The sequence below is a fragment of the Dendrobates tinctorius genome, unplaced genomic scaffold, assembly GCF_039654945.1.
Source record: "Dendrobates tinctorius isolate UK_male_01 unplaced genomic scaffold, ASM3965494v1 ptg000322l, whole genome shotgun sequence".
NCBI classification, from domain to species: Eukaryota; Metazoa; Chordata; class Amphibia; order Anura; family Dendrobatidae; genus Dendrobates; species Dendrobates tinctorius.
Window position 1 is genome coordinate 2823290 of NW_027361989.1, and position 72089 is coordinate 2895378.

Below are 72089 nucleotides of genomic sequence, written 5' to 3' on the forward strand. Positions count from 1 at the left end.
TTTACCAAGACAATGACAGTTCACAGTCTAATAGAAAACCTTGTTGGATGAACCAGTAGTGTGAGGTGTTCAACTGTTTGTTCATTCTGCCTCCCAAATATCGAATAAAAAGAAACTAATCAATGTTCTATAGGCAAAAAAAATACCAATTCCCATCTCACCAAAACAAGTCCCCACTCAGGTCCATCATCTGTCAATGGAAAAACAGAGGTTCCCACACTATTAGTGGCTCAAAGGCTGTTGAAAAGCAACAAGGTTTCTATAAACCAATCCAGCAAAATCCGCTCTCACTTCGGAGTCTTGCAGTGTGCGCAAACAACATTCAGGATCCCTGTATTTAGCAATATTATAGTGAGAAGAACCCACTTAATTTGCGGTGTGTGTCTCCTGGAGCACAATCTGGGCACTATGTGCTGGGTAATAAAATGGCAAATGTGTAATTTTCACTCTCCAACATCCACTGCATGTTAATTCCCAGAAAGTGGCTGTGGAGTCAAAATATTCACTCCTCCTAAGGATTATAACCCTCAGTGAATTAATAACATGGAATCACTTTATGGGGATTTCGACTATTCTGGTTTTCTGTCATTTAGTTATATTAGGGCTTCTGCATATGGTGTGTCCAATCTCATCTGGGATCTGTTCCTGCTGTCCAGCTGGAGTAATCTGCTCCCTACTTCAGCCAATTGGAAAGTACCACACCCTACTAAAGCGCAAAGCACATGGCCGGAATCTGCCAGATACAGCGTTGTTCTCCTCTGGTTCAGTCCTCTGTGCTCAGCTTGTGGCTTGTGTATTTGTTTCCTGCTGTGACCGTGGCCCGTTTACTGACTACTCTTGTGTCTTCTGATTCTGTTCTTCTGGTTCTGACCCAGCTACCTGACTATTCTTCTTGCCATCTAACACCACAGAGTAGCAGGTAACACCATGGTCCAAGCCTAGGGGTCCCTGTGTAAGTCCAGATTCCATGTGAGGTTGTTAAAGGGCGATGAGCAAGGCAATCCTTGGGATATGGAAAGCAGAGAAGATAGAGCCAAGCATGTTCATGGTGGACATCTTTTGAGCTGCCAGGTGACCATGAACAGTGCTCCCAATACATTGTGTCTGCAAACTATTCCAGCTAGATCTGCATTCATATAGCTAAATGGCGCTCCTTCCTTTCTGAACTCTGCCATGTGCCCAGACAGTAGAGTACAATCGTATGTAGGGTATAGTGCGAAGCTGGAAAATAATTTGTAAGATCCATTTGTTTTCTATTATCCTTTGTGCAGAATTCCAAAGTTACCATCAAATAAAGTGACACACGTCAGATATTAATAATGGGGCCTGATTAGGAACTACTGAAATGATCAAACTCCAGTCTCCATCAGTAATAAATGAGTAACTAGTGGTGAAACCTCTCTGGTGTAATTAGCATGTGGGTCTCGGAGACTTCACAATCTATACTATCCTAAGCTCCAATATTTTCTGTAAGATGAGTTTTAAGAAGAAATATTAGGCATTTAAAGAGAACTGTGTATAAGGCCGGTTTCACACGTCCTGATATTTCCGGTACCGGAGATGTCCATGTGTGTAATACTCGTGGCACACGTGACAACCGTGTGCCGCCTGTGTGCAGCATCAGTACCACATGGACGGCTGGCAGGGATGAAGCGCTACATTAATCGCTGTTCCCCGGTGGTAGGTGCTGAAGATGCTCTCATCATTCTCCCCTGCTCTGCCGGTGGGGAGAATAATGAGAGTTATATTAAAGTCAGAATGATGACAGCAGGTGGCGGCTTTTGGGACTATTACTCCCATCAACCTACACCTGCTGCTAAGAACAGTGACAGCAGGAGCGGATGATGGGAGTATTCCTCACCTGACACCTGTGCTATAACTAAGTAAATGAATGAAAAAACTGGCGAGGATTCCCCTGTATTTCCTATAACCAGTCTGGAAAACTCACAACTGGGGGCTGCAACCCTCATCTGTCAGCTTCAGCAAGGATGGTTATCAAGAATAGAGGGGTCCCAACACTGTTTTTTAAATTATTTAAATAAATAGTTTAAAAAACTGCATGGGGTCCCCCCCATTTTTGACAACAAACCTTGCTAAAGCTGACAACTGGGGGCTGGTATTCTCAGGCTTGTAAGGGGCCAGCCTAAAAATAACAGCCCGCAGCTGCCCAGAAAAGGCACATCTATTAGATGCGCCAATTCTGGTGCTTTGCCCGGCTCTTCCCACTTGCCCTATAGTGATGGCAAGTGGAGTTCATATTTGTGGGGTTGATGTCACCCTTGTATTGTCAGGTGACATCAAGCCCATGGCTTAGTAATGGAGAGGTGTCTATAGACATCTCTCCATTACTAATCCTATAGTTATATGGTAAATAAAGACACTGCCAGAATAAAGTCTTTTATTAGAAATAAAACAAAACACAGTTTTCATTTTTTATTTAACAATAACACAGAGAATTCTCACGGTGATCTGCTGTGACGGCTTGAACTGTGCTGACCTCATCACTGGCTAATTCCCACGGTCCTGAGGTCACTGCAGTTCAGCCTGGCTGGAAACCTCGATGATGTCACTGCTGGTCAATGATGCTGCGCTTGCAGCAGCTCATTCACCAGTGGTTCTCAGCCTGGACGGTCGCATCTTGGCACTGTCCAGGGTGAAAACTAATTATCCCCCAGACATGGATTACGGCGTGGGACAGAGCGACAGACAGGTATGGTATAGTGTTGTTTTTCTATTTTATTTTTATTACAGGAGAGCGAGGTCTTCGGTGGAAATAGGCGTTAGGTGAGTATAACTGTGTTTGTTATTTTTAAATAGAAAAGGAAAACTGTGTTTAGTTTTATTTCTAATAAAAGGCTTTATTCTGGCTGTGTCTTTATTTTCCATGTAGCCAGGGCCGGACTGGGAGTGAAATTCAGCCCTGGCATTTTTAAGACCACAGGCCCACGTCTTGTACCCTCTGTAATCTTGCTCTCTAGATAGTCTAATACAGGTCCGCGGCCTACAATCACAACGTTTAGTGTCGTGGACCTGCAGGGCTGACAGCCACTGAATTATGGCCACTTTAGATGGGCCAATAATCATGAAATGTGGGATTGTAAGAGCGCGGCTTCCTGATTATCGGCTCATTTCAATAGCTCAGTAATCACCTGATGGAAGGAAAAATGATTATTAGTCACGGCTTAAAACTCAAGGTTCTTGGTGGCACATTGCTCGGGGTAAACAGGACATGCGCTCCTGAGAACAGGACAGTCTACGTGCACAGAACATATTACCAGTCGCTGTGTGCACAGAGAAGTGCGTCCTCCTGTGTGAACAGGCCGTAGAGGACACTGACTGACGTGTATATGGCTGGTCGGTGGTCGTGGACATGCTAGAGCACAGGAATGACAGGAAAGTCTCAGTCAGACGGCCGTTTCTCACGTCCATGTTCTCTCTGTGGTTTTCATTAGTTCTCTTCCATTATAGTCTATGGTGCTGCTCACAGGCTCATGTGTTTGCAGACTGTGTCTCCCCAATAAAAATCAGAGACATTTTCGTTTTTTATCGTTGTCACAGACACATTCCCCTCCACAAGTCTCTGAACCTGCGCCGATCACAGGCCCCACATAGATCGCCCCAGTGCACACTCTGCGCGGATTAACACTGTAATGTATAGGAGAAGATTTTCATTCATTTAGTTTTTTTCAAACGTGAAAATCACTAAAGTTCCAGTCTGGGGGCAGCACCCATCACCGGCCCATGTGTAGTGACTCATTAACCAGTTTATCGCTGCCTTGCCTTCCTTATAGAAGCAGCAGAGACTGGACAGATGGTTTTCATGCTGGGATGCCTGTATTTTGTGGCTTCAGAACCAAGGTAAGGGGATGTGCACACATCTTTGTCAGGCGGATTGAAGAAGCGCCACAAACCTGCCGCTAAACATGAACTTAGTGCACGGCAATGGAAAACCACATTGCTGTACCCGCTCCGTCTGTTACGTCTTTTATCTGCTTCAGTGCTTGGAAACTGAGGCCATTAATACAAGTAGCACATTCTGTCACCTGCAACTATAATAGAAACTATCGAGAAAAGACGCCGGTGGGACAAAAGACATGGCGCCTTCAGGTAAAAGACCGGAGACACTTTCCTGAAGCAGCTCTGCCCCGGAAATAAAACTGTGTGCACATACCCTAGATACAAACACAAGGCTACAGCACCCTGCAAACGCTGAGTACAAGAATCATTCTAAGGCCGGGGTCACACTAGCGTGTATGATGCGAGAAACAACACCCGGCACTGCCACCGGCACTCGGACCGGAGCGTGCGGCTACATGGATTTCTAAGGGCCAATGCAGACGGCCATATATATTCTCTGATCTGAGAGAATCGGCCAATTATACTGTAAAGCTGACACTTGGATCAGGATCTGACCCGAGTGTCAGCACAGTGTGGTCCGATTGTCTAGGATGAAAGATTCAGAGAACACTGAGGAAAAGATGGAGAACAAACGCTTCTCCATTATGTCATTGGAGTGCAGTCCAATGTTTTCCATGTACTCATTGTATTGCATTACTGAGCGTGATCGGAATATCATACGTTAACAATATATAACAGATATAACATATAACGTATGTTCCAACTCTATGGATGGAGACAAACACCTTGGTCGCCTCAGAAAGACCTTTTTGAGTCAGGGCTACCATCCAAGAACAATAGAAAACCAAATTACAAGAGCCACCAGAATGTCAAGGAATCACCTGCCACATTACAAAGCTAAAGAAGAGAATAACCGGGAGCCTCTAGTGGTCACCTACAACCCAAATCTGGAGGTGCTAAGGGGAGCGGCACGGAAATTACAACCTTTACTACAAAAAGATGCCCGATTACAATCCATGTTTCCAGACCCCCCACTGCTGTGTTTTAGGCAGCCCCCAAATCTAAGAAGCATCATTGTCAGAAGCTCCCTGTCCTCTCCAACAGCTGCAGGAACCTTTCCTTGCAACCAGAAAAAATGTAAAACCTGTCCATTTATAATGACCACGGACAAGATAAATATCCCCACCTCACATCAGGACTACAAGATCCCAGGTACTCTCAGCTGCATCACATCTAATGGGGTGTACTTAATTATTTGTACTAAATGTCCATCTGGGGGTCTGTATGTGGGGAGACTGGGCAAACACTGAGAACAAGGATGAATTCTCATTGCCACACAATAAGAGAAAAAAGAAGGGATCTACCTGTGGCAAACATTTTTGTATCCCCGGTCATAGCATGATGGACAATAAATTACTTGTATTAAAAGGTAACTTCAACTCTCAGAGAGACAGGAGGGTCTGGGAGTATAAATTTATGACAACTTTTGACACACTCAGTGCAGAAATGAATGTGTCACATGGATTTATGTCTTTTTACATCAATTAAGGAATTTGCTCTTCAGACCTTCTGGGGTCTTCACACAACACAGAACCAGACCCCAATCAGAGGGCAATAAAACCTTCACACTCCTAATCTACAAACTGTTCCAATATTTATGACAATTCTGCTAAATGTTACTTGTCTTATCTGTTGCGTTATTTTTGTGCTGTTTTGTGTATAAATATGTGATTTTTCAGATGTTGCATTAGTCTAGCCTGATGAAGAGACCTGAGGAGTCTCGAAAGCTTGCAATGTGCTACCATCTTTTCAGTTAGCCATTAAAAGGTATCAACTACTGAGGACTCTCAATTCTAAATATTCTTTTATCTACTGGCTAACACGGTACAAAGATATATATCTTTCCTGTATCAAAGTCATTTGAACAGTTTTGGGTGGAGCAGAATGTTGTGGTCTAGAGGCAAAATGGTGATCATGGTAATACGGCCGGACTACACCACCGATAAAGCAGCCACAGCCGGTGACTGAGAGGAATCTGTGACTTCTCTGCATTCAGTGGTTACTACTCACCTGGGTAGTCACATGTGGGAATCTCCTCTTTACACCACTCATCACCCCTCACATATGTCTCTGTAGTATTAATATGGGTCAGATCTTCACCCTGAAACAAATATTGTAAAAGTCACCGACAGATGGAGAAGTCCCATCTATGATCAGCTCTAATCCTGCCATCTCCACCGCTCTCATTACACAAGTATAAAACATATAATACTGGTGGATAAAACAAGACTGAGCACAAGACCTTCACAGCCGTCTACACATCATAGGGGAGATCTCCTGACACCTTCTCTCCATCTACCTGATGATCCTGAGGAGCACTGGGATCTTCTTGGTTACAGTCCTGTGGAAGAAGAGGACGGGGACATCTCTCTGGTGTTGTCCTCTTACTGGATAGATCTGGAGGAAACACATACAGGGACTGAATTCATTCTCTACATGCAGATAATTATAGGCCGTGTGTATTTAGTCCTGTCTATTACCTGGAGATGTGATGGGGCTGGGGAACCTCCATTATGACGTTCTTGTACAGATCTCTGTGTCCTTCTAAATACTCCCACTCCTCCATGGAGAAATAGACGGCGACATCCTGACACCTTATAGGAACCTGACACATACAATGATACCGTCATCCCCCCGATCCCTTCATAGTGTTACTGTATAATGTCCCAGCAGTGTCACCTCTCCAGTCAGCAGCTCAGTCATCTTGTAGGTGAGTTCTACGATCTTCTGGTCATTGATGTCCTCATGGATCAGGGGGTGAGGTGGAGGCCCCGTGATTGGGCTCAGGGGTCTTCCCCATCCCTCAGACACAGGGTCCTGACAGCGATCACTAGAGGTCTTCTTCACCACTGTGTAATCCTGGTTATGGAGAGACACATTAATAAATCTCACTACAGACATTTCCAGAGTCCTCACCTCTCCAGTTCTGTCCATCTGTTATTCCCATAGATAAGAATGATGTAATGTGACGTCATCAGAATCTCTCACCTCTCCAGTGAGACGGAAGAGGATCTCTAGGGTGAGGTGTAACATCCTGTCCGCCATCTTGTCTCTGTCCATATCCATCCTTGATGGGTAAATCAGGAAAATTCTCTTCTGTAGAAGATCTTCACTGAGAGGATCCGATATTGTAGAGACCTGAACGAGAAGAAGATGATCCGATGTAACATCATAAGAATCCTGTGTAATAATACAATTACTGGGGATAATAAGGGAAACATATGAGGAGATTTATTATCTTACAGGGTTTAGTTTTCTCCCCTGACATCTACTAATAAAACCTATATATTTAGGCCACAGACAACAAGCAGTTTCCTCCTCGGAGTCGGCAGCTGAACACGTTCCTCATAGACTCATCAACGTCACCATCAATTCCCATCAGAGTGAAGGAACATCGCTCCTCTATTCAGCTCTATGGATCCAGGATGAAATCCACTGCGGCCCCTGCAAGAAAAGAGCGAAGTCTGGTGAGACCCCCGAGGCCGGAGATTTCTACAGCTGCTCTGTGTGCACAGGACCTGTGATGAGGTCACAGGAGGGGAGGAGTCAGGAGTCACATGATCAGGGGCCTCAGTGTGTGCAGGACTCTGCTGTGCTGGCTGTCATGGTGCTGGATGAGGGGAAGTTTCTGTGTGGGGTCAGGAGGGGTTTACAGGGTGGATGTAGCAGAGCCGTGTGTGTACGCGGTGTACTGAGCGGAGCCGTGTGTGTACAAGGTGTACGGAGCGGAGCCGTGTGTGTACGAGGTGTACGGAGCAGAGCCGTGTGTGTACGAGGTGTACGGAGCAGAGCCGTGTGTGTACGAGGTGTACGGAGCGGAACCGTGTGTACGAGGTGTACGGAGCGGAGCCGTGTGTGTACGAGGTGTACGGAGCGGAGCCATGTGTGTACGAGGTGTACGGAGCGGAGCCGTGTGTGTACGAGGTGTACGGAGCGGAGCCATGTGTGTACGAGGTGTACGGAGCGGAGCCGTGTGTGTACGAGGTGTACGGAGCGGAGCCGTGTGTGTACGAGGTGTACGGAGCGGAGCCGTGTGTGTACGAGGTGTACGGAGCGGAGCCGTGTGTGTACAAGGTGTACGGAGCGGAGCCCTGTGTGTACGAGGTGTACGGAGCGAAGCCGCGTGTGTACGAGGTGTACGGAGCGGAGCCGTGTGTGTACAAGGTGTACGGAGCGGAGCCCTGTGTGTACGAGGTGTACGGAGCGAAGCCGCGTGTGTACGAGGTGTACGGAGCGGAGCCGTGTGTGTACAAGGTGTACGGAGCGGAGCCGTGTGTGTACGAGGTGTACGGAGCGGAGCCGTGTATGTACGAGGTGTACGGAGCAGAGCCGCGTGTGTACGAGGTGTACGGAGCGGAGCCGTGTGTGTACAAGGTGTACGGAGCGGAGCCCTGTGTGTACGAGGTGTACGGAGCGAAGCCGCGTGTGTACGAGGTGTACGGAGCGGAGCCGTGTGTGTACAAGGTGTACGGAGCGGAGCCCTGTGTGTACGAGGTGTACGGAGCGAAGCCACGTGTGTACGAGGTGTACGGAGCAAAGCCGTGCTTGTGTGGACCCCTCTGTGTACTCTGTATACCCCCATCTTCAGTCACAGACCCCTCTGTGTATGTTGTATACACCCGAATACCCCCATCTTCGGTCGCAGACGCCTCTTTGTACGCTGTATACACCCGTATACCCCCAGGTTCGGTCGCAGACGCCTCTGTGTACACTGTATACACCCGTATAGCCCAAGCTTCAGTCACAGACCCTGCGTCTCACACTGTATACACCTGTATACCCCCAGCTTCAGTCTCAGAACCCTGTGTGTATGCTGTATACACCCGTATACCCCCAGCTTCGGTCACAGATCCCTCTCTTTACACTGTATACACCCGTATACCTCCAGCTTCGGTCGCAGACCCCTGTGTGTACGCTGTATACACTCGTATACCCCCAGCTTCGGTCACAGACCCCTGTGTGTACGCTGTATACACCCATATACCCCCAGCTTCAGTCGCAGACCCCTGTGTATACTGTATACCCCCAGCTTCAGTCTCAGAACACTGTGTATGCTGTATACACCCGTATACCCCCAGCTTCGGTCACAGACCCCTCTCTGTATGCTGTATACACCTGTATATCCCCAGCTTCGGTAACAGACCCCTCTGTGTACGCTGTATACACCGTATACCCCCAGATTCGGTCACAGCCCCCTGTGTTCACTGTATACACCCGTATATGCCCAGTTTTGGTCACAGACACCTGTGTATGCTGTATACACCCGTATACCCCCAGCTTCGGTCACAGACCCCTCTCTGTATGCTGTATACACCTGTATATCCCCAGCTTCGGTAACAGACCCCTCTGTGTACGCTGTATACACCGTATACCCCCAGATTCGGTCACAGCCCCCTGTGTTCACTGTATACACCCGTATATGCCCAGTTTTGGTCACAGACACCTGTGTATGCTGTATACACCCGTATACCCCCAGCTTTGGTCACAGACCCCTCTGTGTATGCTGTATACACCCGTATACCCCCAGCTTCAGTCATAGACCCCTCTGTGTATGCTGTATACACCCGTATACCCCCAGCTTCAGTCACAGACCCCTGTGTACTCTGTATACACCCATATACCCCCAGCTTCGGTCACAGACCCCTCTGTGTATGCTGTATACACCCGTATACCCCAAGCTTCGGTCACAGACCCTGCATATCTCACACTGTAGAACTGACGCCGGACGCACACGGTAAAACTGCGGTCGTCGGTCTCTCATCTCTCGCACTTATACTGATAACATAAGATGGAGTCAGACGAACCCTCCTACAGAACATGAGAACAAAGTCATTACTACAGGACTGTGTGAGAAAGGGATTTATTCTACAAGAAACGCTGGGGCCACAAATGAGAATAACATAATGTCGCTCATCTTCTCTTTCACCATAGATATTGACAGTGAGGGCGACTTCCACTTTGCCGCAATGTGGATTTTAGTGGCCATACATAAGTAGTTTACTAGCTTCTGAAATCTTTCTGGAAGCCGGGAAGGCCTGGTTCCCAGTAAAAGGGTAGAAGGTTCCAGATCAACCGGTCCACCATACATCTGTGCTATCAGACGCTTCACCTTCTCCCAAAGCCCAGAAACCACCATACAAGACCACCAAATATGTCTCATGTCACCAGATATTCCACAGCCCCTAAAACAGTCTCCCGAGATTTTAGGAAAAATGCTGTGAATATTTTCCGGTACATAATAGACTCCACAAGGGAAGTCTGGTGACTACCTCTTGATATGGTGTCACAGCTACGATACCATTCATCAAATGACTGTTCAAACCCCAGATCCTCCTCCCACTGTAACATACTGTATGCTTCAATTTTTTATCATTTTGTGGAGAATTTATAGCATAGTAGATCAATGAGCAGAGGCGTAGCTAGGGTTTTGGGTCGGGGGGAAAACTCAGTGGGCCCCCAACCAGGTAACCTTGATTACAACTCGGTGACCCACAGAAATAGTGGAGGAGAACCTCAGCAGAGGACCGCGCTGTTGCTGAATATAATTTTCTAAATAAAGACCAATATTGATATTACTGCCATATAGTGAGTGGTAGATACCTGTCCTACACAACATACCGTATAAGAGATCACAGCACAGTTACAGATGGTGACTTACAGCTGACGTTCTTTCTGATGGAATCGTTCACTTTTCCATCTGGCCCAGACCAACATGACAACTTCTTCCAGCCAGGACTCGTCTGCAGAGATTACAACAAAGATTCATTTCATGTCTCATATTTTCAGCACTGTCACCAATGGGACTACTCCCTACCTGCACAAACTCCTTACCCTGCTGACACCCCAATGCTGAGCTGCTGCTGCTGTATGTGTCCCTTTAACTGTACCTGCTGTGTGGTTCTCTGTGCCCTCTAAATTCTAAAGCAACTCTTGAAAACAGTGCCCATATTTTGTCCCCTAGAAAGTAATAGCGCCATTTGTGCCCCTTTGACAGTCAGGCTAAGTGCACACGTACCGGAACTCTTGCGGAAATTACAGCGAGAATTCCGGAATTCCATTCCGCTCCGCGGGAAAATCGCATTTTAAATTCCCGCGGAAAAACTAGCATTTTGCAAGCGTATTTAGCCGCAGCATTAGCACAGCATTGCGGAATCTCATAGGAATGCATGGGATGCTTAGTTTTCACGGCAAAATCGCGCGGTTAAAACCGCCGCGGAAACGTGAAAAAAACGCCACGTGTGAACTCAGCCTCAGAGTTACCTGAGCTCCCTATAACAATAAGTGCCCGCAGAGCAGGGAGATCGATTCTGTCTGATCTGCCGCAGAATGTAACACTATCGGCGTGCTGTGGGCGGGTCCCCTCAGAGCGCTGGTCCCGGGGTGACCTCCCTCCCCCCTGTAGCTCACCACATTGTAGGATTAACTTTAAGTCACCTGCATTACTGATACTAATATATCACACTAGTAACACGTCCATGCCGCTAACAATCGCTGTACAGAAACACTATTCCACAGCTATTTGTCACCAAGCACTAACTGCTGCTGTGGCACTACAAGTGCCATACTTCACTTCCCAGTAGGAGCAGCAAACACTAGTTAGGGTGTGTGCACACGTTGCGGATTCTGCTGCGGATCTGCAGTGGATTTGGTCCTGCGGATCAGCAGCAGTTTCTGCTGCATTGTACAGTACAGTCTATGAGAAATGAAGAACACAGTGCACACGCTGAGGATTTCCTGCGGATTTAAATCTGCAGCATGTCAATTCTTTGTGCGGAATCCGCAGCGTTTTGTCACCTGCTCCATTATAGGAATCCGCAGGTGTAAAAACGCAGGGGAAATCCGCACAAAATCTGCACTATATCCGCAGGTAAAACGCCGGTCATTTAACCTGCAGATTTACCTGTGGATTTGGCCAAATCCGTGCGGAAAAATCCGCAGAGTAATCCACAACGTGTGCACATCCCCTAATCCTCCAGGACTCGCTGTCAGCCTGGTAACGGGTAGGTTAATAATTACACGCCAGCACAAACAGCGAGATAAGGTGATACAATGGTTTAACCCTCCCTCTGCCTGTCAGGGAGGATGCGCCACTCTCTCTGCACAGCTCAATGACTGCAGCCAGCAGTGCGATCTCTAGTTTGCACTTTTCCTGGTTTTCTCTCAGTCCCAAAGTGCAGTAAATTCCCAGGCCAAGACAAAGCATCGCCATATAGCGCATCAGTGACCGCTGCAAAGTGCCTGAAAACTATGTAACACGTAAGGAGAGCATCATGTAATGAATATTACACCCCAATAGCAGTAAGTTGTATGTATATATCCAAAGCAACAGATTAGACACTTCAAATAGCAATTAACATAGATACTCATCAATCCCCATGCTGTGTGCAGTGTCCACTGGTCCTGGAGCAGCACGCTCCTCAGCTGTCAGGCTCCTCTCAGTCAGAAGCAATCAAGTGCAGAGCAGACAGTGAACTCGGCTCACAGGCAGAGGCAGAGCCCCCTGCGTCCAGGCTGCTGCTGGAGCTGATGACTTCTCTGCAGCAGGGAGCTTTCAAGGAGAGCGCGCTCAGCCAGGATTGGGTGAGTGACCTCCCCTCTCCTCTGCAGAAGAGCGGTCACATGACTCACTCCCTGCTGCAGCATGGAATTGTATCGGCGCGATCTGCACGCCGATATAGTTACATAGCATAGCTCGGGTGGGCCCCATCAGAGTGCGGGGCCCAGGGCCACCGCCCCCTCTGCCCCCCCGGTAGCTAAGCTACTGCAGTACACAGATCACTAAATGCTCTCCTTTTCTTTGTGACTTCTATGGAATAATCGTTGAATAATAAACCTTTGTAGCCTCTAATAGTGATCTGAGTCGACTTTTTCTGTAATGTTGTAGAAGGGGAGATTTATCCACAAAGTCCAGATATTTCACAATTACCGGTCTTGGTCTACTAGAAGGAGAGGGAGAATTGTGCTGCTGCGGCAGAGGTGGACCCACTCTGGGGGCTCTTTCTACTTTCATACTGTTTTCTATCCCCAACGATCTGGGAAGTTCCTCCATACAAATCTTCATTAAATGTGTAGGGGGGATAGATTCTGGGAGACGTATTATCCTTAGATTGTTTCTCCTCGATCTGTTTTCTAGATTCTGGGAGACGTATTATCCTTAGATTGTTTCTCCTCGATCTGTTTTCTAGATCATTTACTTTTTCAGACAATTGCAGGCTCAATTTTGTTGCTTTCCTCAGCTTTAGTTGTATATTCTGAAGTTCATCCTCTGCTGCACTCAATCTGTGCTCAGCTATATCAAGCCTTTCAGACCGCTGGGTAATGGAAGCCTGCAGCTGCTCAAGAGTTTTTTATGTCTGGTGCCAATATTTTAGCCACCTCTGCAGCCAGAGCTTTATATGGTATATTAAGTCCTGCTGGTAGTTCCCCGTCTTCCTCCCCCGTCTGTATCGTATGCGGTGCTGTGCCCAAGGACTTACTAGATTTCTTTGCTTTTGGAGTGTCGGGCGCCATCTTGTTGCACGCTTCTAGTGGTGTGTGGGGATTTAAACTTTTCCGGGACCCGCTTCTGTTAAGAAATCTCTCCATACGCCGATGGAGATGTCTGGAGAGTCTCACTGACAGGCAATTAGCCAGTCGCAAGGTTGAATAGGTCCCAGGAATCTCACTGAGAGAAGCTGGTTTACGGAGCTCTTGTCACACCAGAAGTTCCTGATATGTGTTTTAGCGCATTTATAAATATTTATATCCATGTTCATTTTAGTTAACATTTAATAAAATTCAGCAAAAATACCTATTTGAATAAAAAGCATAGTGAGCTCTTACTTCACTGCCTGCAGAGCAGGTAACGAGAACGGAGAAAAAGAAGGAGCCGATCGCCATATTAGATGGAAGCTCTGGGATGGAATTCCCCATAGTGCCGAGCTCAAAGAGTAAAATCAACTCAATTCAATAATGTGGGAATTCATTCTGCTCACAACAGCATGAACAGTAAACCAGAGAGGTAATATACCAGGGTCGTGGACAGGAAACCAGAGAGGTAACATACCAGTGTCATGGACAGGAATCCAGAGAGGTGGGATATCAGGATCATGGACAGGAAACAAGAAAGGTAATATACCAGGGTCACGGACAGGAAACCAGTGAGGTAAGATACCAGGGTCATGGACAGCAAACCAGAGAGGTAAGATACCATGTTCATGGACAGAAAACCAGAGGTAATATACCAGGGTCGTGGACAGTAAACCAGAGAGGTAATATACCAGGGTCATAGACAGGAAACCAGAGAGGTAATATACCAGGGTCATAGACAGGAAACCAGAAACGTAATATACCAGGGTCATGGACAAGAAACCAGAGAGGAAATATACCAGGGTCATGGACAGAAAACCAGAGAGGTAATATACCAGGGTAATAGACAGGAAATCAGAAATGTAATATACCAGGGTCATGGACAGAAAACCAGAGAGGTAAGATATCAGGGTCATGGACAGAAAACCAGAAAGGTAATATACCAGGGTCATGGACAGAAAACCAGAAATGTAATATACCAGGGTCATGGACAGAAAACCAGAGAGGTAATATACCAGGGTCATGGACAGAAAACCAGAAAGGTAATATACCAGGGTCATGGACAGGAAACCAGAAATGTAATATACCAGGGTCATGGACAGAAAACCAGAGAGGTAATATACCAGGGTCATGGACAGAAAACCAGAAAGGTAATATACCAGGGTCATGGACAGGAAACCAGAAATGTAATATACCAGGGTCATGGACAGAAAACCAGAGAGGTAATATACCAGGGTCATGGACAGGAAACCAGAAATGTAATATACCAGGGTCATGGACAGAAAACCAGAGAGGTAATATACTAGGGTCATGGACAGGAAACCAGAGAGGTAAGATACCAGGATCATGGACAGAAAACCAGAGAGGTAATATACCAGGGTCATGGACAGAAAACCAGAGAGGTAATATACCAGGGTCATGGAGGGTCATGGACAGGAGCCTAGAAACGTAATATATCAGGGTCATGAACAGAAAACCAGAGAGGTAATATACTAAGGTCATGGACAGGAAACCAGAGAGGTAAGATACCAGGGTCATGGACAGGAAACCAGATAGGTAAGATACCAGGATCATGGACAGGAAACCAGAAATGTAATATACCAGGGTCATGGACAGAAAACCAGAGAGGTAAGATACCAGGCTAAAAGTTATGAGGTCCAGAATAAATGCCTGAATCATTTCTTATGTACTGATGAGTATTTTTGTGGCTATTTAAATGTATAAATATTTTAACCATGTTAATTTTATGTAGATTTTATTTTAATTGTTTAAATGAAAATAATTATAAGCTCAAACTTCACAGCGTGAGGAGCAGGCACAGAGGGCAGTAAATCAGCAGAATGAGCCGAACGCTGCATCACTTCAGAAATTGAGGTGAACGAAGTCCAATATTTTGGGATTCCGTTCTGCTCACTAATAGCAGTATGGGCCGGAGACCAGAAGCACAGTGTACTAGGACACAGAGAGAAACATGGGTTCCAGGACATATGGGCCCCCGATGTCCTGTTAAAAAACTAGAAATCAGGAACATCAAGGAATTTATGGAAAAAAGAAGAAAAGAGAAAATTTTGATGGGTAAGTTTTTCGTATTAGGCTCAATATATACCTGGCTTGGTTTTAATAAGGTGGAAATATAATTTTCCCACCAGGTTCAGGAATTGTCAAGGAAGTTATCGATTGTAACAATAACCTTTGACATTTCGGGATATTACAGACCCGCTTTTTAGTTTGACATATGTTAAATCTACCGATCTGAAAGAACAGCTGCCCATAATAATATATGCTATTCACAATACTGGACGTGAGGCACCATGTATCTTATCAATGGTATCTAGTGGAGCAGAAGCTATCCTCCAGGAACAACAGACCGATATAGTATATCATTAATCTGCAGATAGCTTATCACTATAGTCGGATGGTAGATATATATCTAGATGGGAAAAGATGGCTGGGGGGGAAAGGGTGAGGATGGAAGTAAGATGGGGAATTGTGGCCAGGGAGAGAGCACAGTAGGAGCTCATCCGCGCTGATTCTACCGGCAAGAATCTTCTTATGGGAGACAAAGAGGGGGAAATACAATATATTTGATCATATATATTATATTTATACCTAATTTATAACCCACTTGCTGATTGTCTCTCTTAGGCCAGACACATCCACAATCACAGGGAGTGAGTGTGAAGACAAAATAGTATTGTGACCCGGTCACTGCTTCACATAGAGTCTTCATTGCTAGTGTACAAATCCAGAAGCAGGAGAACGTGGCGAACCCCACAATGTCCACATACCAAAGAGGCATACACAGACAAGACCGATCTATAGAGATGATTACATTACCCAGAGGCGCTCTTTTAAGCAGTTTCGCTTGTAATGCTTCCTCAGAAAGGGGTTTCTACAAGCGAAACGCGTGTAATGTGCAGTTTGCCCCGTTCTGCTGCTTCTGGATTTATGCACCAGCAATGAAGACTCTATGTGAAGCCGTGACCGTGTCATGCCCATAATGCCACACATGCCCTATGGAATCGGCTTTATAACAGTCATTGTTTGTACTATTTTATGAGTGTTTCCATGAGCACTGTCACTTTATGAGTCTACAATGTAATATTTATTCCTGTGTGGATTGTAAACCTGTTCTATATATTCTTTGTATCTGGGTTTATTGTGAATTGCTATTGACCATTCGGCGGAGACCTTACACCTGAGATATGTAATGATATAGGGTGATAAGCGATATAATTGTTATACTTCTTCCATACGGGCTTTCCACTTACAATTATATATATATGTAAAGGATTTTTCTAAACTATACTCTGGGACAGATTAGATACGTTTTATATACATACCTGATGATTTTTCTCTGCATAATCTCTTCTTTTTACATTTTTTATGTGTTTTGTTGAAATACAGATATATTCCATACTGAAATGTTGTTTATGGGAGTAACGTTTGTAGGCTATGTTGTTGATTTCTACTACTGAATATATGGAGGACCTCGTTTGGGCTTTTTATATATATATGGTTAGACAAACGAACTACATAGAGCGGCTAAAGGTGTATACATGATAACCTCATACTGCAGGGAAAGACATGTATTTTAGAATACTGAAGAAAGTGATAACACAAAATGACAATATTTAGGAGTATTTCACCAAACTCCATTACAATCCATAAATCCCCATGTCCCTTTTAACTAATGTCATTACTCACATAACTCTTCACATATTGACTACTGTATTGTCCTCATCACAGACACTACTTACTACCATATGACACCATTACTTACTCTCACAATGCCCTGCAGCTACTCCTATTAACCCTTGTGTATGCCAACCATACCTGCTAATGGCTCTGATGTCTATGTCTCCATTCTGGCTAGAGCTCCCATAAGGTCATCTCATTAGCTGCAAAGTTAGTTAGCGAAAGATTTTCCATGATGGCAGCTGAGTCTGACATGGCTGTTCAATATATTTAGTACTGATCATTCTCGTACAATGAGTGTTTTTATTGTAACACTAGCTGAAGAGCCCGGCGCTGCCCGGGCATAGTAACTAACTGTGTTTAGTTATAGCAAATTATAATTATCCTCCATCCCATAGTCCCGTGCCCATATACCCATCATACATATCCACGATCCCATAGGCCCGTGCCCATATATCCATCATACATATCCACGATCCCATAGGTCCGTGCCCATATATCCATCATACATATCCTCCATCCCATAGTCGAGTGCCCATATACCCATCATACATCCTCCATCCCATAGTCCCATGCCCATATACCCATCACACATCCTTCCTCTCATAGTCCCATGCCCATACATATCCTCCATCTCATAGTCCCGTGCCCATATACCCATCATACATATCCTCCATCCCATAGTCCCATGCCCATATACCCACCATACATATCCGCCATCCCATAGTCCCGTGCCCATATTCCCGTCATACATATCCTCCATCCAATAGTCCAGTGCCCATATACCCATCACACATCCTCCATCCCATAGTCAACCATTATGACATTATAATGAGCGTCGGGGCTTGCAACCTATAATGACATCAGCGTCGCCATGGCAACCATTGTGACATCATAATGAGGGGCGGGGCTTGATACGCACACACTTTTTCCCCATTATGTAGATAGGGGCAAAATTGGTGAATTGGAACGCGCAGGGTTAAAATTTCGCCTCACAACATAGCTTAGGACGCTCTCAGGGTCCAGACGTGTGACTGTGCCAAATTTTGTGGCTGTAGCTGCGACGGTGCGGATGCCTATCCTGGACATACATACATACACACATACATACATACACACATTTGAGCTTTTTATATTAGATGGCCAAACATGAGGAATGACAAGGGGTTGTCCTAGAAGTGGTCAACACTTTAAGAAGATACAATTTTGAGTTAAAATATTTCCAACATTTTGAACATAAAAAAAACTCCCCGTATGACTTCCCTGATGTTTATTAAGAGTTGATTTTGGTAGAAAACATTTCCCACATTAAGAACATGAAAAAGGTTTCTCCCCTGTGTGAGTTTTTTGGTGACTAAGAAGAGAAGATTTCTTCACAAAACATTTCCCACATTCTGAACAGTTAAAAGGCTTCTCCCCCATGTGAGTTCTTTGGTGCTTAAACAAATATGATTTACAGTTAAAACATTTCCCACATTCTGAGCAGGAAAAAGGCTTCTCCCCTGTGTGAGTTCTTTGATGATTAACCAAATCTGATTTCCAGTTAAAACATTTCCCACATTCTGAACAGCAAAAAGGCTTCTCCCCTGTGTGAATTCTTTGGTGACTAACCAAATGTGATTTCTTTGTAAAACATTTCCCACATTCTGAACAGGAAAAAGGTTTCTCCCCTGTGTGAGTTATACGGTGCATAATCAAATCTGATTTCCTTGTAAAACATTTCCCACATTCTGAACAGGAAAAAGGCTTCTCACCTGTGTGAGTTCTATGGTGATTAACCAAATGTGATTTCTGGATAAAACATTTCCCACATTCTGAACATGAAAAAGGCTTCTCCCCTGTGTGAGTTCTCTGGTGCTTGACACAAACTGATTTCTTTGTAAAACATTTCCCACATTCTAAACAGCAAAAAGGCTTCTCCCCCGTGTGAGTTCTTTGGTGCTTAACCAAATCTGATTTCTTTGTAAAACATTTCCCACATTCTGAACAGCAAAAAGTCTTGTCCCCTGTGTGAGTTCTATGGTGACTAACCAAATCTGATTTCTGGTTAAAACATTTCCCACATTCTGAACAGGAAAAAGGTTTCTCGCCTGTGTGAGTTTTATGGTGAGTAACAAAATGTGATTTATGTGCAAAACATTTCCCACATTCTGAACAGGAAAAAGGCTTCTCCCCCGTGTGAGTTCTTTGGTGATTAAACAAATCTGATTTCTGGATAAAACATTTCCCACATTCTGAACAGGAAAAAGGCTTCTCCCCTGTGTGAGTTCTTTGGTGCTTAACCAAATCTGATTTCTGGCTAAAACATTTCCAACATTCTGAACAGGAAAAAGGCTTCTCCCCTGTGTGAGTTTTCTGGTGTGTAACAAAATTAGATTTCTTGTTAAACATTTCCCACATTCTGAACATGAAAAAGACTTCTCCCCTGTGTGAGTTTTCTGGTGTGTAACAAAATTAGATTTCTTGTTAAAACATTTCCCACATTCTGAACATGAAAAAGACTTCTCCCCTGTGTGAGTTTTCTGGTGTGTAACAAAATAAGATTTCTGGTTAAAACATTTCCCACATTCTGAGCATGAAAAAGGTTTCTCCCCTGTGTGAGTTTTTTGGTGACTAAGAAGAGATGATTTCCTCACAAAACATTTCCCACATTCTAAACAGGAAAAAGGTTTCTCCCCTGTGTGAGTTCTATGGTGCTTAACCAAATCTGATTTCTTTGTACATTTCCCACATTGAGAACAGGAAAATCTATTGTCTGTTATGTGTATTTTTTCATGTTTAAGAAAAGTCTTTTCAAGAAAATTATTTCCATATTCTGAATCTGAAAATGGCTCCTTTCTTTTAGAAGCAATTAATTTTTTAATGCTTATATTGTGACTTTGATTTTCCTTAGTAGTTGGTAATGAACCAAAAGATGGGACCTGTTTCATAGGATCAGATGACAGATCTTTGCTATGAAGGGATGATGGTATATCTGGAGTAATAGCATTCACTTCAGTTGTATCCTGTGTGATCTCAAGATCATCAGATTTAAAAATTGAAGATGTCAGCGTTCCTAAAAATAAAACCAGTTAATAATTTTGAATAAAATATCTTCAAATTTTATACTTTTGAACATTTCTACTTAAGCTGTCCATAAAAGATACAAGCTTTTTAAAACCATTGAATTATTCACCAAGACAATGAGAGTTCACAGTCTAATCGAAAGCCTCATAGCATGAACCAGTGCATCATGGTGTTCAATGGTTTGTTCATTCTGCCTCCCAAACATGGAATAAAAAGCCAACAAACAATGTTATATAGGTGAAAATTATACCAATAAAACTTCTACTCATCTCACGGAAACACAAGGCACCACTAAGGTCCATCATCTGTCAGAAGAAAACCAGAAGGTTTCCACAATATTTGTGGCTCAAAAGCTCTTGAAAAGCAACATGGCTTCCATAAACCAATCCAGCAATATCCGCTCTCCCAAAGTCAAATATCCACTCTCTTCTGAGCCTTGTAGTGCGCCCAAACCATATTTAGCATCCATATATTGGGCATTACTATAGTGAGAAGAACCCACTTAATTTACGGTGTGTGTTTCCTGGAGCACAATCTGGGCATTATGTGCTGGGTAATAAAATGGCAAATGTGCAATTTTCATGTTGCAACATCCAGTGAGAGCTAATTTCCGTAAAGTGTCACTACTCCCATAGGATAATTCACTGAGGGTTATAATTTCCATAATGGAGCCACTTTATGGGGATTTCTACTGCTTTAGTTTCCTGTAATTGTGTTATATTAGGGCATCTGCAGATGGTGTGTCCCCTCTCCACTGGAATCTGCTCCTGCGATGTTTGAATCCATCACCAAGCAGCGCCTTATTTATTGTGCAGGCGTTGCTGGTAATAGAAGAGACGTCGAAACCAGAAGCTCTGGGTGGCGCTGGCTCTGTCCAACCACTAAGATTAGGGTGCCTGAGACCAGTAGTTTCATCCAGCCTGGCAGTATGGGTTTGTGTGCTGTCCAGCAATCTGGTAGCAATCTGCTACCTGCTTAAGCCAATTAGAAAGCACCAAACCCTCCTAAAGCTTGAAGCCTATTCCCGGAATCTGCCAGATACAGCCTTGTTCTCCTCTGGTTCAGTCCTCTGTGCTCAGCTGGTGAATTTTTTTCTTGGTGTAATACCACCCCGCTTAATGACTAAACTCGTGTTTTCTGATTTTGTACTTTCTCTGCCCTCCTGGTTATGACCAACTACCTGACTATTCTTCTTGCCATCTCACTCCACAGAATAGCGGGTAACACCATGGCCCAAGCCTTGGGGTCTCTGTGTAAGTCCAGATCCATGAAGAGGGGTTAAGGGATGATGAGCAAGGCAATCACTGGGATCTGGAAAATAGAGTAGATAGAGCCAAGCCTTCTCATGGTGGCCATCTTTTGATCTGCCAGGTGACCACTAACAGTGCTCCCAGTACATCGTGTCTGCAAACTATTCCATCAAGATCTGTGTATGAATAGCTAAATGGCGCTCCTTCCTTTCTTAACTCTACCATGTGCCCAGACAGTAGTGTACAACCATATATAGGGGATTGTTGGACTCAAGAGACATTGGGAAATAATTTGTAAGGTCCATTTGTTTCCTATGATTCTGGTGAAAACTCTCTGGGTAATTAAGAGTATGGGGCTCGGTGGCTCTTGGCAATCTAAACTATCGTAAGGGCCAATATTTTCTGTCAAATGAGTTTCAAGAAGAAATATTAGATATTCATAGAGAACTTTTTATAATAGTGCAGAGCTGATGTGTCTTAAATTTAGATCTCAGGCATTTGGCAGAGGTAATGGAGACCTTATTTTAAAGGCTACCAGGTAGTTGCAGACTCACATAAGTGAGGCAGGCCGATCCCACCATCATCAGACTACCATACAAAATGAACCTGTACAAAAAGAACTAGAATAAAAAAACATGTTACCGTATTTTTTGGATAATAAGACGCTCAGGATTATAAGACGCACCCCAAATTTTGAGGAGAAAAATAGGAATTTTTTTTTAACAACACGGTGGTGCTTCTTATAATCCATGCGTCTTATTGCTGTGGTGAAGCGGGGTCCCAGGGTCGCTGCTGGAGGAGGCAGGAGTGGGGTGATGCTGCAGACCGCAGGGTGGGATGAGGGGGTGTCCGATGTGCAGTGCACCGCTGCGAGTGTTTGGATCTGCTAGGGTGCCTGGCACTGCTGCCCGGGGTGTCCGCTGCTGCCCAAGGTGGCCGCCTCCGCTGCTGCTGCCGCAGCTCGGGGTGTCCACCGCTGCTGCTGCCTGAAGTGTCCGCTGCTGCGGGGGGGACTCTGCCAACTTTTCGTGATAGGCCAGAGCCCCTCGCATGTCCGTGGTTTCCTCCTGTGCGGTGGACTCAGTGAACATGGCTGCTCGGGGCGGCGCATACGCAGATGGAGATCTCAGTATCAAGATCTCAGGATATGAGATTTCAGCCCTGAAATTAGATCTCAGGATTCTAGGAAGCCAACAGCATCATTACACTCCGCTTTCTCTTACAGGCCCAGTATAATATTTTTCATCAAGTGATTTTCTAACTAGCCAGCACATTCTACGTACGCTGTCATTTGGCTTTATAGTTTACAGATCTGGGCAGGTAACGGTCAGCGTCTCCTAATCCCAGGGAGTAGGTGGATCTACCAGGTTGTAAGTTCTATAGAAAAGGGCTTTCAATGCCCAAAGTCATTTGAACAGTTTTGGGTGGAGGAGAATGTTGTGGTCTAGAGGCAAAATGGTGATCATGGTAATACGGCCGGACTACACCACCGATAAAGCAGCCACAGCCGGTGACTGAGAGGAATCTGTGACTTCTCTGCATTCAGTGAGTATGTCTCTGTAGTATTAATATGGGTCAGATCTTCACCCTGAAACAAATATTGTAAAAGTCACAGACAGATGGAGAAGTCCCATCTATGATCAGCTCTAATCCTGCCATCTCCACCGTTCTCATTACACAAGTATAAAACATATAATACTGGGGGATAAAACAAGACTGAGCACAAGACCTTCACAGCCGTCTACACATCATAGGGGAGATCTCCTGACACCTTCTCTCCATCTACCTGATGATCCTGAGGAGCACTGGGATCTTCTTGGTTACAGTCCTGTGGAAGAAGAGGACGGGGACATCTCTCTGGTGTTGTCCTCTTACTGGATAGATCTGGAGGAAACACATACAGGGACTGAATTCATTCTCTACATACAGATAATTATAGGCCGTGTGTATTTAGTCCTGTCTATTACCTGGAGATGTGAGGGGCTGGGGAACCTCCATTATGACGTTCTTGCACAAATCTCTGTGTCCTTCTAAATACTCCCACTCCTCCATGGAGAAATAGACAGCGACATCCTGACACCTTATAGGAACCTGACACATACAATCATACCGTCATCCCCAGATCCCTTCATAGTGTTACTGTATAATGTCCCAGCATTCCCAGCAGTGTCACCTCTCCAGTCAGCAGCTCAATCATCTTGTAGATGAGTTCTAGGATCTTCTGCTCATTGATGTCCTCATGGCTCAGGGGGTGAGGTGGAGGCCCCGTGATTGGGCTCAGGGGTCTTCCCCATCCCTCAGACACAGGGTCCTGACAGCGATCACTAGAGGTCTTCTTCACCACTGTGTAATCCTGGTTATGGAGAGACACATTAATAAATCTCACTACAGACATTTCCAGAGTCCTCACCTCTCCAGTTCTGTCCATCTGTTATTCCCATAGATAAGAATGATGTAATGTGACGTCATCAGAATCTCTCACCTCTCCAGTGAGACGCAAGAGGATCTCTAGGGTGAGGTGTAATATCCTCTCCGCCATCTTGTCTCTGTCCATATCCATCCTTGATGGGTAAAACAGGAAATTTCTCTTTTGTAGAAGATCTTCACTGAGAGGATCCGATATTGTAGAGACCTGAATGAGAAGATGATCTGATGTAACATCATAAGAATCCTGTGTAATAATACAATTACTGGGGATAATAAGGGAAACATATGAGGAGATTTATTATCTTACAGGGTTTAGTTTTCTTCCCTGACATCTACTAATAAAACCTATATATTTAGGCCACAGACAACAAGCAGTTTCCTCCTCGGAGTTGGCAGCAGAACACGTTCCTCATAGACTCATCTTCCATAACGCTAATTCTCATCTCATTACCGACACTGGAATCGGCATTAGCAATACTGCAGGAGATATTTGTTATGAATGAGTCACCGGAGGAGGAGAAAACAAAAATACAAGCTAAGTCCAGAAAAACCGGAGAGGTTGGTAGCTATCGGATTGCAGACCCCTGATCCTATTCACCACAACTAACAGTAGCCGTGGGGGGTTCCTACGGTGTTCCTAGACCCCTCGTCACAGCCGGAGAGCTAAATAAGCCTAAAGAAAGAAAGGGGAAATCTAAACTGCCCCAGAGCAGACCCCAAAGCAATAGACAGCCCCCAACATGTATTGACGGTGAAAAACAGATGAAAGCACAAACACAGACAGAAAGACAGGCTGAGCAAACAATGGGGCCCAACTAACTAGATAGGACAGGACAGAAAAGATGCTGGCTGCAATCCGCAAAAACCCTGCCCAAAATGTCCCAACCGTCTGATAGGAAAAAAGGCCCTGAAGTCGCTAGACTTCAAAATCACTATATCAGCACTCAGGTATATTCTGAAAAAAGAGCAAAGAGATCAACTGATCAGAGACAAAAATGGAATTCAGCCAGTCCCAGCAAGAGCTGGCTGAACACAAACACTAAGTAAACCAGACAAAATCTCATGGAATAATAGCAGGGCAAAAACTTAGCTTTAGAAAACAGGAACTAGACTGGAGGCCAGAGCTCAGAGCAGAGAGGATCACCATCAACCTTGCAGGGCGTCGGCTGCCTTATATCCACTCAGAGATTCCAGATGTCCAATCACCCTCCGCCTGCTCTGATGACAGGTTCTTCCCATCTAAATCAATTTCACTACCTCCCTTCACCAGCAGAGGGAGTTCATCAGACATCAATGCTGAAGGGGAAAATGAACTCACAACAGATATTCATTACAGGCGACATGAGAAATAACTCCTTCTTGGTGAGGACAACATCTTCATCTTCTATTACGGCTCTAGAAACAGATTTGGCCAGAGTCGGTCACTGACTCCATCCCCACCGGCCGTCTATATGAAGGTTTCCCGTCTTCCCCGCACTGGAATCTTCTATCCCGTTAGATCTCAGCTCTGAGTCACACACAGAAGTTTGAGGCTTTAAAAAAGATCTTTTGCTTCCACAATCAACGTGGACAGAAATGATCTGATCCCTAAGTCTCCATGTACAGTGATTTATGGGGATTATTTCTGGCCTTAGGCTTTCCTATATTACAAGAAAAACTCCAGAAAAAGGTGATATTAAAATGTTTCTAAAGAAAATTGGCTCCAACAATTCTTGTAAGAAGAAAAAATCAGAAGACACATTTTATAATTTATCACATGTTAAACATTTATTAAAAAGAAATGAATCTTTTTGTGCCCCAGGACATAGATGTACACCACAGGGATGGCACAGAGGAGGCTTTAACAAAAACCCTGAAAAGCAAACATGGCATCTAAGAAGGTGTGACAGAGTTTGGCTGAATGCCCCCCGCCTCCAAGTACTCGATAGTATGGGGCGGCCTAGTTACTCTGATACTTACATGCCTAATAATGGTGTCTGGGCTGCAATGTATGAAGGTCTATTAGGCCGGGCCAGAGGCAGCGTCCAATAAGTTACCTTATAACGCCCCCATACACATTAGACTAAAATTCTACGAAAGCACTGATTTTGGGCGGTTTGGCCGACCATGTAATGTATTTTGGGGCCTCCCGACAGATGATGCCAGGGCAGAGAAGGATCTGACATCCTGAATTTCAGAGGATAATCCGTTTGTTCTTCCTGTAGATAATCCTCCTCTAGAGGAGTCTGGAGGCGACTCTCTCATACAGACCACAGGAAAGCTGGAATATTTGTGTGTATGGGGGAGTCGGGAGAGATCGCCGTCTGACAAATGTCCGCTCAGCCAACTCTGATCTCATGTGTATGGGGCCGTTAGTATTACACTGACAGGCAGTGATGATACACGGCACTACAGTAGTACAGGGCATCACCGGAGCCATCAGGGGCTTGTATGTTGTATGATCGCACTGATCAGAGGGGTTTAAAGTGGAAAAAAAGATCACATTTTCAGCAACAAGAAATATCCATCACTTTATGGAAAGCAGAGTCACTGCACAGTGTTAGTTACGTCACGTCCATAACTACTTTATTACACTCTATTATCCTGTACACAGTGGAGTAGATAGAAATCACAGATCCCACAGCAATAGCTGGAATTGGATCCTCCAACCTAAAGAAAAAAAAATATCTCTATCTATATACACTGTTCAAAAAAATAAAGGGAACACTTAAACAACAGAATATAACTCCAAGTAAATCAAACTTCTGTGAAATCAAACTGTCCACTTAGGAAGCAACACTGACTGACAATCAGTTTCACATGCTGTTGTGCAAATGGAATAGACAACAGATGGAAATTATTGGCAATTATCAAGACACCCTCAATAAAGGAGTAGTTCTGCAGGTGGGGACCACAGACCACATCTCAGTATCAATGCTTTCTGGCTGATGTTTTGGTCACTTTTGAATGTCGGTTGTGCTTTCACACTCGTGGTAGCATGAGACGGACTCTACAACCAACACAAGTGGCTCAGGTAGTGCAGCTCATCCAGGATGGCACATCAATGTGAGCTGTGGCAAGAACGTTTGCTGTGTCTGTCAGCATAGTGTCCAGAGGCTGGAGGCACTACCAGGAGACAGGCCAGTACACCAGGAGACGTGGAGGGGGCTGTATGCAGGCAACAACCCAGCAGCATGACCACTACCTCCACCTTTGTGCAAGGAGGAACAGGAGGAGCACTGCCAGAGCCCTGCAAAATGATCTTCAGCAGGCCACAAATGTTCATGTGTCTGCACAAATGGTTAGAAACTGACTCCATGAGGATGGTCTGAGAGCCAGACATCCACAGATGGGGGTTGTGCTCACAGCCCAACACCGTACAGGACGCTTGGCATTTGCCACAGAACACCAGGATTGGCAAATTCAACACTGGCGCCCTGTGCTCTTCACAGATGAAAGCAGGTTCACACTGAGCACATGTGACAGACATGACAGAGTCTGGAGACGCTGTGGAGAGCGATCTTGTCATGCCTGCGCCACCAGTACGGCGCCTCCTGTCAGGTCGGGGCCGGCGTCACCTATCTCACCGGGTCCTGCTCTTCCTGCTGCTGCTGCTGCTCCCAGGGTTCCCCCTCGGATCCTCGCTTACCGCTCTGGCCGCCGCACGACACCCTCAGCCTCCCATCCTGCAGCCCGGGGGATTCAGCAAGAGGGTTCCTCTTCCTGTTCTGCTCCAGGTATGCACCTTAGGCCCGGGCGCGCTCCCTTCTCCTCACTTAACCCCTTCTGCACCACCCCATGTGGAGCGATCACCAATCAAGCTCCAGCAAAGGGTATGTCAGGCGGCTCCTCCCTCATGGAGGCGCCTGATTATCGTGTGCCTTCCGTACGGTATTCTGGCCCTGTCTGGTCACTCCTGTCTCCAGTCGCTCCTGACTCCTGTCGCTCCTGACTCCGGTTACTCCTGACTCCGGTTACTCCTGACTCCTGTCGCTCCTGACTCCTGTCGCTCCTTACTCCAGTCGCTCCAGCTCCTGTCACTCCTGACTCCTGTCACTCCTGACTCTGGTTACTCCTGATTCCTGTTGCTCCTGACCCCTGTTGCTCCTGGCTCCGGTCACTCCTGACTCCGGTCACTCCTGACTCCAGTCGCTCTGCCTTGTCTGTCTCACCCGCACCTGAGCCGCCCCTCTTGGTATCAGCTGTCACGGTATTCGGCTCCTTCGGGCCTGCTCCTGACAGTCCCTGTATAGGGGTCGGCACCACCTGGCCAGCTCACCCCTGGACTTTGTAACGCCCCAGCGGTCTTCCAAGAATTTGTTAATGACGTTTTCTGGGATCTTCTATACTACTCGTGCCTCGTGGTGTATTTAGATGACATCCTCATCTTTTCATCAGACCTGCCCTCTCACAGGAGGAGTGTTCGCCTGGTCTTGCAACGCTTGCAGGAGAATCAACTTTATGCCAAGTTGGAGAAATGCCTGTTCGAGCAGACCTCCCTACCCTTCTTGGGGTATATCATCACGGACTTGGGGTTGTGAATGAACCCAGAGAAATTGTCCGCGGTGCTCAAATGGCCACCACCTGCCGGAGTGAAGGCCATTCAATGCAAATTACTGCAGGCAATTCATCCCGCACTTCTCTGCTTTAACCAAGCCTATTGTTGCCCTTACCCGGAAGGTTGCAAGACCGAACATCTGGCCCTCGGAAGCTGAAGATGCATTTTTCGCCCTGAAGCGGGCCTTTGCTACGGCTCCGGTTTTGCATTGGCCAGAGGTCGGCAAGCCCTTCGTCTTCGAGGTAGACGCATCTTCTACTGGGGCTGGGGCGATTCTTTCCCAAAAGGGCGCTTGGCTACGTGCAGGTTCTTCTCCAAGTCATTTTCACCCGCAGAGTGTAACTACATGATTGGGGATCGGGAGTTGCTGGCCATAAAGATGGCGCTGGAGGAGTGGCGTTGTCTCCTGAAGGGGGCGGTCCATCCCTTCACCATATTCACTGACCACAAAAACTTGGCCTACCTCCAGTCGGCTCAAAGACTTAACTCCAGACAAGCCAGGTGGTCATTGTTTTTCTCTCACTTCGACTTTGAGCTCCACTTCCTACCCGGTGACAAAAATACCAAAGCAGATGCTCTCTCCCGGTCCCTGCAGTCACCTGAAGTGGAGGAGGCTCCGTTGCATGTTATCAATCCTGCCCGAGTTATCACGGTAGCTCCTGTGAATCTTGATTCCGTGCCGCCTGGCAAGACCCTCATCCCGTAAGACAAAAGGGTAGAAGTACTACGCTGGGGCCACTCCTCCAAGATCGCTGGACATGTCGGCATCAAGAGGACCCTTGTGCTGGTTTCCCGTTATTACTGGTGGCCTTCTCTACGCCAAGATGTGTCAGACTTCGTGGCCTCCTGCTCAATTTGCGCCAGGAACAAGGTACCTAGAAGCTTGTCCTCCAGCCTTCTTCTGCCGTTGCCTGTTCCCGAAGCTCCTTGGCAACACATCACCATGGATTTTGTTACCGACTTACCCCGCTCTTCTGGATGCACGACTGTTCTGGTGGTAGTCGATCGGTTTTCCAAGATGGCCCATTTTGTCCCGTTACCCGGCTTGCCCACAGCTTCTGAATTGGCTAAAATCTTCATTCATCAGATTTTCAGATAACACGGACTTCCTCAGCGAATCGTGTCTGACCGCGGGGTACAGTTTACCTCCCGCTTCTGGAGAGCACTCTGTAAACTCTTGGGCATATCTCTGGATTTCACTTCCGCTTATCATCCACAGACCAACGGGCAAGTCGAACGGGTCAACCAAGTCTGGACCTCCTACCTGCGGAACTTCTCTAACGCTCATCATGACAATTGGGTCGATCTTCTTCCATGGGCAGAGTTTGCCCATAACAATCACTCCAATGAATCCACCACCAGGTATCCGTTTTTGTGGTCTCCGGTCAGAATCCAGGCGTGCATCTTCCATTATCTTCATCCTCCGGCATACCCGGTGCCGATGCCCTCTCCCAAGAGTTTTCCCAGGTCTGGAGGAAGACCAAAGAGGCTCTTATACAAGCCGTGGCCGGGATGAAAAAACATGCCGACAAGAGGCGGAGGGATCTCCCACCATACCATCCAGGAGACAAGGTCTGGCTGTCGACCAAGCACATCCGCTTGAAAATCCCTTCGTATAAATTGGGCCTCCGGTACATCAGTCCCTTTGAGGTTCTTGGACGCATCAACAACACGGCCTACAGATTGAGGCTGCCTGCTTCACTCCAGGTCCATAACGTCTTCCATATCTTGCTCCTGAAATCGGTCATCCTCAATCAGTTCTGTCCTGCGCCTCCCGTTGTTCCTCAGCCAGTAGGGGACGATGACGTCTTCGAAGTGAGGGATATTTTGGCCATGAAAAAGGTTAGGGGAAAGACCTTTTTTCTCATCGATTGGAGAGGGTTCGGGCCTCTTGGGAATCGCGAGAGAATGTTGATGCTCCTCGCATCATGGACAGATTCTTGGCCAATCTCAGAAGGAGGAGACGTAAAGGGGGGGTACTGTCATGACTGTGCCGCCATTGCCTATGACTGCTCTGTGCACACAGGACCTGTGATGAGGTTACAGGAGGGGAGGAGTCAGAGGTCACATGATCAGGGGCCTCAGAGTGTTCAGGACTCAGTGTGCTGGAGCGCTCCCGATAATCAGCTGAGTGTGTAGCGCTGTGTGATACTCACAGCACCTGCATGGAGAGCGACACATGCAGCTGATTATCGGGAGCGCTCCAGGGATCCGGGGTCCCGATATTAGCCAATAACAACTTCTCTGACGATATTCGCTCATCTCTAGTTATAACAGCTCAAAGAAATTCACCGAACTTTTCAATAAGTTTAAGACCCTATTAAATATTGGGCACCAGCGGGACGAACCTCAAAGATGACACATGTCCTTTGTATTTTAGGCAAAAATAATAATATATATATATATATATATATATATATTGTATATAGACTTTTTTACAATTTCATAATTGCAAAAAGGAAAGAGGGGTGATGCCAAATTTTGGGCACCCTTGGAGATTTGTGTACTGAGATAATTTTGACCAAGATTTCACACCTTAATTAGCTTGTTAGGGTTATGGTGAGATCACATGGTGACCAGGAGCTACAGTCTGAGGAAAGGGCTAAAAAGCCTTCACTAGACCCCTGTACAGCTGTATAATGAGGCCCAGGCTTTGTAGTGAAGGGACAGGAGTGAGGGCCTGTACCCAGGAGCTACAGTCTGAGGAAAGGGTTAAAAAGCCTTCACTAGACCCCTGTACAGCTGTATAATGAGACCCAGGCTTTATATTGAAGGGACAGGAGTGAGGGCCTGTGCCCAGGAGCTACAGTCTGAGGAAAGGGCTAAAAAGCCTTCACTAGACACCTGTACAGCTGTATAATGAGGCCCAGGCTTTATAGTGAAGGGACAGGAGTGAGGGCCTGTAACCAGGAGCTACAGTCTGAGGAAAGGGCTAAAAAGCCCTCACTAGACCCCTGTACAGCTGTATAATGAGGCCCAGGCTTTATAGTGAAGGGACAGGAGTGAGGGCCTGTGCCCAGGAGCTACAGTCTGAGGAAAAGGCTAAAAAGCCTTCACTAGACCCCTATACAGCTGTATAATGAGGCCCAGGCTTTATAGTGAAGGGACAGGAGTGAGGGCCTGTGCCCAGGAGCTACAGTCTGAGGAAAGAGCTAAAAAGCCTTCACTAGACCCCTGTACAGCTGTATAATGAGGCCCAGGCTTTATAGTGAAGGGACAGGAGTGAGGGCCTGTGCCCAGGAGCTACAGTCTGAGGAAAGGGCTAAAAAGCCTTCACTAGACCCCTGTACAGCTGTATAATGAAGCCCAGGCTTTATAGTGAAGGGACAGGAGTGAGGGCCTGATCCCAGGAGCTACAGTCTGAGGAAAGGGCTAAAAAGGCCTTCACTAGACCCCTGTACAGCTGTATAATGAGGCCCAGGCTTTATAGTGCAGGGACAGGAGTGAGGGCCTGTGCCCAGAAGCTACAGTCTGAGGAAAGGGCTAAAAAGCCTTCACTAGACCCCTGTACAGCTGTATAATGAGGCACAGGCTTTATAGTGAAGGGACAGGAGTGAGGGCCTGTGCCCAGGAGCTACAGTCTGAGGAAAGGGCTAAAAAGCCTTCACTAGACCCCTGTACAGCTGTATAATGAGGCCCAGGCTTTATAGTGAAGGGACAGGAGTGAGGGCCTGTTCCCAGCAGCTACAGTCTGAAGAAAGGGCTAAAAAGCCTTCACTAGACCCCTGTACAGCTGTATAGAGGTCCAGGCTTTATAGTGAAGGGACAGGAGTGAGGGCCTGATCCCAGGAGCTACAGTCTGAGGAAAGGGCTAAAAAGCCTTCACTAGACCCCTGTACAGCTGTATAATGAGGCCCAGGCTTTATAGTGAAGGGACAGGAGTGAGGGCCTGTTCCCAGGAGTTACAGTCTGAGGAAAGAGCTAAAAAGCCTTCACTAGTCCCCTGTAGAGCTGTATAATGAAGCCCAGGCTTTATAGTGAAGGGACAGGAGTGAGGGCCTGATCCCAGGAGCTACAGTCTGAGGAAAGGGCTAAAAAGCCTTCACTAGACCCCTGTACAGCTGTATAATGAGGCCCAGGCTTTATAGTGCAGGGACAGGAGTGAGGGCCTGTGCCCAGGAGCTACAGTCTGAGGAAAGGGCTAAAAAGCCTTCACTAGACCCCTGTACAGCTGTATAATGAGGCCCAGGCTTTATAGTGAAGGGACAGGAGTGAGGGCCTGTTCCCAGGAGCTACAGTCTGAGGAAAGAGCTAAAAAGCCTTCACTAGACCCCTGTAGAGCTGTATAATGAAGCCCAGGCTTTATAGTGAAGGGACAGGAGTGAGGGCCTGATCCCAGGAGCTACAGTCTGAGGAAAGGGCTAAAAAGCCTTCACTAGACCCCTGTACAGCTGTATAATGAGGCCCAGGCTTTATAGTGAAGGGACAGGAGTGAGGGCCTGTTCCCAGGAGCTACAGTCTGAGGAAAGGGCTAAAAAGCCTTCACTAGACCCCTGTACAGCTGTATAATGAGGCCCAGGCTTTATAGTGAAGGGACAGAACCAGGGGAAGAGTCTTGAGGAGATCATTTGCATATTCCCAGTGCCTTCTGGGATAAGTGAAGAGTCTCCGCGAGCTCAACGATCACTGGGATTTGGCCGTTGCAGCTGAAAAGAGGAAATAGGATAACCAGGGGAAGAGTCTTGAGGAGATCATTTGCATATTCCCAGTGCCTTCTGGGATAAGTGAAGAGTCTCCGCGAGCTCAACGATCACTGGGTTTTGGCCGTTGCAGCTGAAAAGAGGAAATCGGAAAACCAGGGGAAGAGTCTTGAGGAGATCATTTGCATATTCCCAGTGCCTTCTGGGATAAGTGAAGAGTCTCCGCGAGCTCAACGATCACTGGGTTTTGGCCGTTGCAGCTGAAAAGAGGAAATCGGAAAACCAGGGGAAGAGTCTTGAGGAGATCATTTGCATATTCCCAGTGCCTTCTGGGATAAGTGAAGAGTCTCCGCGAGCTCAACGATCACTGGGTTTTGGCCGTTGCAGCTGAAAAGAGGAAATCCGAAAACCAGGGGAAGAGTCTTGAGGAGATCATTTGCATATTCCCAGTGCCTTCTGGGATAAGTGAAGAGTCTCCGCGAGCTCAACGATCACTGGGTTTTGGCCGTTGCAGCTGAAAAGAGGAAATAGGATAACCAGGGGAAGAGTCTTGAGGAGATCATTTGCATATTCCCAGTGCCTTCTGGGATAAGTGAAGAGTCTCCGCGAGCTCAACGATCACTGGGTTTTGGCCGTTGCAGCTGAAAAGAGGAAATCGGAAAACCAGGGGAAGAGTCTTGAGGAGATCATTTGCATATTCCCAGTGCCTTCTGGGATAAGTGAAGAGTCTCCGCGAGCTCAACGATCACTGGGTTTTGGCCGTTGCAGCTGAAAAGAGGAAATAGGATAACCAGGGGAAGAGTCTTGAGGAGATCATTTGCATATTCCCAGTGCCTTCTGGGATAAGTGAAGAGTCTCCGCGAGCTCAACGATCACTGGGTTTTGGCCGTTGCAGCTGAAAAGAGGAAATCGGAAAACCAGGGGAAGAGTCTTGAGGAGATCATTTGCATATTCCCAGTGCCTTCTGGGATAAGTGAAGAGTCTCCGCGAGCTCAACGATCACTGGGTTTTGGCCGTTGCAGCTGAAAAGAGGAAATAGGATAACCAGGGGAAGAGTCTTGAGGAGATCATTTGCATATTCCCAGTGCCTTCTGGGATAAGTGAAGAGTCTCCGCGAGCTCAACGATCACTGGGTTTTGGCCGTTGCAGCTGAAAAGAGGAAATCGGAAAACCAGGGGAAGAGTCTTGAGGAGATCATTTGCATATTCCCAGTGCCTTCTGGGATAAGTGAAGAGTCTCCGCGAGCTCAACGATCACTGGGTTTTGGCCGTTGCAGCTGAAAAGAGGAAATCGGAAAACCAGGGGAAGAGTCTTGAGGAGATCATTTGCATATTCCCAGTGCCTTCTGGGATAAGTGAAGAGTCTCCGCGAGCTCAACGATCACTGGGTTTTGGCCGTTGCAGCTGAAAAGAGGAAATCGGAAAACCAGGGGAAGAGTCTTGAGGAGATCATTTGCATATTCCCAGTGCCTTCTGGGATAAGTGAAGAGTCTCCGCGAGCTCAACGATCACTGGGTTTTGGCCGTTGCAGCTGAAAAGAGGAAATCGGAAAACCAGGGGAAGAGTCTTGAGGAGATCATTTGCATATTCCCAGTGCCTTCTGGGATAAGTGAAGAGTCTCCGCGAGCTCAACGATCACTGGGTTTTGGCCGTTGCAGCTGAAAAGAGGAAATCGGAAAACCAGGGGAAGAGTCTTGAGGAGATCATTTGCATATTCCCAGTGCCTTCTGGGATAAGTGAAGAGTCTCCGCGAGCTCAACGATCACTGGGTTTTGGCCGTTGCAGCTGAAAAGAGGAAATCGGAAAACCAGGGGAAGAGTCTTGAGGAGATCATTTGCATATTCCCAGTGCCTTCTGGGATAAGTGAAGAGTCTCCGCGAGCTCAACGATCACTGGGTTTTGGCCGTTGCAGCTGAAAAGAGGAAATCGGAAAACCAGGGGAAGAGTCTTGAGGAGATCATTTGCATATTCCCAGTGCCTTCTGGGATAAGTGAAGAGTCTCCGCGAGCTCAACGATCACCGGGTTTTGGCTGTTGCAGCTGAAAAGAGGAAATCGGAAAACCAGGGGAAGAGTCTTGAGGAGATCATTTGCATAGTCCCAGTGCCTTCTGGGATAAGTGAAGAGTCTCCGCGAGCTCAACGATCACCGGGTTTTGGCTGTTGCAGCTGAAAAGAGGAAATCGGAAAACCAGGGGAAGAGTCTTGAGGAGATCATTTGCATATTCCCAGTGCCTTCTGGGATAAGTGAAGAGTCTCCGCGAGCTCAACGATCACCGGGTTTTGGCTGTTGCAGCTGAAAAGAGGAAATCGGAAATTTCCCACGCAGCAATGGCATAAAGTGAGACTAGGGACTTTTTTTTTTTTAAGTGGCGGAGGAATACAGTGCGGAAGGATACCTACCTTCCGTCATTGGATTCCTGCAGCCCGTAGAGAACGGCAGCATCATCTGATGCTGCAGTTCTCTACCCAAGATCGTCGTGGGACACACTCGTGGACTGCTTCGGATCGTGGGTGAGTATTTTTGTGGTTTGTTATGTTAATATTTATTCCGTAGACGACAATGGCTTCGGGGAACAATGTGACAAGTATTGGTAAGTATGTTACTCTATGTTATATGTACTGTATGTCTATGTATGTATTGTATGAATGTATTGTATGTATGTAGTATATATGTGGTATGTATGTAGTATGTATGTAGCATGCAGTATGTATGTAGCATGCATGTAGTATATATGTAGTATGTATGTAGCATGCATGTATGTGGTATGTATGTAGCATGTAGTATGTATGTGGTATGTATGTAGCATGTAGTATGTATGTAGCATGCATGTAGTATATATGTAGTATGTATGTATGTATGTAGCATGTAGTATGTATGTAGCATGCATGTAGTATGTAGCATGCATGTAGTATATATGTAGTATGTATGTAGCATGTATGTATGTGGTATGTATGTAGCATGTAGTATGTATGTAGCATGCATGTAGTATATATGTAGTATGTATGTATGTATGTAGCATGTAGTATGTATGTAGCATGCATGTAGTATGTATGTAGCATGCATGTAGTATGTATGTAGCATGCATGTAGTATATATGTAGTATGTATGTAGTATGTATGTGGTATGTATGTAGCATGTAGTATGTATGTAGCATGCATGTAGTATGTATGTAGCATGCATGTAGTATGTATGTAGCATGCATGTAGCATGCATGTAGCATGCATGTAGCATGTATGTAGTATGTATGTAGTATGTATGTAGTATGTAGCATGTATGTAGTATGTATGTGGTATGTATGTAGCATGTAGTATGTATGTAGCATGCATGTAGTATATATGTAGTATGTAGTATGTATGTGGTATGTATGTAGCATGCAGTATGTATGTAGCATGTATGTAGTATGTATGTAGTATATATGTAGTATGTATGTAGCATGTAGTATGTATGTAGCATGCATGTAGTATGTATGTAGTATGTATGTAGCATGCAGTATGTATGTAGCATGTAGTATGTATGTAGCATGGATGTAGTATGTATGTAGTATTTTTTTTTTTTTTTTTTTTTTTTTTAACATTTAACACATTAGCCGGATGATGGGACTACTACTGTCCCATCATTGGCTAATGTGTCAATCACTGTCATGGTAGCAGGCATCGCCCGATGGGACTTGTAGTCCCATCGGACGATGCCTGCACAGACCCCCGAAGCCTGCACAGACCACCGGCAGGCCGGCACAGCCCCCCGGCAGGCCGGCACAGCCCCCCGGAGCCTGCACAGACCACCGGCAGGCCGGCACAGCCCCCCGGCAGGCCGGCACAGCCCCCCGGAGCCTGCACAGCCCCCGGCAGGCCGGCACAGCCCCCCGGCAGGCCGGCACAGACCCCCACAGGGTGCACAGACCACCGGCAGGCCGGCACAGCCCCCCGGCAGGCCGGTACAGACCCCGGGCAGTCCACACAGCCCCCCCGGCAGGCCGGCACAGCCCCCCGGCAGGCCGGCAGAGACCCCCGGAAGGCCCGAAATGACGGCGCATCATGATGCGCACACACCGCGCATCATGATGACGTCAGTCTGTCAATCAACTTTGAACTTCCGATTCCGATGCCGAATTCCGATATTGAAAAAATATCGGAAGTCGGTATCGGAATTCCGATACAGCAAGTATCGGCCGATACCCGATACTTGCGGTATCGGAATGCTCAACACTAGTCAGCACCCATACTGCTCAGAAACCAGTACCAGGCTCTCACGCAGGAAAACAATGAAGAAATACATCAGGATAAGACTTTACCAACAAGCAGCAACCTTGTACGCCTTCAGAGTCCTCCTGGATGGAGAAAGAAAAATGTTGTGAAGAAGAAACGGAGAGTGGTGGTCATGGGGGATTCCCTGTTGAGAGGAACTGAGGCCGCTATCTGCAGACCGGATATTACTTCAAGAGAAATGTGTTGTCTTCCAGGTGCAAAAATTAAAGATGTGTCTGACAGGATATCAGGACTCTTCAGACCTACAGATGACTACCCATTCCTGCTACTACATGTGGGGGACAAATGACACCGCAAGAAACGACCTGGAAACCATCTGCAGAGACTTTGAAGACTTAGGCAAGAAAGTGAAAGAACTGGGAGCGCAGGTGGTCTTCTCTTCCATCCTCCCAGTGGATGGCCATGGAACAAGGAGGTGGAATAAGATTCTGCAGGTGAACAACTGGCTACGTCGATGGTGCCGTCAGCAACGATTTGGATTTCTGGATCACGGAGTGAACTACTTATACGATGGACTACTTGATAGAGATGGGGTGCACCTTACGAAGACTGGTAAGCATGTATTTGGAAGTCGCCTTGCTACACTTGTAAGGAGAGCTTTAAACTAGAACAACATGGGAAGGGAAGCAAAAGACCAGAAAAAGCCATACACCTGACAAATGCTATTGAGAACTCTGCTATTAGAAGTGGAAAGGAAGAACAAAGACGAAAGAATCTAATTAATAAAAATATTGGAGAAATAGAAACCAATCACAAACTAAAATGTTTCTATACTAATGCACAAAGCATGGGCAACAAACAAGGAGAATTGGAACTACTAACACAGGAAAAGAAATATGATGTCATTGGAATCACTGAAACTTGGTGGGACAATACACATGATTGGAATACAAGACTAGAAGGATACAACTTATTTGCAAGAAACAGACTTGATAAACGAGGAGGGGGTGTCGCATTGTATGTTAGAAACGCGTATATCTGCACAGAGATTGAAGCTTCAGAGACTGGGAGTTCTGTGGAAACTGTTTGGGTAAGAATACAAGGACAGAACAATGGAAAGGACACCATTGTAGGCATTTACTACAGGCCGCCTGTGCAAGCTGAAGCTATGGATGAACTCTTTATGCATCAAATGGCCAAGTTCTCCAAAAAATATGACATAGTTGTCATGGGAGATTTCAACTATCCAGACATTTGTTGGGAATCTCTCTCAGGCAAAACTAACAGGTCAAGGAAATTCTTATCCTCTCTTGCTGACAACTTTATCTTCCAAAAGGTAAGGGAGAAAACAAGGGGAACTGCTACCTTGGATCTAATCCTTATAAACAGGGAGGAAATGGTTGAGGAGGTAAAAGTGGCTGGGACCCTAGGAGGTAGCGACCATGCTATTTTAGAATTTTGGATAACTAGAGGCGGAAGACCTGTGAAGACTCAGACGTCAAGGTTAGATTTCAGAAAGGCAGATTTTAAGGGATTCAGAAAGAGAATTGGAGGAATCCAATGGCTGGATATCCTTAAAGACAAAAATGTCCAGGAAGGATGGGAAATCTTGAAAAATGAAATTCTCAAAGCACAGTTGTTAACAATTCCGAAAAGAGGGAAGAATAGGAAGCAGTTAAGGAAACCAGGATGGATGAACACAGAACTTAAGCACATGCTAAAAAGGAAGAAAAAAATGTTTATAAAATGGAAAGAGGGAGGCATATCTAAAGAAGAATATAATGCTGTCTGCAGAACTTGCAGGGCACAAATCAGATTAGCTAAAGCTGAAAATGAATTGAGGCTTGCAAGAGATGTCAAAAGCAATAATAAAGGATTTTGGGGATATGTCAAAAGTAAAAGAAAAGTCAAAGATGCTATAGGATTTTTACAGGATGAAAATGATGAAATGGTAAGACAGGATGTTGAGAAGGCTGAACTTTTAAATTCCTATTTTGCATCTGTTTTCTCTCAGAAAGGAAATGTAACATCAACTGTTATTCACTGTCCTATTAAGGGAATAGAAGAATCCAGGATATCTATAAACAGAAAGATAGTGAGGAAACACTTAGCTAGCCTAAATGAATTCAAGTCTCCAGGTCCAGATGAATTACACCCCAGAGTACTGAAGGAGATAGCAGAAGAAATTTTTGAACCCCTCTCTATAATCTTTGAAAATTCTTGGAGAACAGGAGAAGTGCCAGAAGACTGGAGAAGAGCAAATGTTGTTCCTATCTTCAAAAAGGGGAAGAAGGTGGACCCAGGTAACTATAGGCCGGTGAGTCTGACTTCTATACCAGGAAAGATCTTTGAACAAATTATTAAACAACATGTATGTCAATACCTGGATAAGAATGAAGTGATTAAACAGAGTCAGCATGGGTTTGTAACTAATAAGTCATGTCAGACTAACTTAATTTCCTTCTATGACGGTATCACTGATTGGGTGGATCAAGGAAATGCTGTAGATATAGTATATCTTGACTTCAGCAAAGCATTTGACAAAGTCTCTCATACAATCCTTATTGAAAAAATGATTAAGTATGGAATGGACAAGGCAACTGTTAGGTGGATTCATAACTGGCTTAGTGATCGGACCCAAAGAGTGGTCGTAAATGGCTGCACATCCAGTTGGAAGAATGTCTCAAGTGGGGTACCACAGGGCTCTGTCCTGGGCCCTGTATTGTTCAACATCTTTATCAACGATTTAGATGAAGGAATTGAGGGTAAACTGATTAAATTTGCTGATGACACAAAGCTAGGAGGGATAGCTAATACTAGAGAAGAGAGAGAGAGGATTCAAAAAGATTTAAATAAACTGGAGAAGTGGGCAGCAACAAGCAGAATGGTTTTTAACAGGGAGAAATGCAAAGTACTACATCTGGGCAATAAAAATGGAAAAAGCATATATAGAATGGGAGGAATAGGGCTAAGTGACAGCACATGTGAAAAAGACTTGGGTATACTAATAGATCACAGACTGAATATGAGTCAACAGTGTGATGCAGCAGCAAAAAAGGCAAATGCAATTCTAGGATGTATTAACAGAAGCATACAGTCTAGATCACGTGAAGTCATTATTTCCCTCTACTCCTCTTTGGTCAGACCTCATCTGGAATATTGTGTCCAGTTTTGGGCACCACATTTTAAAAAAGACATCAACAAACCGGAGCAAGTTCAGAAAAGAGCGACCAGAATGGTGACCGGTCTGCAAACCCTGTCTTATGAGGAAAGGTTGCAGGATTTGGGAATGTTTAGTTTGCAAAAGAGAAGACTGAGAGGAGACTTAATAGCTGTCTACAAATATCTAAAGGGCTGTCACATTGTAGAAGGATCAACTTTATTCTCATTTGCACAAGGAAAGACTAGAAGCAATGGGATGAAACTGAATGGGAGGAGACACAGATTAGATATTAGAAAAAACTTTTTGACAGTTAGAGTGATCAATGAGTGGAACAGGCTGCCACGAGAAGTGGTGAGTTCTCCTTCAATGGAAGTCTTCAAACAGAGGCTGGACAGACATCTGACTGGGATGATTTAGCGAATCCTGCTTTGAGCAGGGGGTTGGACCAGATGGCCCAGGAGGTCCCTTCCAACTCTACGATTCTATGATTCTATGATTCTATGATTCTATGACAGGAGTGAGGGCCTGTGCCCAGGAGCTACAGTCTGAGGAAAGAGCTAAAAAGCCTTCACTAGACCCCTGTACAGCTGTATAATGAGGCCCAGGCTTTATAGTGAAGGGACAGGAGGGCCTGTGCCCAGGAGCTACAGTCTGAGGAAAGGGCTAAAAAGCCTTCACTAGACCCCTGTACAGCTGTATAATGAGGCCCAGGCTTTATAGTGAAGGGACAGGAGTGAGGGCCTGTTCCCAGGAGCTACAGTCTGAGGAAAGGGCTAAAAAGCCTTCACTAGACCCCTGTACAGCTGTATAATGAGGCCCAGGCTTTATAGTGAAGGGACAGGAGGGAGACAAGTGGGGAAAGGAGCCATAAGAGCCGGACTGCCCATCACTAACCTGCAGAGCCGCGCTCCACATATATGGCTGCTCTGTGCACAGGACCTGTGATGAGGTCACAGGAGGGGAGGAGTCAGGGGTCACATGATCTCCGGAGTGCAGACCTCCATGGAGCCTTCTCCTCAGTCAGTGACATTCCCGCCATTATTCGCCCCTCACTACTGGCACAATTACTCCGCGCCGCCTTCTCTACACAGTGTTATGTGTGGAATGTAACGTGTGGTTTCTCTGGAGGGAAATAGACCCCACACATGAGGGAATTATCCCCAGTTACCGGCCGTCTACTATATGGCGGCATATGATTGTGCTATCGACTCCACACCAGGAGCTAAAATGCCCAAATCTCTAATGTAACCGCTATAAGAGAAGATATAACAAATTTCCCCTAAACTCACACAGCGGAGGAGGCCTCACTTGGAGCAATGTGACTCGCGCACAGAAAATCTATTCCCGGTTCTGTGATTAAGTTAGCGGCCAACAGGAAGAAGAAAGGTCTGAATTACAGCCCAGACTGGAGGAGAAACTGCAGGAGTTAGAATTGGCCAATCAGCGCTCTTCACCCCTATACTTATCTACACAAATACAAGATATGAAATGACAATTAGACGCCATTCTCACCACCAGAACGGAGAGGCGCTAACTTGGAGTAAAGCCGCGTTTTATCACCATGCCAATAAGCCTAATAAGATGCCGCTCGTAAGCTCAGAATGAGAGAGTCACTGCATATAATCTCCTCTATAAAAGACCCTAAGGGTCAGATCTCAGCCCACCCCGATGTCATGTGTAGCACTTATAATGAATACCCCCAGAGTTTGTATTCGCCCCACAATCACCCCCCCTCACTACTGGAGTCATTCCTTCACACACTACATCTACCTAACCTGACTGAGTCCGCGGCACAACAACTCCATCTACACATCTCTGAGGAGGAAATAGTTTCATCAATCAAAAAACTAAAAAGATGAAAGGCCCCGGGGCCGGATGGTCTTACAGCAAATATTATAAAAAATGCAGCGATGTGCTGACACCACATATAAAAACCTCTGTAATTCACTACTAAATGGCTCACAGCTGGCCCCTGAGTTCTACGTGGCGCATGTAACCGTAATCCCTAATCCTAAGAAAGATCATCTCACAACAAATTATAGACCTATATCCCTCTTATACATTGACTTCAAAATCTTTACATCCATTGTGACTAACAGGACCAGTAAAATCCTCCCTCACCTCATCCATCGGGATCAGGTTGGTTTTATACCAGCGCGACAGGCCCCAGATAATATTAGGAGAGCGTTAAATATTATTCATACAACTAACCTACAGCGAAAGCGACTTCTCCTGCTTGCATTAGATACTGAGAGGGCTTTCGATTCGGTGTCCTGGTCGTATCTCTTTACGGTTCTATCGGAAGTCGGATTCTCCCCTAAACTTATAAAGTGCCTCCAATTGTTATATGATAGCCCTATCGCTTATGTAAAACTCCCGTCACCACATCCCCCTCCAATTAATATTCAGAGGGTACCAGGCAGGGCTGTCCTCTATCTCCGGCTCTTTTTGCACTTGCAATGGAACCCATTGTGGAAGCAATAAGGAGAGATCAGAATATCCTGGGCCCTGAGAATATGGGAGACCAATATAAAGTCAGCCTCTTTGCGGATGATGTCCTGCTAACATTAATAAGTCCCCACACTACACTCCCTCACTTGTTTTCCCTCTTCACAAAATTGAGAAGTTCTCAGGGTTAAAGATTAACATTGATAAATCCGAAGCATTATTTGTAAATTTTCCTAAGACAGAGCAAACTAATATAGCCTCCCATTTTGGGTTTATAGACAAAGAACATTATCTAACATATCTGGGTATCAACTTAACAGCCAACAGGTCACCTCTGTTTAGGAGGAATTACTCTCCACTGATCCGAAACTTCCAGAGGGACCTGGATAGATGGGCTTCCTCAAAGTTATCCTGGCTCGGCAGAATACATGCATTAAAAATGGTGTCACTGCCTCGCTTCTTATATCTATTTAGGTCCCTCCCAATTATGGTACCAGCCAGAACGTTCACTCAGTTACACTCTATGAAGTCTAAGTTTCTTTGGCTCGGAAAACAACCCAAAATTGCGCAAAAACTTATGTTCCATCACAGAAAAGAAGGGGGTTTATCGCTCCCTAATTTAACACTTTATTACAAGTCGGCACAGATTTCTCCATTAATAAGTGCGTGTTCATATCCCAATAGTCCGAGATGGGTTATTCTGGAATCATTTCTCTCCAAACCATTCTCTTTATCAGGCCTAATGTGGACCACAGACCGACTTCCACGGGGGTTAATGAATGTGGCTCCTTTTACAGTCCTCTCGTTGCTTCTTTGGAGGAAAGTCCGGTTTAAATATAACTTACAATCAAGCCCTTCTCCCCTGACAGCTATATTACAAAACCCCATGTTCCCGCCAGGCCTTGAGCCACAAATGTTTCCTTGGTGGAAGCTGAAAGGTATTCATATACTTAAACATTTGTGTTCCCCATTTAATATCTTACTTGACAGACAGGAATTTGTTCAAACATTTGACCCTCCAGTTAGGGAGGTAATGCGATTGAACCAGATCTTCCACTTTGCAAAGCAGATCCTCCCGAGCGGTACTACTCTCAGGGCAACGAGTTTTGAAAATAAATGTCTATATGACCCTTTGGGCAGGGGAACGATCTCATTGATCTACTATGCTATAAATTCTCCACAAAATGATAAAAAAAATTGAAGTATATGTTACAGTCGGAGGAGGATCTGGGGTTTGAACAGTCAATTGATGAATGGTATCGTAGCTGTGACACCATATCATGAGGTAGTCACCAGACTTCCCTTGTGGAGACCTCCTTAAATTATTGCACAGAGTCTATTATGTACCAGAAAAAATTCACAGCATTTTTCCTAAAATCTCAGGAGACTGTTTTAGGGGCTGTGGAATATCTGGTGACATGAGACATATTTGGTGGTCTTGTACGGTGGTTTCTGGGCTTTGGGAGAAGGTGAAGTGTCTGATAGCACAGATGTATGGTGAACCGGTTGTTCTGGAACCTTTTACCCTTTTACTGGGAACCAGGCCTTCCCGGCTTCCAGAAAGCTTTCAGAAGCTAGTAAACTACTTATGTATGGCCACTAAATCCACATTACGGCAAAGTGGAAGTCGCCCTCACTGTCAAGATCTATGGTGAAAGAGAAGATGAACGACATTATGTTATTCTCATTTGTGGCCCCAGCGTTTCTTGTAGAATAAATCCCTTTCTCCCACAGTCCTGTAGTAATGACTTTGTTCTCACGTTTTGTAGGAGGGTTCGTCTGACTCCATCTTATTTTATCAGTATAAGTGCGAGAGATGAGAGACCGACGACTGTAGTTTTACGTGTGTGTCCGGCGTCAGTTCTACAGTGTGAGAGATGCGGGGTCTGTGACCGAAGCTGGGGGTATACGGGTGTATACAGCATACACAGAGGGGTCTGTGACCGAAGCTGGGGGTATACGGGTGTATACAGAGTACACAGATGGGTCCGTGACCGAACCTGGGGGTATACGGGTGTATACAGCGTACACAGAGGGGTCCGTGACCGAACCTGGTGGTATACGTGTGTATACAGCATACACAGGGTTCTGAGACTAAAGCTGGGGGTATACTGGTGTATACAGTGTGAGAGACGCGGGGTCTGTGACTGAAGCTGGGGGTATACAGGTGAGTAATAATCTTTATTTATATAGCGCCAACATATTCCACAGCGCTTTACAGTTTAACAGTTTCAAAACACAAGAATACAGTATACACAGGGGTCTGCGACTGAAGCTGGGCATACATGGGTGTATATAGCGTAAGCAGGGGTCTGTGACCAAAGCTGGGTGTATACGGGTGTACACAGCATACACAGAGGGGTCTGCGACCGAAGCTGGGGGTATACGGGTGTACACAGCATACACAGAGGGGTCTGCGACCGAAGCTGGGGGTATACGGGTGTATGCAGCATACACACAGGGTTCCGAGACATAAGCTGAGGGTATACAGTGTGAGAGACGCGGGGTCTGTGACTGAAGCTTGGGGTATACAGGTGTATACAGTATAGAGGGGTCTGCGACTGAAGCTGGAGGTATATGGGTGTATACAGCGTGCACAGGGGTCTGCGACCGAAGCTGGGGGTATATGGGTGTATACAGCGTACACAGGGGTCTGCGCCCGAAGATGGGGGTATACGGATGTATACAGCGTACACTGTGGGGTCTGTGACCGAAGCTGGAGGTATACAGCGTACACAGAGGGGTCCACACAAACACGGCTCCGCTCTGTACACCTCGTACACATGCAGCTCAACTCCGTACACCTCGTACACACGCGGCTCCGCTCCGTACACCTCGTACACACGCGGCTCCGCTCCGTACACCTCGTACACACGCGGTTCCGCTCCGTACACCTCGTACACACGCGACTCAGCTCCGTACACCTCGTACACACGCGGCTCCGCTCCGTACACCTCGCACACACGCGGCTCCGCTCCGTACACCTCGCACACACGCGGCTCCGCTCCGTACGCCCCGTACACACACGGCTCCACTCCGTACACCTCTTACACACAGGGCTCCGCTCCGTACACCTCGTACACACGGCTTCGCTCCGTACACCTCGTACACACGCGGCTCCGCTCCGTACACCTCGTACACACGCGGCTCCGCTCCGTACACCTCGTACACACGCGGCTCCGTACACCTCGTACACACGCGACTCAGCTCCGTACACCTCGTACACACGCGGCTCCGCTCCGTACACCTCGTACACACGCGGTTCCGCTCCGTACACCTCGTACACACGCGACTCAGCTCCGTACACCTCGTACACACGCGGCTCCGCTCCGTACACCTCGCACACACGCGGCTCCGCTCCGTACACCTCGCACACACGCGGCTCCGCTCCGTACGCCCCGTACACACACGGCTCCACTCCGTACACCTCTTACACACAGGGCTCCGCTCCGTACACCTCGTACACACGGCTTCGCTCCGTACACCTCGTACACACGCGGCTCCGCTCCGTACACCTCGTACACACGCGGCTCCGCTCCGTACACCTCGTACACACGCGGCTCCGTACACCTCGTACACACGCGACTCAGCTCCGTACACCTCGTACACACGCGGCTCCGCTCCGTACACCTCGTACACACACGGCTCCGCTCCGTACACCTCGTACACACACGGCTCCGCTCCGTACACCTCCTACACACACGGCTCCGTTCCGTACACCTCCTACACACACGGCTCCGCTCCGTACACCTCGTACACACACGGCTCCGCTCCGTACACCTCGTACACACACGGCTCCGCTCCGTACACCTCGTACACACACGGCTCCGCTCCGTACACCTCGTACACACACGGCTCCGCTCCATACACCTTGTACACACACAGCTCCGCTCCGTACACCTCGTACACACACGGCTCCGCTCCGTACACCTCGTACACACACGGCTCCGCTCCGTACACCTCGTACACACACGGCTCCGCTCCGTACACCTCGTACACACGCGGCTCTGCTACATCCACCCTGTAAACCCCTCCTGACCCCACACATAATCTTTCCCTCATCCAGCACCATGACAACCAGCACAGCAGAGTCCTGCACACACTGAGGCCCCTGATCATGTGACCCCTGACTCCTCCCCTCCTGTGACCTCATCACAGGTCCTGTGTGCACAGAGCAGCTGTAGAAATCTCCGGCCTCGGGGGTCTCACCAGACTTCGCTCTTTTCTTGCAGGGGCCGCAGTGGATTTCATCCTGGATCCATAGAGCTGAATAGAGGAGCGATGTTCCTTCACTCTGATGGTAATTGATGGTGACGTTTGTCCAACGTCCACGTTACCGGGTAAATCCCCCCAGGACTGCAGCCGGTAAAGACCCCGATATCCACAGGTGTCCCCTCTAATTGGGGGAAAGGGATAGAAAAGCCTCTTATCCCGAGGGGAAACCCTGTACATGGAGACATCGGCCTCAGATCTCTCCTGTCCTGTTCTTCCAGAAAAGCCTCAAACTTCTGTGTGTGACTCAGAGCTGAGATCTAACGTGATAGAAGATTCCAGTGCGGGGAAGACGGGAAACCTTCATATAGACGGCCGGTGGGGATGGAGGCAGTGACCGACTCTGGCCAAACCTGTCTCTAGAGCCGCAGTAGAAGATGAAGATGTCGTCCTCATCATGAAGGAGTTATTTCTCATGTCGCGTGTAATGAATCTCTCCTGCAGTATTGTTAATGCCGATTCCAGTGTCGGTAATGAGACGAGAATTAGCGTTATGGAAGATGAGTCTATGAGGAACGTGTTCAGCTGCCGACTCCGAGGAGGAAACTGCTTGTTGTCTGTGGCCTAAATATATAGGTTTTATTAGTAGATGTCAGGGGAGAAAACTAAACCCTGTAAGATAATAAATCTCCTCATATGTTTCCCTTATTATCTCCAGTAAGTGTATTATTACACAGGATTCTTATGATGTTACATCGGATCTTCTTCTCATTCAGGTCTCTACAATATCGGATCCTCTCAGTGAAGATCTTCTACAGAAGAGAATTTTCCTGATTTACCCATCAAGGATGGATATGGACAGAGACAAGATGGCGGAGAGGATATTACACCTCACCCTAGAGATCCTCTTCCGTCTCACTGGAGAGGTGAGAGATTCTGATGACGTCACATTACATCATTCTTATCTATGGGAATAACAGATGGACAGAACTGGAGAGGTGAGGACTCTGGAAATGTCTGTGGTGAGATTTATTAATGTGTCTCTCCATTACCAGGATTACACAGTGGTGAAGAAGACCTCTAGTGATCGCTGTCAGGACCCTGTGTCTGAGGGATGGGGAAGACCCCTGAGCCCAATCACGGGGCCTCCACCTCACCCCCTGATCCATGAGGACATCAATGACCAGAAGATCCTAGAACTCATCTACAAGATGATTGAGCTGCTGACTGGAGAGGTGACACTGCTGGGAATGCTGGGACATTATACAGTAACACTATGAAGGGATCGGGGGATGACGGTATCATTGTATGTGTCAGGTTCCTATAAGGTGTCAGGATGTCGCTGTCTATTTCTCCATGGAGGAGTGGGAGTATTTAGAAGGACACAGAGATCTGTACAAGGACGTCATAATGGAGGTTCCCCAGCCCCTCACATCTCCAGGTAATAGACAGGACTAAATACACACGGCCTATAACTATCTGTATGTAGAGAATGAATTCAGTCCCTGTATGTGCTTCCTCCAGATCTATCCAGTAAGAGGACAACACCAGAGAGATGTCCCCGTCCTCTTCTTCCACAGGACTGTAACCAAGAAGATCCCAGTGCTCCTCAGGATCATCAGGTAGATGGAGAGAAGGTGTCAGGAGATCTCCCCTATGATGTGTAGATGGCTGTGAAGGTCTTGTGCTCAGTCTTGTTTTATCCACCAGTATTATATGTTTTATACTTGTGTAATGAGAACGGTGGAGATGGCAGGATTAGAGCTGATCATAGATGGGACTTCTCCATCTGTCGGTGACTTTTACAATATTTGTTTCAGGGTGAAGATCTGACCCATATTAATACTACAGAGACACATGTGAGAGATGATGAGCGGTGTAAAGCGGAGATTCCCACATATGACTACCCAGGTGAGTAGTAACCACTGAATGCAGAGAAGTCACAGATTCCTCTCAGTCACCGGCTGTGGCTGCTTTATCGGTGGTGTAGTCCGGCCGTATTACCATGATCACCATTTTGTCTCTAGATCACAACATTCTCCTCCACCCAAAACTGTTCAAATGACTTTGGGCAGTGAAAGCCCTTTTCTATAGAACTTACAACCTGGAGGATCCACCTACCCCCTGGGATTAGTGTTAGGGTAGATCCCTTAAAGCGAGATCTATATGATTGCTTGTACCTGACCCAATATAGGCCGAGTGTGCACTTAAAGAGTCACACCGAACACAGAGTTAAGGCCCCATCAGACATAGCGATCTCGCTTGCGAGATTGCTGCTGAGTCACAAGTTTTGTGACACAACAGTGACCTCACCAGTGAGATCGCTGTGTGTGACAGCGATCAGCGACCAGCCCCCCTGCCGGTATCGCTGATCGCTGTAGGAAACTGCTGGACATTTCTTTTGTTGCTGGTCTCCCGCTGGCCAGCATGCATCGCTGCGTGTGACAGGCGGGAGACCAGCGATCTGCTGGTAACTGACATACACATCGGGTATCCAAGGGACGAGCGTCCCTTGGATACCCGATGTGTATGTTAGTTACCAGCTCCCTGCACCAGGACGCTGGTAACTAATGAACACATCGACGACGCGCGCTCGGCGTGGCTGTGCTGATCGCTGGTGAAGCTGTCTGTGTGACAGCTCACTAGCGATCACATAGCGACTCACCAGCGATCCTGACACGTTGATATCATTGTCGGGATCGCTGGTGAGTCGCTATGTGAGACTCCAGCTTTAGATGTCTACCCCTTTCTCAGCAAAGGCTTGCACACAACCGAAGTTTATTCTCAAGACAAAGAGACAGGAAATGGGTGTCACACAATCTCCTGAGTAGCCAGTGTCAGTCTATGATAGGTCCATTTCAGCTTCACTTCCATATATGGTATCCAGTATCTCAGCTTCTGCATTCCAAGGATTCCTTCCAGGGTGCTGTCTGAAGACACAGACGCCATCTTGGTACACCATATGTGAACTGACTTATATAAGGGTTAATAATTGATTTCATTAGCCATTGTCTCCTTCACATTAGGAGACACTGACCGTTACCTGCCCAGATCTGTAACTATAAAGCCAAATGACAGCGTACGTAGAATGTGCTGACAAGATAGAAAATCACTTGAAGAAAAATCTTATGCTGGGCCTGTAAGAGAAAGCGGAGGGTAATGATGCTGTTGGCTTCCTAGATCCCTGAGATCTTATCGGATGAATCTTCTCTCCCTTCTGTGCTGCTGAATGTCTCATGGTCCCTACAAGACCAGGTCCAGTCTTTCTGGCCAAACTTTCCTTTTATGAGCGACAACAGTAAATGTGCAGTGAGGCCAAGTGTGAATTTCTGTCCAATAACAGCAGAGTTTCCCTTTATCCTGACTTTTCAATTTGTATTAAAACCAACTAACTTCCTGGAGGATTGTGATAATCTCCAGGACAAACATTCCACCTGTGCCCTGATAGATCTCTAAGCTGTGCGTGGCTGATGGCTGTAATATACATTTATTCCCGCCTGCAGGAGATGTGTTGGCTCCCCACCCAGCAAAAGAACACCAGTGGCCCCTGTCCAGTAGCCTCTGTCTCTTACTTATAAATGCTACTACGCAGGCGTCGCCATCACTGATGATATTTTGCTGGATGTAATTTTTCTCTAAGCCTCACAATAGCCACAATATTATAGGCATTATCACCAATAACATCAACGCTATTATATGCATTATGTAATAATGGGGGCAGGTCAGTGAGGGGTCAGCGACCTGTCATAAGCCAATACAGAGGAATATGTAATCAGAGCACCACATAAGTCTCATTGACATTTACAGGAATCGTTTGATCGCAGTGATTGCCTCAAAAGGTTGTGCAACAAAATATTAACCCTTTCGCGCCAGAGACTGTTTTTCCTTTGTGACCAATTTTTTTCAACTTTGACCAGTGTCACTTTATGAGGTCATAACTCTAAAATGCTTCAACATATCCTGGTGATTCTGAGATTGTTTTCTTGTGACATATTGTACTTTATGATAGTGGTAACATTTCTTTGATATGACTTGCGTTTATTTGAAAATGTGTGAAAACTGTAAAGCACTGAGGAATATGTTAGCGCTATATAAAAATAAAGATTATTATTATTAATTCTCAGAAGGGTGTCGTTTCCAATTCCCAGAGGGGTGTCATTTCCAAAATGGGGTCACTTCAGGGGGGGATTCTGCTGTTATGGCACTTTGGAGAGCTGCTAAGTGCCAGAACAACAGTTACCCCTGAAGTGACCCCATTTTGGAAATGACACCCCTCTGGGAGTTCATCTATGGATATAGTGACCATTTTCACTACATGGATGATTTCCAGAAACTCGTAGTTGAAGTTTCAGAGCAAAAAATGCAAAAATGTCATTGTAGTGCCCAATATATTGTGCCCAGCTTGTGTCTCTGGAGACCTCCCCCCACCTACCCCCGGAAATTGTTAAGTCAGCTCTACTCAAATGTGTCTGTCACTAAATAAACCAAATGCTTGAATGTCAAAACAGTTCAAAAACGTGGTTCTGTGTGGAAGATTGTAAAGCCGTCATGGAGGCATAAGGCTGGCAATGATGGGCATTGTGGGTAATAATAGCGGGTATCATGCCTCATTCCTCTCTAGGAACATACACGACATCTTCTCTGGGGTTCTTTCTTGGTTCAGTTACTGGGATGAGTGCAATAAAATGTCGCTCAGTGAGTCTTCTGACATCTTCACATTCTAAAGGATTGGCGGGGACAAAATTTTCAAAAACAAGATTTTCAGTGACCTTTTCCTGATAATCAAGGAAAGTATCTGCATTTCTGGCTTTTTTGTATAACACAAAAGAATTATATGTGGCCACCTGAAACAAATACATGACTAACTTGTTATACCAGGTATGTGATTTTCTTGATACCTGGTATGGCTGCAGAACCTGATCTGCAAGGTCCACCCCCCATATATTTGTTGTAGTCAATGACAGACACAGGTTTTGGAGTAGTGGATCCCTGTTGGTCTGCAGTGGCCCTTGTGGCATCTGTGTGGATCGAGCTCAGGATAAAAATATTTTATTTATTATCAATATTAAGGACAAGCAGCTCTCCATTGTGTAAAGCCCCTGACTGCCCCATTCGGAAATGTTCTTTGACCAGTGATTGTGGAAACCCCTGACGGTTTTTGTGAATGGTCCCACAAGCCCCTATGTTATGTTCAACCAGACTTTTAAATAGAGGTATGCTGGTGTAGTAGTTGTCAACATACAGATTGTAGCCTTATTGTAAAAATGGAGTTATCAGCTCCCAAACCATTTTTCCAGATGTCCCCAGATAAGTAGGGCCTCCTGGTGGGTTTAGTTGGCTGTCTTTCCCCTCATAAATGTGAAAAGCTGATGTGTATCCGGTTGAACTCTCGCACATTTTATAAAGCTTTATTCCGAACCTTGCCCTCTTAGAAGGAATAAATGGCTTGAGGTGCAGTCTTCCTTTGAATTTTACAAGGGACTCATCAGTGGAAATGTTTTCTGTTGGGGTGTAGAGCTTTAAGAACTTTTCTGTCAAGTCTTCGATGATGGGTCTGATATTGAATATTCTGTCATGTTCAGGGACATTTCTGGGCAGGCATTGACTAGTGTCGTTAAAATGTCAAAATCTCATGAGCATTTCATAACGGGTCCTAGGAAGAACGGCAGAAAACATAGGGGTGGCTTGAACAGGGCTGTTGGACCAATAGGACAGAATACTCTTTTTATAACAAGCCCCATAGCGAATGTAAGTCCTAAATTTGACCTAGCATAATAGGATCGTGGATTCTGGCTGATGAATTGGGACACATATAAATTTGTGTGTAGAACAAATAGAAATAGAAAACTCTGACATGACTGACGTGACGTTACTGATGTGACCCAATTATTGGGGAGACAATTGAGAAAAGCCTAATTCTTGAGCCTAACCCTAACTTTAGCCCCAACACTAACCCTTACTATAGCATTAACTGTAACCTGCCTTATCTGTTTTTCCGTTTACAGATGATGGACCTGAGTGGGGATTTGTGTTTTGTGAGATGAGAATTGGTATTATTTTCACCTACATAACATTGATTGGATTCTTTATATTTGATATTTGGGAGGCAGAATGAACAAACAGTTGAACACCACACACTACTGGCTCATCCAACAAGGTTTTCTATTAGACTGTGAACTGTCATTGTCTTGGTAAATAATTAAAGTTTTTACATAGCTTGCCATTTTTATGGAGAGTTTAAGTAGAAATGTTCAAAAATATAAAACTCAAGGATATTTTATTAAAAAAGAATTGTTTTTTTATCTTAGCAGATGACTGTACCAGGAAATCAGACGGACAGCTGACATCTACAATTTTTAAATCTGATGATCTTGAGATCCTACAAGATACAACTGAAGTGATTGCCATTACTCCAGATATATCATCATCTATTCACAGCAAAGATCTGTCATCTGATCCTATGAAGCAGGTCCCATCTTCTGATTCATTACTGACTACTAAGGAAAATCAAAGTCGCAAAAGAGGCAATAAAAAACACACTGCTCCTAAAGGAAAGAAGTCATTTTCATGTTTAGAATGTGGGAAATGTTTTAACAAGAAATCTCATTTTGTTGCACACTGCAGAACGCACACAGGGGAGAAACCTTTTTCTTGTTCAGAATGTGGGAAATGTTTTAATTGGAAATTACATTTGGTTAATCACTATAGAGTTCACACAGGGGAGAAGCCTTTTTCCTGTTCAGAATGTGGGAAATGTTTTAACTGGAAGCAACATTTGGTTAATCACTATACAACTCACACAGGGGAGAAGCCTTTTTCGTGTTCAGAATGTGGGAAATGTTTTAAACGGAAAGGGAATCTTGATGAACACCAAAGATCCCACACAGGAGATAAGCCTTTTTCATGTTCAGAATGTGGGAAATGTTTTAATCTTAACTCAAATTTGGTTAGGCACCAAAGAACCCACACCGGAGAGAAGCCTTTTTCCTGTTCAGAATGTGGGAAATATTTTAACCATAAAGGTAATCTTGATAAACACTATAGAACCCACACAGGGGAGAAGCCTTTTTCCTGTTCAGAATGTGAGAAATGTTTTAACCGGAAAGCACTTCTTGTTAGACATCAGAGCAGTCACACAGGGGAGAAGCCTTTTTCCTGTTCAGAATGTGGGAAATGTTTTATCAATAAATCAGAATTGGTTAGGCACCAGAGAACTCACACAGGGGAGAAGCCTTTTTCCTGTTCAGAATGTGGGAAATGTTTTAACCAGAAAGCGCTTCTTGTTAGACATCAGAGCAGTCACACAGAGGAGAAGCCATTTTCATTTTCTTAATGTGGGAAATATTTTACTTGGAAATCAACTGTTAATAAACATCAAAGACGTCACATAGGGGAGAAGCCTTTTTTATGTTCATAATATTGGAATAGTTTTAATCAAAATTGAATCTTCATAAATGGGTTGTCTCTTGTCATTCCTCATGTTTGCTGACAAAAGGATAAAGCTAAACTTTATTAATTGCAAATATAATCTATACCCATAATTCACCCCCTGAAGATTAGTCAGAAGATGACTAATAGAAAAAACATGTACCCCACAGTTCAGTATATAGGGTGAGGTGACGTATACACACTCACTCTCCAAGCCTCTCATTTCTATGGGTTTCATCGTCCTCACCAAAGATGACTCATCAGGAGACTATTTAATATTAACCTATATTCAAGCGAGACTAGACAAAAAAAACTAAAATCATGTTATCCGAAACAGTCAGAAAACTAGCCACAATATAGTTCAATATTAAATAGTCTCCGTATGAATGAATATATTAATTCAATGAATATTCATTTCTCTTAAGTAGTGGCGCACGTGACCTCCCGGCAGCAGCAGAAAGCCGGTGGCTGACACTGTGCACTACCGAAGAGGAATGAATACTCACTGCTCGCACAGTCCCGGTGAGTACTCCGGCAGCTGTGCTCTGCTTCTGAGCAACGCATGACGTCCCTGAAATGTGCTGCTTACAAGCATATAGAAGTTGCTGGCATCAGAGCAGGACGCTGCGAGGAAGCGCCGAGTAGGTAAGTGTAATGTTTTTTTCTTATATTTTCTGATGGGGCCAATCATACCAGAACGAGATGAGAGCCCTGCATACCAGGAAAGGGATGGGGTCCCTGCATACCAGGAAAGGGATGAGGGGGCCATGTGTATCAGGATGGGGATGAGGGGGCCATATATACCAGGAAAGGTGATATTAAGTACAGAATTGACCACATGTTTTGCTTTCATTTTTTTTCCTAATTTCCTGCTCTAAACCTAAGTGCGTCTTATAGTCCAAAAAATACGGTGTGTATACATATGTATATATATATTTTTTTTTTTTTTTCTCAGTGAACTCATTCCTCATGTTTGGCCTCATTAAAATAAAAACACTCATACTCCGCTGGCGTGCCGGCTCCACTTCAGTGGTGTTGAGACTCACTGTCTCGGGGCTTATGTGAGGTTCTCACATCACACGAGCCCTGCACCCAATCAGCGGCAGCTTCACTGCTCCTTTCTTTGGACGTATTGAACATCAATAGGAAGCCAGGGCTGCAGCTGCTCTCTGACGGCTTCATGATGCTTGATTTGTCTGAAGGTGGGGACAGTGACGTCAGCGCTGATTGGGCACAGGGCTCACATGACGTAAAAACCTCATAAGAGCCCCAAGAACACAAGTGCCGACACCACTGAAACGGAGCCAGCATGGGAGGTTTGTGTGTTTTTATTTTAACAGGACCAAACATGAGGAATGAAAAGGGGTTGTCCAACTAGTTGTCAACCTTTTTATCAAAAATCCTACACAGGGAAAAGTCATTATTATACCGAGAGTGCGAGAAATGAATTACAGGAAAATCGTATTTTGTTGATCATCAAAAATAACTCAGACGAGGAGAACCTATATATATTATTCACAAATTGCACAAAAACATGATGCACGCGGTGTGCGTTCAAGGATGGAATATTATATGGGAGTTTTATAGAATAAATTCAAGGTGAGAATATTATATGGGAGTTTTAAAGGATAAATTCAAGGTGAGAATATTATATGGGAGTTTTATAGGATAAATTCAAGGTGAGAATATTATATGGGAGTTTTATAGAATAAATTCAAGGTGAGAATATTATATGGGAGTTTTATAGGATAAATTCAAGGTGAGAATATTATATGGGAGTTTTATAGGATAAATTCAAGGTGAGAATATTATATGGGAGCTTTATAGGATAAATTCAAGGATGGAATATTATATGGGAGTTTTATAGGATAAATTCAAGGTGAGAATATTATATGGGAGCTTTATAGGATAAATTCAAGGTGAGAATATTATATGGGAGTTTTATAGGATAAATTCAAGGTGAGAATATATGGGAGTTTTATAGGATAAATTCAAGGTGAGAATATTATACGGGAGCTTTATAGGATAAATTCAAGGATGGAATATTATATGGGAGTTTTATAGGATAAATTCAAGGTGAGAATATTATACGGGAGTTTTATAGGATAAATTCTAGGTGAGAATATTATACGGGAGTTTTATAGGATAAATTCTAGGTGATAATATTATATGGGAGTTTTATAGGATAAATTCAAGGTGAGAATATTATATGGGAGTTTTATAGGATAAATTCAAGGTGAGAATATTATACGGGAGCTTTATAGGATAAATTCAAGGATGGAATATTATATGGGAGTTTTATAGGATAAATTCAAGGTGAGAATATTATATGGGAGTTTTATAGGATAAATTCAAGGTGAGAATACTATACGGGAGTTTTATAGGATAAATTCTAGGTGAGAATATTATACGGGAGTTTTATAGGATAAATTCAAGGTGAGAATATTATATGGGAGTTTTATAGGATAAATTCAAGGTGAGAATATTATACGGGAGTTTTATAGGATAAATTCAAGGTGAGAATATTATATGGGAGTTTTATAGGATAAATTCAAAGTGAGAATATTATATGGGAGTTTTATAGGATAAATTCAAGGTGAGAATATTATACGGGAGCTTTATAGGATAAATTCAAGGATGGAATATTATATGGGAGTTTTATAGGATAAATTCAAGGTGAGAATATTATACGGGAGTTTTATAGGATAAATTCTAGGTGAGAATATTATATGGGAGTTTTATAGGATAAATTCAAGGTGAGAATATTATATGGGAGTTTTATAGAATAAATACAAGGTGAGAATATTATACGGGAGTTTTATAGGATAAATACAAGGTGAGAATATTATATGGGAGCTTTATAGGATAAATTCAAGAATGGAATATTATATGGGAGTTTTATAGGATAAATTCAAGGTGAGAATATTATATGGGAGCTTTATAGGATAAATTCAAGGTGAGAATATTATATGGGAGTTTTATAGGATAAATTCAAGGTGAGAATATTATATGGGAGTTTTATAGGATAAATTCAAGGTGAGAATGTGACGAACAGCCCACCGCCGTTCGTCCACTTACGGGCGACACTAACGGGAGTCCCGCTGCCACCAAAACGCGACGGACAGCGGACCCTGTGTCACCACTATGTCACAGTCCCACCACTGACACGGGTGTATCAGCGGACGGAGGGGCGTGACACAATGCCGGCACACGGCTATCACAGGCGCAGTGGGGCTTATCTTAGTTATCCCAACACTGGCACCATGTGACCAAAAATATCCAGCAAGCTAATCTCGCTCTACAATTTGCCGCAGGGGGAGTTTAATTTGGATGCCCCACCACTGCTATCAATCTTCCAAGTACTGCGGGGATTTATGTATATCCCACTTTCTCAGTTCCACTTTGGAACTCACAGCTCTCCGGCGCCCCCCTTACCCTCAGGTCAGTCAGGGAACTGCACCTAGGATAATTAGTCGCCGGACGGGCTGCCTGTTGTGAACCGGCAATTAGGCTTCTGCAGTAAGGGAATTATCAATGCTGTGGCTGAAGCCCCTTACTCAGCAATATAAGACCCTTCTAGACTGCCAGCAAGCCGTAATAGCCGTACACAACGCGCTGCCACCAGTCACGGTTACTTAATTCACAGTGTTAAATTAAGAGGGTCCGTGGCAAACCCCTTGAATTAGTAGCGATTATCTATCAAAGGCGTATAGTTCGATTCTTAGAGCATGGAGACAGATCTAAATAATTTCATTTATTTTCCGAAAGAGGACTGTGATTACAGATAAAAGTTGCTATAAAATTGAGACATAAAATATGTACAGTACAGGTATAAAATAAAAGTGGAGAAAACAAAGAGATTACACTCACAGTTCCATATTGTTCCTTAGGCAGACCATGCGGCTATGGTGGGTGGAGGCGGAGCTGCACTTCTCCGCTCATCTGGATCTTTCTAGCACGACGACTTGAGCTGTTCTGAGCTGGTTCTGCCAGGGAATGCCTTATAGACTTTCCTATGTGACATCACAGAGAGGTGCATTCTGGGTTGATCCCACCTCTCTTATCCAAGTTATGTTTTGGCTACAAAACTTAGATTAGCTATAACTTTATGGGAGAAGCTGGTATGGACTCATCAGTGGTATCATGTTTCCCAGCGTAATGAGCCCATCAAGAAAACATCAAACATCTATGCGATATGACCGTCCATTTGGGCGCAAATCATATCTCAGGTTCTGGACATCCGAGAGTTTTGCAACAGGCACCACAGCGAAGCTGGGTCTGCTCGGATCGCAGAAATATGATTTCTATATTTCTGCTGGGTATGGTTTTCGCGGGACAATCCCTTATTGTTTTATTCAAACTCCTGGTTTCAAACAAAGAGTTTAGTTCCCGCACTTTTTTTTCTCTTTCAGCTGAGAGAAGCCAAATGGTGTGAGGAAGATGGTCTAGCTAATTAACATTCCTGCTCTTCCAGAGGAAGTGGCAGGGTTGATAAAACCTGGGGGGAAGGAATTCCTATTACTGACAGTTTACAATGTCCTAGGATGGAGGATTTGTTAGCACATTGCAACAGAAAACATATCTTCGGGCATTGTACATCACACCTCCCCCCTTAAGAGGGCGCTAAGGAGGCATTACCTCTCGGTAATCTGCCATGCGCACCTCAGCGGGTTCGCCCCGGCGGGACAACCCATCGGCATTGCCGTTTTCACTGCCCTTCCTGTGTTTTACAGTAAAATCGGACTGTTGAAGGGCAAGGCTCCAGCGGAGCAATCTTCCATTGGTTCCGGACACTGTGTGCAACCAGCTCAGAGGGTTGTGGTCGGTTACCACCGTGAAGGCGCGCCCATACAGGTAGGGCTGCAAACGCTGCAGTGCCCACACCATGGCCAGACACTCCTTCTCGATGGTCGAGTATGCCACTTCCCTCGGCAAAAGTTTCCGGCTCAGGTACAACACGGGGTGCTCTTGGTCCCCCGAGTCGACCTGGCTAAGCACAGCACCGAGGCCAAACTCGCTGGCGTCGGTCTGTACCAGAAACGGGCGACTGCTGTCGACTGCTCTCAACACTGGAGAGTTGCACAGGGCTGCTTTCAAAGCTTGGAAAGCCGCCTCACAGTCATCTGTCCAGTTGACTGTTTGGGGTAGCCTCTGCTTGGTGAGGTCAGTCAAGGGTTTGGCAAGGGCGCTATAGTCCTGTACGAACCGCCTATAGTACCCTGCAGTGCCCAAGAAGGACTTCACCTGTTTCTTGGTCCTGGGGGTGGGCCAGGACACGATTGCGTCCACTTTTTCTGGCTCCGGGCTCATGGAACCCCCGCCTACCCGGTGCCCCAGGTAGTGGACCTCGCTCATGCCTATCTGGCACTTCCCCGGCTTGATGGTCAGGCCTGCCTGGTGAAGACGCTTGAGCACCTCCTGGAGGTGCTGAAGGTGTTCCTCCCAGGTGGAACTGAAGACGGCAATATCGTCTAAGTACGCCACTGCGTACTCCTCCAGTCCCCGAAGCAGGTGGTTGACCATCCGCTGGAAAGTGGCAGGGGCATTCTTCATGCCGAAGGGCATGACCGTGGACTCGTACAGTCCAAAGGGGGTGATAAAGGCGGATTTCTCCTGCGCCTCAGGGCTCAGGGGAATCTGCCAGTATCCCCGACTCAAATCCATGATGGATATGTAGTTGGCGTTTGTCAACCGCTCGAGCAGATCCTCGATGCGCGGCATTGGGTGGGCATCAGAGGTTGTGATGGCGTTAAGCCCCCTGTAGTCCAAGCAGAACCGGGTGGTTCGATCCTTTTTAGGCACGAGGACTACAGGTGAAGCCCACGCACCTTTTGACCGTCGAATCACTCCCAGCCTTAACATCTCATCGACCTCTCGGCGCATGACTTGTTGCACCGTTTCAGAGATCCGATAAGGTGTTCGCCGTAATGGGGCATGATTCCCGGTGTCCACCTCATGAACCGCTAACTCCGTCCTCCCAGGACGGTTGGTGAACACGGGCCGGAAGAGTTCCAGGGTGGCCATCAACTGCAACCGCTGGGACACGGTGAGCGAACCACTTATCTCCATGTCCTCAATGGACCCATTGGCCTTGGCCTGGGCCAGCATGTCCAGGAGGGAATCTTCCTCCCCATCCTCTGGCAGATTGCAGACCGGTAGGATGCAAGCTTCACGTTCGTAGTGCGCCTTCAGCATGTTGACGTGAAAGGCCTTGCGCCTACCCCGAGCATGGTCAAGCGTGACCACGTAGGTGACCGGGTTGAGCTGTTGGTGGACGACGTACGGGCCTTCCCAGGCTGCCTGAAGCTTATCCGTTGGTACCGGGACCAACACCCACACCTTTTGACCCACCTGGTAGGTCCGCTCCCGGGCGTTCTGGTCGTACCAGCGCTTCTGGTCAGCCTGAGCCTGCGTCATGTTGTCATGCACCAACTGCGTCAAGGTCTGCATCTTGTCACGGAAGCGCATGACATAATCCACGATGGACACTTCTGTGGGGTTTGGCTCATCTTCCCAGGATTCTCTTATCAACCCAAGGGGTCCCCGGACTCGCCTGCCATACAGGAGCTCGAAGGGGGAGAACCCGGTCGAAGCCTGCGGAACTTCTCTGTAAGCGAACAGCAGGTGTGGGAGGTACCGCTCCCAGTCGCGCCCTTGGGTCTCAACCAGTATGCGGAGCATCTGTTTGAGGGTACCGTTGAAACGTTCACACAAACCATTAGTCTGTGGGTGATACGGACTCGATACCAGCTGCGTCACCTGCATTTTCTCACAGAGAGCCTCCATTAGGCGAGACATGAATTGGGGCCCTTGATCGGTAAGCATCTCCCTGGGAAATCCTACTCTTGAAAAGATGGTCACCAGTGCGTCAGCCACCTTATCTGCCCTGGTTGAAGACAGAGCTACTGCCTCTGGGTACCGGGTAGCGTAGTCTACCACGGTGAGAATGTATCGCTTTCCGGAGCTGCTGGGGACGGACAGCGGTCCTACAATGTCCACCGCGATTCTCTGGAAAGGCTCCTCTATCACCGGCAAAGGAATAAGGGGAGCCTTAAGAGCAGGCCCCGCCTTACCCACTTTTTGACAGGTGGCACAGGAGCGGCAGTAGTGTGTTACATCTGTCCCCATCTTGGGCCAATAGAAGTGTTGAGACAGCCGTGCCTTTGTTTTGCTGATCCCCAAGTGTCCAGCGAGTGGAATCTCATGGGCAATCCGCAACAACTCAGTTCTGAACTGATAGGGGACGACCAGCTGTCTTTCCCTCAACCACTCCTTTTTAGGATCTCCGGGTACTGTCTCCCGGTACAACCTTCCTCGTTCCCAGAACACCCTCTCCTTATCAGACTTGGAGGTGGGCGTCTCGGCGAGACCTCTCAATTTCTCCAGGCTGGCATCTGAGTGCAGAGCAGCCTGGAACTCCATGCTGGAGGCTGCCAGAAGTGACGTCAGGGTCCCCTCTTTACTGGGACCCTCTGGAACCGGCTCTGGGTTCACCTCTGGTTCAGTCTCTCCTGTAGCAGCAGAGGGTCCAGAAGACAGTGCGTTACCTGCGATCTGGGCACTCTGACTGCGTGTGACAGCTGCTATGTATGCTGTCTCCCTGGGGATTTCTGCAGACCCACCAGCTGGTGCTGCCCTGGGCTCTACCTCCCCATCCACCCCCAACACTTCAGGAGCAGTGCTACTTATGGGCCAGTTACCTTCCTCGGTGGCACTGGTCAGCTGCATGGCATTACCTTCCTCATGGTCCCCATGCACCTCCCCATTCTCTTGAGCACCGTTGCTTGCTCCTGCCAGGGCTTCCTCAGCCGTCTCACTCCGCATAGTGACGGGGCTGAGCACCTCGGTACCTGTGGACACATCTACCGTTTCAAAGAAAGGGTTAACGGGTTCAGTCGGCACAGATACATCAACATCATCATTCCTAGGAAAAGAATGGTTATCAGCTTGCTTTGGTACATTCACATCAGCATCAGCATCGTACCTGGGGAAAGAATGGTTGTTAGTTGCATCATTACTCATCAAGGCATTAGCAGGTAACACATTCAGTTTCCCATCATCAACATCATCAGGGTTAACGTTACCCTTATTATCAGTTTGGGGAAGGGTGTCAGGGACATAGTATGCAACCATCCTCCCCAAGTCAGTCCCCAATAAAACATCAGTGGGCAAATTTTCAGACACTCCCACCTCCCTCAACCCGCTCCCGGCACCCCAGTCAAGAAAAACTCGTGCCACTGGCAAGGGACAACGGGTGCCTCCAATCCCAGTGACAGTCAGGGTTTTCCCCTCAACAAACTCTTCAGGGGCCGCCAGTCCAGGACGGATGAGGGTTCGTTCAGCCCCGGTGTCCTTGAGGCCTGTAGCAAGACGGGCCCCCACCTGAACAGGTTGAACGTTGTCGTCAGCCCTCCCAACCACACCTCCCACCAAAAGAACAGAGGCATTGGGCCCGGGGGCCTTGGCTGGGGGGTTCTTCGGCCTGTTCGGACAGGTGTAAAAGAAGTGACCAGGCCGCTGGCAGTGGTGACACAGGCGACTGTCAGTAGCCGGCCTGTTGTTGGCAACAGGGACAGGGCCTCCGGAGGGACGGCTAGCTGGGGCATTGGGGTTGGTTGCTGGCTTACCCCCTTTCCAGCTGGTGGCGACTGGCCTCCGCGTCTCGGGCTTCCGGTTGGCCTCGTGGTTGTCGGCGATCTGCGCCGCTTTGTCCGCGTTCGTTGGTTCGCGGTCCAGGATGAACTGTCGGACCTCAGCTGGGCAGAGATGCAGGAACTGGTCTTTGATCATCAGGTCCCGTAGCTGCTCAAAGGTTTCAACGGACAGTCCATGGATCCACTGGTCAAAGTGGGTCCTGAGTCCTTGCACCACATCACTGTAGCTATCGTGTGGGCCACGTTGGAGGTGTCGGAACTTCTTTCGGTATACCTCAGGTGTCAGCCGGTATTTGGCGATCAGCGCCTGCTTTATGGCGTCATAGTCATCATCGGCTTCTGGCGGAAGAGAAGCAAATGCCTCCAGGGCTTTGCCTTTTAGCCCTGGGGTCAAGTACCTTGCCCATTGGTCTCTAGGCAGCTGGTACTGTCTGCAGGCTTTCTCAAAGGCTCGCAGAAATGTGTCCAAGTCCCCGTCCTTTTCCATCACGGGAAAATGCTCTGGCCGGGGTTTAGGAGTCTGGACGCTGCTGGGCTCACGGCTTCGGGCTGTGAGGGCATTCCCACCCCGCTGGAGTACCTCCAGTTCATGGGCCCTCTGCGCCTGGCGCTCGGCTCTCTCAGCCTCAGCTTGGCGCTCAGCTCTCTCCGCCTGGCGCTCGGCTCGCTGCTCTGCTCTCTCTCGAGCTTGCTGGATCAGCCTCACCCGCCCATCACTGTCTTCGGCGGGGAGTTCGTCCAAGGCCATTTGCAGATAGGGGTCCACCCCATTCTGGTTGAATGTGGGGCCAGCGCTCAGGAGTGGAGCCTCTGCTGCAGCCCCATTGCAACTTGGGCCAACTTCTGCGCTCGCTGGATTCTGGTCGTTGTCCAGCTGCACTAGAGCCGCGATCATTTGAGCTCTGTTTTTGTTCGTGGCGTCAAGGCCTTGGTACGTGCATAACGCAGCAAGAACTTCCTTTGTCTGCCGGGTGTACCAAGGTTCTCCTTTTGCCGCCATGGTTGCCAAATAAAAGATAGAAAAAGAAAAACGAAGAAACGGGAGGGGGATACTTGCAAGTACACACTAATGTCTCAGGACTAGTAACCACTGAGTCTGTTCTCCAAAACCTATGATGCAGGATTCCCGCAGGAACCGTGCAGGTTTTTAGTGAGAGGAATGATTGCTCAAACCAAATCACTAATGCTCTAGGATTATCCCACCGCGCTGCCACCAATATGTGACGAACAGCCCACCGCCGTTCGTCCACTTACGGGCGACACTAACGGGAGTCCCGCTGCCACCAAAACGCGACGGACAGCGGACCCTGTGTCACCACTATGTCACAGTCCCACCACTGACACGGGTGTATCAGCGGACGGAGGGGCGTGACACAATGCCGGCACACGGCTATCACAGGCGCAGTGGGGCTTATCTTAGTTATCCCAACACTGGCACCATGTGACCAAAAATATCCAGCAAGCTAATCTCGCTCTACAATTTGCCGCAGGGGGAGTTTAATTTGGATGCCCCACCACTGCTATCAATCTTCCAAGTACTGCGGGGATTTATGTATATCCCACTTTCTCAGTTCCACTTTGGAACTCACAGCTCTCCGGCGCCCCCCTTACCCTCAGGTCAGTCAGGGAACTGCACCTAGGATAATTAGTCGCCGGACGGGCTGCCTGTTGTGAACCGGCAATTAGGCTTCTGCAGTAAGGGAATTATCAATGCTGTGGCTGAAGCCCCTTACTCAGCAATATAAGACCCTTCTAGACTGCCAGCAAGCCGTAATAGCCGTACACAACGCGCTGCCACCAGTCACGGTTACTTAATTCACAGTGTTAAATTAAGAGGGTCCGTGGCAAACCCCTTGAATTAGTAGCGATTATCTATCAAAGGCGTATAGTTCGATTCTTAGAGCATGGAGACAGATCTAAATAATTTCATTTATTTTCCGAAAGAGGACAGTGATTACAGATAAAAGTTGCTATAAAATTGAGACATAAAATATGTACAGTACAGGTATAAAATAAAAGTGGAGAAAACAAAGAGATTACACTCACAGTTCCATATTGTTCCTTAGGCAGACCATGCGGCTATGGTGGGTGGAGGCGGAGCTGCACTTCTCCGCTCATCTGGATCTTTCTAGCACGACGACTTGAGCTGTTCTGAGCTGGTTCTGCCAGGGAATGCCTTATAGACTTTCCTATGTGACATCACAGAGAGGTGCATTCTGGGTTGATCCCACCTCTCTTATCCAAGTTATGTTTTGGCTACAAAACTTAGATTAGCTATAACTTTATGGGAGAAGCTGGTATGGACTCATCAGTGGTATCATGTTTCCCAGCGTAATGAGCCCATCAAGAAAACATCAAACATCTATGCGATATGACCGTCCATTTGGGCGCAAATCATATCTCAGGTTCTGGACATCCGAGAGTTTTGCAACAGGCACCACAGCGAAGCTGGGTCTGCTCGGATCGCAGAAATATGATTTCTATATTTCTGCTGGGTATGGTTTTCGCGGGACAATCCCTTATTGTTTTATTCAAACTCCTGGTTTCAAACAAAGAGTTTAGTTCCCGCACTTTTTTTTCTCTTTCAGCTGAGAGAAGCCAAATGGTGTGAGGAAGATGGTCTAGCTAATTAACATTCCTGCTCTTCCAGAGGAAGTGGCAGGGTTGATAAAACCTGGGGGGAAGGAATTCCTATTACTGACAGTTTACAATGTCCTAGGATGGAGGATTTGTTAGCACATTGCAACAGAAAACATATCTTCGGGCATTGTACATCACAGAGAATATTATATGGGAGTTTTATAGGATAAATTCAAGGTGAGAATATTATATGGGAGTTTTATAGAATAAATTCAAGGTGAGAATATTATATGGGAGTTTTATAGGATAAATTCAAGGTGAGAATATTATATGGGAGCTTTATAGGATAAATTCAAGGATGGAATATTATATGGGAGTTTTATAGGATAAGTTCAAGGTGAGAATATTATACGGGAGTTTTATAGGATAAATTAAAGGTGAGAATATATGGGAGTTTTATAGGATAAATTCTAGGTGAGAATATTATATGGGAGTTTTATAGGATAAATTCAAGGTGAGAATATTATATGGGAGTTTTATAGAATAAATTAAAGGTGAGAATATTATATGGGAGTTTTATAGGATAAATTCAAGGTGAGAATATTATATGGGAGTTTTCTAGGATAAATTAAAGGTGAGAATATTATACGGGAGTTTTATAGGATAAATTCTAGGTGAGAATATTATATGGGAGTTGTATAGGATAAATTCAAGGTGAGAATATTATACGGGAGTTTTATAGGATAAATTAAAGGTGAGAATATTATATGGGAGTTTTATAGGATAAATTCTAGGTGAGAATATTATATGGGAGTTTTATATGATAAATTCAAGGTGAGAATATTATATGGGAGTTTTATAGAATAAATTAAAGGTGAGAATATTATATGGGAGTTTTATAGGATAAATTCAAGGTGAGAATATTATACGGGAGTTTTATAGGATAAATTAAAGGTGAGAATATTATACGGGAGTTTTATAGGATAAATTCTAGGTGAGAATATTATATGGGAGTTTTATAGGATAAATTCAAGGGAGAATATTATACGGGAGTTTTATAGGATAAATTCAAGGTGAGAATATTATATGGGAGTTTTATAGGATAAATTAAAGGTGAGAATATTATATGGGAGTTTTATAGGATAAATTAAAGGTGAGAATATTATATGGGAGTTTTATAGGATAAATTGAAGGTGAGAATATTATATGGGAGTTTTATAGGATAAATTGAAGGTGAGAATATTATATGGGAGTTTTATAGGATAAATTCAAGGTGAGAATATTATATGGGAGTTTTATAGGATAAATTCAAGGTGAGAATATTATATGGGAGCTTTATACGATAAATTCAAGGATGGAATATTATATGGGAGTTTTATAGGATAAATTCAAGGTGAGAATATTATATGGGAGCTTTATAGGATAAATTCAAGGTGAGAATATTATATGGGAGTTTTATAGGATAAATTCAAGGTGAGAATATTATATGGGAGTTTTATAGGATAAATTCAAGGTGAGAATATTATATGGGAGCTTTATAGGATAAATTCAAGGATGGAATATTATACGGGAGTTTTATAGGATAAATTCAAGGTGAGAATATTATACGGGAGTTTTATAGGATAAATTCTAGGTGAGAATATTATACGGGAGTTTTATAGGATAAATTCTAGGTGAGAATATTATATGGGAGTTTTATAGGATAAATTCAAGGTGAGAATATTATATGGCAGTTTTATAGGATAAATTCAAGGTGAGAATATTATATGGGAGCTTTATAGGATAAATTCAAGGTGGGAATATTATATGGGAGTTTTATAGGATAAATTCAAGGTGAGAATATTATATGGGAGTTTTATAGAATAAATTCAAGGTGAGAATATTATACGGGAGCTTTATAGGATAAATTCAAGGTGAGAATATTATATGGGAGTTTTATAGGATAAATTCAAGGTGAGAATATTATACGGGAGTTTTATAGGATAAATTAAAGGTGAGAATATTATATGGGAGTTTTATAGGATAAATTAAAGGTGAGAATATTATATGGGAGTTTTATAGGATAAATTCAAGGTGAGAATATTATATGGGAGCTTTATAGGATAAATTCAAGGTGAGAATATTATATGGGAGTTTTATAGGATAAATTCAAGGTGAGAATATTATACGGGAGTTTTATAGGATAAATTCAAGGTGAGAATATTATACGGGAGTTTTATAGGATAAATTCAAGGTGAGAATATTATACGGGAGTTTTATAGGATAAATTCAAGGTGAGAATATTATATGGGAGTTTTATAGGATAAATTCAAGGTGAGAATATTATACGGGAGTTTTATAGGATAAATTCAAGGTGAGAATATTATATGGGAGTTTTATAGAATAAATACAAGGTGAGAATATTATACGGGAGTTTTATAGGATAAATTCAAGGTTAGAATATTATACGGGAGTTTTATAGGATAAATTCAAGGTTAGAATAATATACGGGAGTTTTATAGGATAAATTCAAGGTGAGAATATTATATGGGAGTTTTATAGGATAAATTCAAGGTGAGAATATTATATGGGAGTTTTATAGGATAAATTCAAGGTGAGAATATTATATGGGAGTTTTATAGGATAAATTCAAGGTGAGAATATTATATGGGAGTTTTATAGGATAAATTCAAGGTGAGAATATTATATGGGAGTTTTATAGGATAAATTCAAGGTGAGAATATTATATGGGAGCTTTATAGGATAAATTCAAGGATGGAATATTATATGGGAGTTTTATAGGATAAATTCTAGGTGATAATATTATATGGGAGTTTTATAGGATAAATTCAAGGTGAGAATATTATATGGGAGTTTTATAGGATAAATTCAAGGTGAGAATATTATATGGGAGTTTTATAGGATAAATTCAAGGTGAGAATATTATATGGGAGCTTTATAGGATAAATTCAAGGTGAGAATATTATATGGGAGTTTTATAGGATAAATTCAAGGTGAGAATATTATATGGGAGTTTTATAGAATAAATACAAGGTGAGAATATTATATGGGAGTTTTATAGGATAAATTCAAGGTGAGAATATTATATGGGAGCTTTATAGGATAAATTCAAGGATGGAATATTATATGGGAGTTTTATAGGATAAATTCAAGGTGAGAATATTATATGGGAGCTTTATAGGATAAATTCAAGGTGAGAATATTATATGGGAGTTTTATAGGATAAATTCAAGGTGAGAATATTATATGGGAGTTTTATACGATAAATTCAAGGTAAGAATATTATATGGGAGTTTTATAGGATAAATTCAAGGTGAGAATATTATATGGGAGTTTTATAGGATAAATTCAAGGTGAGAATATTATATGGGAGTTTTATAGGATAAATTCAAGGTGAGAATATTATATGGGAGATTTATAGAATAAATTCAAGGTGAGAATATTATATGGGAGTTTTATAGGATAAATTCAAGGTGAGAATATTATATGGGAGCTTTATAGGATAAATTCAAGGATGGAATATTATATGGGAGTTTTATAGGATAAATTCAAGGTGAGAATATTATACGGGAGTTTTATAGGATAAATTAAAGGTGAGAATATTATATGGGAGTTTTATAGGATAAATTCTAGGTGAGAATATTATATGGGAGTTTTATAGGATAAATTCAAGGTGAGAATATTATACGGGAGTTTTATAGGATAAATTCAAGGTGAGAATATTATATGGGAGTTTTATAGGATAAATTCAAGGTGAGAATATTATATGGGAGATTTATAGAATAAATTCAAGGTGAGAATATTATATGGGAGTTTTATAGGATAAATTCAAGGTGAGAATATTATATGGGAGCTTTATAGGATAAATTCAAGGATGGAATATTATATGGGAGTTTTATAGGATAAATTCAAGGTGAGAATATTATACGGGAGTTTTATAGGATAAATTAAAGGTGAGAATATTATATGGGAGTTTTATAGGATAAATTCTAGGTGAGAATATTATATGGGAGTTTTATAGGATAAATTCAAGGTGAGAATATTATACGGGAGTTTTATAGGATAAATTAAAGGTGAGAATATTATATGGGAGTTTTATTGGATAAATTCAAGGATGGAATATTATATGGGAGTTTTATAGGATAAATTCAAGGTGAGAATATTATATGGGAGTTTTATAGGATAAATTAAAGGTGAGAATATTATACGGGAGTTTTATAGGATAAATTCAAGGTGAGAATATTATACGGGAGTTTTTTAGGATAAATTCAAGGTGAGAATATTATATGGGAGTTTTATAGGATAAATTCAAGGTGAGAATATTATATGGGAGTTTTATAGGATAAATTCAAGGTGAGAATATTATATGGGAGTTTTATAGGATAAATTCAAGGTGAGAATATTATACGGGAGTTTTATAGGATAAATTCAAGGTGAGAATATTATACGGGAGTTTTATAGGATAAATTCAAGGTGAGAATATTATATGGGAGTTTTATAGGATAAATTCAAGGTGAGAATATTATACGGGAGTTTTATAGGATAAATTCAAGGTGAGAATATTATATGGGAGTTTTATAGAATAAATACAAGGTGAGAATATTATACGGGAGTTTTATAGGATAAATTCAAGGTTAGAATATTATACGGGAGTTTTATAGGATAAATTCAATGTTAGAATAATATACGGGAGTTTTATAGGATAAATTCAAGGTGAGAATATTATATGGGAGTTTTATAGGATAAATTCAAGGTGAGAATATTATATGGGAGTTTTATAGGATAAATTCAAGGTGAGAATATTATATGGGAGTTTTATAGGATAAATTCAAGGTGAGAATATTATATGGGAGTTTTATAGGATAAATTCAAGGTGAGAATATTATATGGGAGTTTTATAGGATAAATTCAAGGTGAGAATATTATATGGGAGTTTTATAGGATAAATTCAAGGTGAGAATATTATATGGGAGCTTTAAAGGATAAATACAAGGTGAGAATATTATATGGGAGTTTTATAGGATAAATTCAAGGTGAGAATATTATATGGGAGTTTTATAGAATAAATACAAGGTGAGAATATTATATGGGAGTTTTATAGGATAAATTCAAGGTGAGAATATTATACGGGAGCTTTATAGGATAAATTCAAGGATGGAATATTATATGGGAGTTTTATAGGATAAATTCAAGGTGAGAATATTATATGGGAGCTTTATAGGATAAATTCAAGGTGAGAATATTATATGGGAGTTTTATAGGATAAATTCAAGGTGAGAATATTATATGGGAGTTTTATAGGATAAATTCAAGGTGAGAATATTATATGGGAGTTTTATAGGATAAATTCAAGGTGAGAATATTATATGGGAGATTTATAGGATAAATTCAAGGTGAGAATATTATATGGGAGTTTTATAGGATAAATTCAAGGTGAGAATATTATATGGGAGATTTATAGAATAAATTCAAGGTGAGAATATTATATGGGAGTTTTATAGGATAAATTCAAGGTGAGAATATTATATGGGAGCTTTATAGGATAAATTCAAGGATGGAATATTATATGGGAGTTTTATAGGATAAATTCAAGGTGAGAATATTATACGGGAGTTTTATAGGATAAATTAAAGGTGAGAATATTATATGGGAGTTTTATAGGATAAATTCTAGGTGAGAATATTATATGGGAGTTTTATAGGATAAATTCAAGGTGAGAATATTATACGGGAGTTTTATAGGATAAATTAAAGGTGAGAATATTATATGGGAGTTTTATAGGATAAATTCTAGGTGAGAATATTATATGGGAGTTTTATTGGATAAATTCAAGGATGGAATATTATATGGGAGTTTTATAGGATAAATTCAAGGTGAGAATATTATATGGGAGTTTTATAGGATAAATTAAAGGTGAGAATATTATACGGGAGTTTTATAGGATAAATTCAAGGTGAGAATATTATACGGGAGTTTTTTAGGATAAATTCAAGGTGAGAATATTATATGGGAGTTTTATAGGATAAATTCAAGGTGAGAATATTATATGGGAGTTTTATAGGATAAATTCAAGGTGAGAATATTATATGGGAGTTTTATAGGATAAATTCAAGGTGAGAATATTATACGGGAGTTTTATAGGATAAATTCAAGGTGAGAATATTATACGGGAGTTTTATAGGATAAATTCAAGGTGAGAATATTATATGGGAGTTTTATAGGATAAATTCTAGGTGAGAATATTATATGGGAGCTTTATAGGATAAATTCAAGGTGAGAATATTATATGGGAGTT

At 44.8% G+C, this 72089-nt stretch overlaps 3 protein-coding genes across 3 annotated transcripts; 1 reads left to right on the top strand and 2 right to left on the bottom strand.

Moving 5' to 3' along the window:
* Positions 1–6216: 6216 nt before the first annotated feature.
* Positions 6217–7076, bottom strand: LOC141074028 (gastrula zinc finger protein XlCGF66.1-like). The gene is made up of 4 exons (XM_073561543.1): positions 6907–7076; positions 6598–6777; positions 6399–6523; positions 6217–6315 (listed from the first exon to the last, which is right to left on the bottom strand). Exons 1-4 carry the CDS (start codon positions 6982–6984, stop codon positions 6303–6305), a joined length of 396 nt encoding a protein of 131 aa, XP_073417644.1. The 5' UTR covers positions 6985–7076; the 3' UTR covers positions 6217–6302.
* Positions 7077–18439: 11363 nt separating this feature from the next.
* LOC141074027 (uncharacterized) lies at positions 18440–21200 on the bottom strand. Its single transcript, XM_073561542.1, has one exon. The coding sequence runs from the start codon at positions 19591–19593 to the stop codon at positions 18493–18495; it is 1101 nt and encodes a 366-aa protein (XP_073417643.1). The 5' UTR covers positions 19594–21200; the 3' UTR covers positions 18440–18492.
* A 1389-nt stretch (positions 21201–22589) lies between these two features.
* On the top strand, positions 22590–54775 carry LOC141074069 (uncharacterized). Its single transcript, XM_073561586.1, has 4 exons — positions 22590–22629; positions 48657–48754; positions 48953–49043; positions 53444–54775. The coding sequence occupies exons 1-4, from the start codon at positions 22590–22592 to the stop codon at positions 54463–54465; spliced, it is 1251 nt and encodes a 416-aa protein (XP_073417687.1). The 3' UTR covers positions 54466–54775.
* The last annotated feature ends 17314 nt before the right edge of the window (positions 54776–72089 follow it).

Excerpts from the sequence above, each read along its gene's own strand:
- LOC141074069 (XM_073561586.1), top strand. The coding sequence starts at position 22,590 with ATGGCTGCTCGGGGCGGCGCATACGCAGATGGAGATCTCA. Across the intron at positions 22,630-48,656 it reads ATACGCAGATGGAGATCTCA|ATCTATCCAGTAAGAGGACA; the intron begins GTATCAAGATCT and ends TGCTTCCTCCAG. Across the intron at positions 49,044-53,443 it reads TCCCACATATGACTACCCAG|ATGACTGTACCAGGAAATCA; the intron begins GTGAGTAGTAAC and ends TTATCTTAGCAG.
- LOC141074028 (XM_073561543.1), bottom strand. The coding sequence starts at position 6,984 with ATGGATATGGACAGAGACAAGATGGCGGACAGGATGTTACACCTCACC. Across the intron at positions 6,778-6,906 it reads TCTTCCGTCTCACTGGAGAG|GATTACACAGTGGTGAAGAA; the intron begins GTGAGAGATTCT and ends CTCCATAACCAG. Across the intron at positions 6,524-6,597 it reads CTGAGCTGCTGACTGGAGAG|GTTCCTATAAGGTGTCAGGA; the intron begins GTGACACTGCTG and ends TGTATGTGTCAG.
- LOC141074027 (XM_073561542.1), bottom strand. The coding sequence starts at position 19,593 with ATGTTCAGAATGTGGGAAATGTTTAACAAGAAATCTAATTTTGTTACA.